This window comes from Cornus florida, unplaced genomic scaffold (genome assembly GCF_030987335.1).
Source record: "Cornus florida cultivar Cherokee Brave unplaced genomic scaffold, ASM3098733v1 CherokeeBrave_3.0.0_Hap2_Chr10, whole genome shotgun sequence".
Taxonomy (NCBI): Eukaryota; Viridiplantae; Streptophyta; class Magnoliopsida; order Cornales; family Cornaceae; genus Cornus; species Cornus florida.
The window spans coordinates 82,019,906-82,091,994 of NW_026775580.1; the positions used below are offsets into that span (position 1 = coordinate 82,019,906).

At 35.3% G+C, this 72,089-nt stretch overlaps 3 protein-coding genes across 3 annotated transcripts; 2 read left to right on the forward strand and 1 right to left on the reverse strand.

The window, feature by feature from the left end:
* The first annotated feature begins 39,886 nt into the window (after positions 1-39,886).
* LOC132277985 (uncharacterized) lies at positions 39,887-40,913 on the forward strand. The gene is made up of 2 exons (XM_059779821.1): positions 39,887-40,249; positions 40,347-40,913. Exons 1-2 carry the CDS (start codon positions 39,887-39,889, stop codon positions 40,911-40,913), a joined length of 930 nt encoding a protein of 309 aa, XP_059635804.1.
* Positions 40,914-41,414: 501 nt separating this feature from the next.
* On the forward strand, positions 41,415-42,322 carry LOC132277986 (protein ALP1-like). Its single transcript, XM_059779822.1, has 3 exons — positions 41,415-41,943; positions 42,025-42,230; positions 42,305-42,322. The coding sequence occupies exons 1-3, from the start codon at positions 41,415-41,417 to the stop codon at positions 42,320-42,322; spliced, it is 753 nt and encodes a 250-aa protein (XP_059635805.1).
* Positions 42,323-43,535: 1,213 nt separating this feature from the next.
* Positions 43,536-44,830, reverse strand: LOC132279213 (glutamate receptor 2.8-like). Its single transcript, XM_059781141.1, has 3 exons — positions 44,707-44,830; positions 44,144-44,472; positions 43,536-43,987 (listed from the first exon to the last, which is right to left on the reverse strand). The coding sequence occupies exons 1-3, from the start codon at positions 44,795-44,797 to the stop codon at positions 43,610-43,612; spliced, it is 798 nt and encodes a 265-aa protein (XP_059637124.1). The 5' UTR covers positions 44,798-44,830; the 3' UTR covers positions 43,536-43,609.
* Positions 44,831-72,089: the final 27,259 nt, after the last annotated feature.

Here is a 72,089-nt window from a genome sequence, read left to right on the forward strand (position 1 = left end):
CTTCCAACGCCATTGAGGATAGAGCTCAGCAGAATGATTCTGTCATTCAGCTCGATTCTCCTCCCCGTGAGGATGGTAATGCCAACAATGATGAGGAGGCCGTTCAGCACCATCAAGAAGCTGACAGGGCAAATGGTTCTAGTTAGAACCTTTCTGATGTACTGACCTCCTTTCTTTTGTATTTTTGCCATCTGTATACCTCATTTTTTTTTTTTTTTTTTTTTGTAACTCTGAAACTTTATTATTAATGAGATGGCTCACTTTTGATTAAATTCTTACCATAAGTCCCTTGACTTAATGATTTGATGTTGTCTGACCTGGTTCTTCTCTGTATGTCAGTGGCTCGCTTTCGGCTAGTGTGCCACTTTACCACACAACAAAATTTTTTGTTCAAGTTTTTGGCATTCGGCTCATAGTGCCAGATGCCACTTACTTTGCTGAGTGGTTGGCGCTCGGCTAGAATGCCACTTGCCACTTTCACTCTTCTATTATTTATTTATTATTTTTTTTCTCTTTTTTTTTTTTTTGGCAAGTTTTTGGCGTTCAGCTCATAGTACCAGCTGCCACTTACTTTGCTGAGTGGTTAGCGCTCGGCTAGAATACCACTTGCCACTTTCACTCTTTTTATTTTTTGGCAAGTTTCTGGCATTCGGCTCATAGTGCCAGCTGCCACTTACTTTGCTGAGTGGTTGGCGCTCGGCTAGAATGCCACTTGCCACTTTCACTCTTTTATTTTTTGGCAAGTTTCTGGCGTTCGGCTCATAGTGCCAACTGCCATTACTTTGCTGTTTCCATAAACTCAATTTTTCCTTTAAAAGAAGATAGCTTTTTATAAATTTCAGAATTCTGTACAACTGAAAGTAAGTAATGCAAGAATTAGAACATTAAACTTCAAGAATTAGAACATTAAACTTTCTACATATAATACCTTTTTAAAGATGTAGCATTCCATGGCTTGTTGACCAACCTTCCGGCCATGGTCTCTAATATATATGCCCCCTTCCCTATGACCTCTACAATTCTGTATGGTCCTTCCCAAGGTGACATCATCTTTTTAACCATTCCTACCTTCTTCTTTAGAACCAGATTGCCAAGTGCGAAATCCCTGTGCTTCACTCTTTTGTTGTGGCTGCTAGCCAGTGTCTGCTGATAGGACGCAAGTCTGATTGCCGCAGTATCCCTCTTTTCCTCTAACATATTAAGGTTAAATCTCAGCATTTTGTCATTCTGTTCCTGATTCCATGCTAAGCTTCGGGCAGTCGGAACCAAATATTCAACCGGTATGACTATCTCGGTTCCGTAAGCCATGGCGAATGGGCTTTCTCCGATCGACCGTCTAGGGGTCGTTCTGTAAGCCCATAGGACGTTCAAGAGTTCGTCCAGCCACTTCCCTTTATGGTCTTCTAGCTTCTTCTTGATATAAGCGAAAATTATTCTATTCGTAATTTCTGTTTGTCCATTGGCCTAGGGATGACTTACTGCTACCAATGTTTGGTTAATTCCATATTCTTCTAGCAATTCTCTGACTTGCTTGCTGTCGAGATTAGTCCCATTATCCATAACGATCGACTTCGGGACACCAAAACGGCAAATAATATTACTCCAAATGAAGCATCTTACATGAGTTTACGTTAAGCTTGGATATGGCTCCGCTTCTACCCATTTGGCAAAGTAATCTGTTGCCAGCAATACATACTTGTCCCGAGCTCTTGCAATTGGCAGAGGATCAACCACATCCATCCCCCATTATACGAAAGGCCATGGTGTGGCCATTACGTGCAAGTCCTCAGGTGGTTGGTGGATCAGTGGTCCGAACCTTTGGCACTTATCGTACTTTCTGGAGAATTCCTTCGAATCTCGTGACATGTTCAGCCAGAAGTATCCTTGCGTCATTGCTTTGTGCACCAAAGATCTTCCCCCTGAATGATTTCCACACACACCTTCATGAATAGCTCGCAGTATTTGCCGAGCCTCTGTGGGGGTGATGCATTTTAAGTACGGCCTAGAAAAAGACCTCATGTATAACTGGTTATGCACTATGGTGTACTTTGCAGCATTCGATTTGATTTTCCTAGCCTTATCTCTTTGCTTAGGCAGAGTACCATCCCGAATGTAAGTTATGATTGGATCAATCCAACTTGGCTCGTATGAAATAACATTCACTTGCCAAGGATCTGGGCCCGAAGGTTCTTAAAAAATGGATGGCTAGTTCAGTATTCCTACTGGAATCACCCTTGCCAATGTTTCTCCAGAGCCCGAGGCGCTACATGCTAGCCGATCGGCATATTCGTTATGCTCTCTCGGTATTTGGATGAACTCAATTTTTTAAAAGTTTCTGGCTTCCCGCATAACAGCAGAATGATACGCTTCCATCGTTTCATCCTTGGTTTCATATTCGCCATTCACCTACCGAATAATTAACTGCGAGTCACTAAAGACAGTCAAATTCCTGACTTTCAGCTCCTTGGCAAGCTTAAGTCCTGCCAGCAGTGCCTCATACTCCGTTTCATTGTTGGTGGCTCTGAATTCAAGCGGAAGCGCTTGACTTAAGGATGTACCTTTTAGTGTCTGCAGTTTGACCCCAATGCCTGCCCCCATCTGATTTGAGGATCCATCGACAAAGAGTTTCCACAAGCAACCACGAAGGTCTTTCTCCATGTCTTCTGAATCACATTAGAGTAAAAAATCTGCCACTGCTTGCCCTTTGATTGCCGTTCTGGGTTCATACGTTATGTCAAATGAGCTTAATTTAATAGCCCAATTCGTCATCCTTCCTGAGAGGTCTGGCTTGTGCAGGATTATTCTAATAGGGAAAGTGGTTAGAACGACAATAAGATGGGATTCAAAATAATGCCTGAGCTTTCTTTTCGCTTATACTAGCGAGAGTATCACCCGCTCGGCCTTTGAATAACGTCGTTCGGGCTCAGTCATCATTTTACTAACATAGAACACTGGATATTGCTTCCCCTCTGTACAATGGATCAGAACGCCACTTGTCGTGATGCTGGATACCCCGAGGTATAAGAATAGCTTTTCTCCTGGTTCTGGAGCTGACAGGACCGGAAGGTTCTGCATATATTCTTTCAGACCAGTTAATGCTAGGCGCTGTTCATCCCCCCAAACTTGTCTGCCATGGCTTCGTATTGTGTTAAAAAATGGCTTGCAGCGATCTGACAATTTGGAAATGAACTGGCTCAATGCAGCGATTCGTCCCGTAAGTGTTTGCACTTCTTTGACTGTCGTCGGCTCGGCATTTTTAGTTAAAGCTTCTGCTTGGGCAGGGCTAGCTTCTATGCCTCTATAATTAACCACGTGTCCCAGGAATTGACCAAAGCTCACGCCGAATTAGCACTTGGTAGGATTGAGCTTCATTTCATATTGTCTCAACACATCAAATACGTCTTGTAAATGTTTCAGATGGTCAACTTTCTTCTTACTTTTTACTACCATGTCATCGATGTAAGCTTCCACGGTCTTCCCTATTTGACCCTTGAAAATTTTGCTAATAAGCCTTTGGTAAGTTGCTCCGGCGTTCTTCAGTCCGAACGGCATAACTTTGTAACAATAGGTGTAATACCCCGATATTTTAAAAGATTTATTAATTGAAATTAATTAATTTTATTTTTTTTAAATGATTTATTTGATTTAATTGGGTTTAATTAATTTTATTTTACATTATTTTATATGATTTGTTTTTATCTAGTTGAGTGCTTAAACTAATTGTCTTGTTTTAATTAAATTATACTTCGTGATTGATATGATGATTGTTGTGTATGTATTTAATTATTGATTGAATTATTGATGTGTTGATTTTATTGGTATGGTGTGACTTGATTGTAATTTCTTGTTTTGTTTATTTGCTTCATGTAATTAGTTTTAATTTAAGCGTTTATTTAATTAATTTAATTTATTTAAATTAATTGGATTTAGGCTTAAGGGAAGTTGGACCAAAACATATGGTCTTGGGCTTGAAAGAGGCCTTATTGGGTTAATTAATAAAGGCCCATGATTATTTAATTATTTAAATGATCATTTTTGAATTAATTAAAAATATATAAAATTATATTTATATAAATAATTAATTAATAATTGTTAGGGAAAGATATATAAAGAGATATATATTTATGGATATATATGGGTTTATATGATTTAATTAACTAATGTTTAATTATGGAAGATAAATATATATATGGGTGTAATATAATATATGTTTATATATATTATATTATTTAAAGGTTATTATCTTATTAGGTAGTCCTAATTGGAATAGGATTTAGGTTTTAATGTATAAATATACACATAAGGTTTAGGATTAAAAGTTTATATGTTGGAAAAATAAGAAAGACTGAGAGAGAAGAAGAAGAGAAAGTTAACAAGGAGGAAGCCGGATTAAAGAAAGAAGACGTTGGAATTGAAAGAGACAATCCAAGATTAAAGCGTCGGTTTCGTTTCGAAACCTTCAGGCAAGTTCTTTTTTAACTCTCCTCTTAGAACCCATAAATTTATCACCTTGAATATCAATGTTAAGATTAAATTTATTGGTTTAAAAATCATTGTTAGATTGGATTAATTAATAGCATAAATTATTACAATAAATCTTTGGAATTTTGGGTTTTTAATTGTTATATATTAGGTGTTGTATATATATATTTTAAAATCAATGTATAGGTAAGTTTGTGACCCAAGATGATTAATTAGGGTTTCTTTATTTTCTAGTATTTTTTTCTGGAATTTTCTGGAATTATTTGGTATTTTTCTGGTATTTTGAGAATTTATTACAATTTATTCTTTTGTATTTATTGGAAATTTATATATAAATAGATATTGATTATATATATATCTGGGTCTGTGAATCGGCGCATCTACGGGCGAGTAATCCGGTGCGGTGCGGATCAAACTATAATGGTGTGCACCTGTTATGGGCCATTAGATGTAATTAACCATAAGTGGATGGATCCAGTGCATCGCAGCACATAGAAGTTTGGTACACTCAAGCATCATGACCATGGATGAAGTCTGGTCAATGGTTGTCTAATCTAGTGCAGCGCACCCAGAGAGATATGGTGCAACCGAAGAATGGGGACGCGCCGCGTCACCAAAGAGAATAGCCAAGCGCGCATGCAGCGCGTGGCCGCACATGCGTGCGCGTCTCAGCGAGTCCCAGGCGTACTAGAGTGTGTGCGCATGTGTTAACTCCCAAGGGCGCGTGTGCGTGTGGAAAAGGTGATAGAAGCGCGTGAGGATTATTTGGGTGCGTGGGGAGGTGTTTGGAGTCCTGGAAAGGTCCTGTAAGTCCGGAGATGTCCTATAATTGGTTTCAAGCTTATTATTGCTGGAATCAACCATTAAAGGATGTATTTTTAGGTATTTGAGGGCTGTATGATGCTACTACAATATTTGGTTGCGTTTAATTAACGTAGTTGTAATTAATTAATAAATTGGTTATAGGGGGAAGGGTGTATATATATATATATGTATATATTTTCTATATATGTATATATATGAATTAAATAATATGATTAGTATGGAAGGAGGTATATATATATATGTATTGATATATATATATATATATATATATATATATATAATTTTAAATAATCAAGGATTATTTTGGAAGGTGTTGCACATATATATATTGTATAATATATTGGTATATGTATATATCATTTAAGATGATTAAATTATTAGTCTTATTTGGAATATATGGATAGGCTGATTTTTAAATTAATTATATGCATATGATATACATGGAATGCCTAGGTATGGATTGTTTTGTTGATAAGTTAATTTGTCTATGTATGAATTGTTTAGTTGATAAATTAGCTTCTAAGGTTTGGTACATGGTTAAATTGTAGGCATAGATAAGTTGCTAAAGGTGTAAATATATTGCCTAAGTATAGGGATGAATAAAATATAAATAGGAAGCATGGATGAGTTGCTAAATTAAAAGTATAAATATATATACTTAAGGAGGCATGGTTGAATTGACAGAGTATAAATAAATATACCTTCAGGAGGCATAGTTGAATTACCAATATATATAAAAAAAAATATGTATATTTATAATGGCATGGTTGATTTGCTAAAGTGTAATTATATTTCTATATGTTTGATGATTAAAATATATCATCTATGGTTATTGTGTGTATAAGTTGGATTAAGATTAGACATTCTTAAATTAGAATAGTCTAGTACTTACAGGTTAGTGTATTATTTTATACATATTAATAAAATAATACTGGTGGTGACTTGGATGATTTGTCAAAGCCTAGATATTGGCTGTGTGATTTAAATACTTAAAATCATTTTTGGTTTTGAAAATTAAATATAATATTCTTTTAATTATATTATATTGTTTAAATTATTAAATTGCTATCTAGGATGGTATTAAGCTTAGAGGAGTTTCTTTAAAAAGAAATTGTGAATTGGACTAGGTATGATTATTAGTTAATCATTGATAATGGTTTTGGAGTTAATGCACCTAGTTATAGTTGTTATTATTATATATATATATATATATATATATATATATATATATTATGGTATGTTAAGATTAAAATCTTTATTAGGTTTGGTTTTATCAGAGATGATCTACTTATTGGTTTTCAGAGATCTGGTAGAGAGAACTTGCTCGTAGGGTTTAACCCACGATTTATTTTTCAGGTTATTAGAGATTTCAGTCTCGAGGTTGAGGATCCGCAGCTGGGAGACTGTCGTTCATCTATTCATCTTGTGTATTTTTAAGTAGTATTAGATTATTGGATAATATTTTAAGGGGTCCTTAAGTTATGGGATTCCCGAGTTGTAATTGTTGGAGAATCATTAATTAATTTTTATTTAATAGTTTTTATTCAGCGTATTATTTATTCTTTTATTTCATTTTGTACTCTGTGTTTGTTTGAAATACTTAAATTGTTTTGATATTCCCTGATTTTGTGCGCGGACTTGATCAACCCGTGTTCCGAAATTAGGGGGTATCACAATAGGTCCCGCGCTCGGTGACAAAAGAAGTTTTCTCTTCATCAGAAGAGTCCATGGGGATCTGATTGTAACCTGAATAAGTATCTAAAAAGGTTAAACGCTCATACCTAGTAGTAGCATCCACCATTTAATCAATTTTTGGAAACGGAAAGCTATCCTTCGGACAAGCTTTGTTCAAATTGGTGAAATCAATGCACACTCGCCATTTTCCATTCTTTTTCTGCACAACAACAACGTTTGACAACCAGTCAGGATAATACACTTCTCTTATGAATCCCACATCAAGCAGCCTATCAACCTCCTCGACTATGATCTGGTTACGCTCTAGAGCAAACCTTCGCTGCTTCTGCTTTATAGGTTTTGCATTGGGATTAACGTTCAAGGAGTGACAGGATATGGAAGGATCAATTCCAGGCATATCAAGGTGGCTCCATGCAAATACATTGGCGTTCTGAGACAAGAAATCAACTAACTCCTGTTTCTCCTCCACAACAAGTCATTCCCCCACTCTGGTTGTTCGTTCTGGTCAGAACCGATCGATCTGTACATCAACTAAGGGCTCTTCGGTTAAGTCCACTGGCTCTTCCTCCCCATTCTGCTTGGGGGGAGGCTCCTGTAATTGCTATCTCAGGCTTGCCGAACGGATGGGTGCTTTCCCTTTTCCAGCATACTTCAGCGTTACTGAATAACATTCCTTAGCTGCAACCTGGTCCCCATGAATGTCAATCACATTGGTTCCATCTGGCCCCAGGCATCTCATTACTTGATGCAAAGTTAAAGGAACACCTTGAACCCTGTGGATCCATCCTCTGCCCATCAAAAGGTTGTAAGAGGGATGAATCTCGACAACTACAAAGGTCTCCATTAGAACCCTTTCTGTAGCATGTACTGCTACCTCTACCGTGCTGATAGGCTCCACTCGTTTTCCATCAAACCCTAGCAAAGGATTCCCAATGGGCTTGAGCCGTTCTGACTTGATCTCGAGCCAATCAAATGTATCCCTCGGCATGACGTTCGCACTACTTCTAGGATCAATCATAACTCTGCGTACCAAACATTCGGCCACTGTCAAACTGACGACCAACGGGTCCTCATGAGGGATCTGAACACACAATAGATCTGTTCTGTCAAACTTTATCTATGTTGATGCGCTCTGTTGGTACAGAGTGTTCACACTACCTATCCTCCTCTTCATCTGTGCCTGGCGAAGTCGTGTTTGAAGCAATTCATCCGATTCCTCAGTAGGTTCAGGCCGACCGTGAATTGCATTGATTATTCGAAATAGTTGCGCATTGTGGGAATTCGACTTCTGATTCCTCTTTACGTGCTCCATCGGTCGGTTCTGTTCCACCATCGGGCCTTGAATATAACTTGCGAACTCCCCTCTAGCTATCAGCATCTCTACCTGTCTCCTTAAGTTCCTGTATTCATTAGTCTGATGGCCAAAGTTAGAATGGAATACACAATGCTTAGACTGATCCCTCTGCTCTAGGGGTTGTCCGATTGGTAAAGGAGATCGGAACTTATCTTTATTTTCTTGGTACAGCTTTACTAAGGTGACTTTCAATGGAGTAACCAGCTCTTCCTCCCTGGGCCTCTTCTCAGATTTCCACGAGGTCTGACGCTGTGGCTGAACCTGCTTTTACCTAATCTTTGCTCTGGTTTTTTCTTCTGTCGATATGATGGATGTCTTCCGAGCGTTTGCTGCCTCTTCTTCTTCCAAGTGCACAAATGTCTTCGGCGTATTCACTACCAATCTTGTGTGGAATGGAGTGCCATGAGTCATGGCCAATATAAACGCTTGAACTGCCGTAGAAGGATGACATTCAATCAGCATGCTCTTAGTAAGGTTAAACCTGGTTAGGAAAGCTTGGAAACGCTCATCCTCATACTGCTTCATTATGAATAAGCTCGAAATGTCCTTTGCTGGACGTTTATTTCCATAATATTGGCTTATGAACCGTTCACACAAGCTTCAGAAACTATCCACTGAGCCCCTCTGTAGGTTCTTGAACCAATTGAGCGCTAGTCTAGCTAGACTTGTAGAGAAACACTTGTACATCAAGGAATCATTCTCAGTGTTCAGAGCCATTTTCAACTGGATATGATATACATGATCAATCGGATCGGTCGTTCCGTCGAACAAAATGAAAACGGGCATGGAAAATTTCCTCGGACTCGGAGCATTCAGAATTTCATAGGTGAACGGCGAATCAACCGTTCGAGCTACTGAACGGAGGGCTTCATTTTCCCTCTGGAACCCCGCGATTGCTCTCTGATCTACAGATCTCCTTTCTGAGCTGCGATAGTCGAGCGTCGCCATGGAAGGCCGATAAATCGGATCGAATGATCTTTCCTCAATAAATTCTTTGTGCCACGGCGATATAGCTTTGTGGCGATCAAACTCCATTGCTTCTCCTCGGCTGAGCGTTTCTTAATGTGGATCGAAAGTCATGGCTTCGTTTCGCCTGATCTGTTCACGCCGTGGATCCACGTGAGTTGATCCTTCACGATCATCAACACAACGAGGATTTGGCGGCAAATCGTTTGGCCGGACCTCCTCGCGGTGAAGATCTGTTTGATTGTTCCCTACCTCTTCACCGTGATGTGCCGCATCGGTACGTACAACTTTTTCTCCTTCCGGGAGCAGTCGCGGAATCACCAGAACTTCTTGACGCTGCATTTTGATCCTTAGATCTGCATTCTCTCTCCTGAGAGCTTCGATCATGCTCATCAACTCATCAAGTTTCATCTGTTGGACATTCTCTACAGTATTGGAGTTCTCACCCCCAGCCATCATTCCAGAACGGAGCAAAGGCATGAATCACAAATGCTAAGTTAGATCTGAGTCTCGCTGACGCGGATCACGTCAGATCTGGACTCAAATTCTACGAGTTATGTTCTCCCTTCGATAAATCAAAGCTTTTCCGGCGTCTGAGCTTACTGGATCAAGCCGCAATAAAGTGAATCATAGCTGCGTAAACCTAACGCCAATTTCTCAAAATCAATCAAGAATCAAGAACTTCTCAAGAGCAAACCGCAATATCTCAGATCTGGATTAAACTTCGAGAAATCAAGCTTCGTCGTCACCAATCAGTTTGAATCAACATGACGTTGATCAAACTAGAATCAATCTCCAATGCTTCCCACAAACGGCGCCAATTGAAGATGCAAAGAATTTTCTCTATCTATTTTAACAGAATCTCATTACATTTTCAATTAAAAAAAAAAATCTCCTCCCCTTTCACTCTCTTCAGTGCCTTTTTATAGGCAATTACAAGTGCTGCTGGACTATCTATTTTGGGCCTTCTTTCCAATGGGCTTGGTCCTCTTCGGTGGGTCCTCCAAGCTCAGCCCATTCTGTGGTGCTCTTGTATGGGCTGTACTTCAATTCTTTGCCCCGATCCCACGTCCGCAAGCTATAACCGGCCCATACCACTTATTGTATCCTCAGTTTCAGTGTTTCAGTATTTATTTATTAATATAAAAAAAGAGTTTTTAACAACACAAAATTACCTAAAAATTATTTAGGTCTTTTGGCTAACATTTCTTAGTCTTTTGGCTAAGATCAAATGTAGTACTACTTTTTCGGCCTTTTAGCTCTCAGTATTTATTTATTAATATAAAAAAAGAATTTTTATAAACAATAAATTACCTAAAAATTATTTTAAAAGTTTAATTCAAATTACAAATTACCTAATAAAATTCATTTTTGTTGTTCCACGTTGGTTTTAAGTAAAAAGGAATACATAGAAGCCTCTTATAAAACTATGCACCTAAAGAAATAATAATCACACCTTTCTCAGCCTTTTAGTATTTCAGTATTTATTTATTAATATAAAAAAATAGTTTTTATAAACAAAAAATTACCTAAAAATTATTTAAAGAGTTTAATTCAAATTACAAATTACCTAATAAAATTTATAAAAATTAATTTAAAGAGTTTAATTCAAATTACAAATTACCTAATAAAATTCATTTTTCCTGACCCACATTGGTTTTAAGTAAAAAAGATTACATGTAAGCCTATTATAAATTATAGACCAAAAGAAATAATAATCACACATCTCTCGACCTTTTAGTATTTTCGTATTTATTTATTAATATAAAAAAAGAGTTTTTATAAACAAAAAATTACCTAAAAATTATTTAAAGAATTTAATTCAAATTATAAATTACCTAATAAAATTTATAAAAATTAATTTAAAGAGTTTAATTCAAATTACAAATTACCTAATAAAATTCATTTTTCTTGTTCCAAATTGGTTTTAAGTAAAAAGGATTACATGGAAGCCTCTTATAAAACTATAGACCTAAAGAAATAATAATCACACATTTCTCGGCCTTTCAGCATTTCAATATTTATTTATTAATAATATAAAAAGAGTTTTTATAAACAAAAAATTAACTAAAAATTATTTAAAGAGTTTAATTCAAATTACAAATAACCTATTAAAATTTATAAAAATTAATTTAAAGAGTTTAATTTAAATTACAAATTACCTAATAAAATTCATTTTTCTTATCCTACATTGGTTTTTAAGTAAAAAGGATTACATAGAAGTCTCTTATAAAACTATAGACTTAAAGAAATAATAATCACACATTTTCTCGGCCTTTTGGCTAAGATCAGGTGTAGTACTAAATTTTTTTGGGTCGGCCTTTTGACTAACTTCTCTTGGTCTTTTGGCTAAAATCAAGTGTAGTACTACTTTAAAGAGTTTAATTTAAATTACAAATTACCTAATAAAATTCATTTTTCTTGTACCATATTGGTTTTAAGTAAAAAAGATTACATGGAAACTTCTTATAAAACTATAAACCTAAGGAAATAATAATCACAGCTTTCTCGGCCTTTTGGCTAAGATCAAGTGTAGTACTAAATTTTTTTGGGTCGGCCTTTTGGCTAACCTTTCTTGGTCTTTTGTCTAAGATCAAGTGTAGTATTACTTTCCTTTTGTCTTTCTGTATTTATTTATCAATATAAAAAAGAGTTTTATAAATAAAAAAATTACCTAAAAATTATTTAAAGAGTTTATTTCAAATTACAAATTACCTAATAAAATTTATTAAAATTAATTTGAAGAGTTTAATTCAAATTACAAATTACCTAATAAAATTTATTTTTGTTATCCCACATTGGTGTTAAGTAAAAAAAAATTACATTGAAGCCTCTTATAAAACTATAGACCTAAAGAAATAATAATTACACCTTTCTCGGCCTTTTGACTAAAATCAAGTGTAATACTAAATTTTTTTGGGTCGGCCTTTTGGCTAACCTTTCTGTTCTTTTGGCTAAGATCAAGTGTAGTACTACTTTCTCGGCCTTTTGGCATTCAATATTTATTTATTAATATAAAAAAGAGTTTTTATAAACAAAAAATTACCAAAAAATTATTTAAAAAGATTTAATTCAAATTACAAATTATCTAATAAAATTTATAAAAATTAATTTAAAGAGTTTAATTCAAATTACCTAATAAAATTCATTTTTCTTATCCCATATTACTTTTAAGTAAAAAGGATTACATGAAAACTTCTTATAAAACTCTAGAGCTAAAGAAATAATAATCACATCTTTCTCGACCTTTTGGCTAACCTTTCTCGGTCTTTTGGTTAAGATCAAGTGTAGTACTAAATTTTTTTGGGTCAGCCTTTTGGCTAACTTTCTTGGTATTTTGGCTAAGATCAAGTGTAGTACTACTTTCGCGACCTTTTGGCTTTCGGTATTTATTTATTAAAATATATATATATATATAAAAAGAGTTTTTATAAACAAAAAATTATATAAAAATTATTTAAATAGTTTAATTCAAATTACAAATTACCTAATAAAATTTATAAAAATTAATTTAAAGAGTTTAATTCACATTACAAACTATCTAATAAAATTCATTTTTCTTATCCACATTGATTTTAAGTAAAAAGGATTACATAGAAGCCTCTTATAAAACTATAGACCTAAAAATAATAATAATCACACCTTTCTCGCCCTTTTGGCTAAGATCAAGTGTAGTACTAAATTTTTTTGGGTTGGCCTTTGTAGTACTACTTCTTCAGCCTTTTGGCTTTCAGTATTTATTTATTAATATAAAAAAGAGTTTTTATAAACAAAAAATTAACTAAAAATTATTTAAAGAGTTTAATTCAAATTACAAATTCCCTAATAAAATTCATTTTTCTTGTCCCATATTAGTTTTAAGTAAAAATGATTACATTGAAGCCTCTTATAAAATTATAAACCTAAACAAATAATAATCACACCTTTCTCGTTTCTTGGTCTTTTGGCTAAGATCAAGTGTAATACTACTTTCTCGGCCTTTTGGCTAACCTTTCTCGGCCTTTTAGTTAAGATAAAGCTAAGATCAAGTATAATATTACTTTTTCGGCTTTTTGGCTAACCTTACTTTCTCGGCCTTTTGAATGTGCAAAGAGTTTCAGTATTTCTGTATTTATTTATTTATAATTCAAATTACAAATTACCTAATAAAATTCATTTTTCTTGTCACACATTGGTATTAAGTAAAAATGATTACATGGAAGCCTTCTATAAAACTATAGACCTAAAGAAATAATAATCACACATTTCTCGGCCTTTTGGCTAACCTTTTTCGACCTTTTGGCTAAGATCAAGTGTAGTACTAAATTTTTTTGGGTCAGCCTTTTGGCTAACATTTCTCGAATTTTTGGCTAAAATCAAGTATAGTACTAAATTTTTTTGGGTCAGCCTTTTGGCTAATCTTTCTCGGTCTTTTGGCTAAGATCAGGTGTAGTACTACTTTCTTGACCTTTTGGCTAATATTTTCAAATTATAGAAAGCTTAAAAATTATGACTTAATAAAATTCAAATAAAATATTTATTAAAACTCTAACACGAAATACATTTCAAATTATAGAAACTTTAAAAATTATTACATAATAAAATTCAAATAAAATATTTATTAAAACTCTAACACTAAATATATTTCAAATTATAGAAACTCTAAAAATTATTACCTAATAAAATTCAAATAAAATATTTATTAAAACTCTAACACGAAAAACATTTCAATTTATAAATTTAAATTATAGAAACTCTAAAAATTATTACCTAATAAAATTTAAATAAAAAATTATTAAAACTTTAATACAAAATATATTTGAAATTATAGAAACTTTAAAAAAGAGTTTCTATAAAACTCTGAAAATTATTACCTAATAAAATTTAAGTTTCCTATTTTATCTATTTGTTGTTTCTAAAAAAATCTATACTCTCTCTATATATGTATGTCTTTTTTTGCCTCCTGTAATCAAATCAGTTTTATATGTTTTTTTTTCAAGGTACGTGTAACCCCCAGATTATGCATTGTTTTATTGTTTTTTATTTGTCTCACCCCCATATCATGCAATGTTTTATTAATTTTTATTTGTTTCATACCCAGATCCTGAATTGTTTTATTAATTTTTATTTGTCTCATACCCAGATCATGCATTGTTTTATTATTTCTTTGAGTTATGAATTCTTTTATATGTCCAAGGCTTATGCCTTCCGAATATGTTGTTATCTGTAGAATAACCCTCAGTATTTTAATGTAATACCCCTAAGTTTCAAAAGGATAGTCTCGGTATTAGTTAATTTTTTTATTTAATGTTTTAATTGTTTTCTTTTAATTAATTGTTTTCTTTTATATAATTATTTTCGTTAAATGCTTTAATTGGTTTAATTGTAATTAGTTATTTAATTGTTTTACTTGGTTTAATTTTTATTTGCTTAATTGTGTTATTTAATTATTTGTTAAATGTTTTATTTAGTTTTTGGGTAATTGGTAATTAAAGTACATTAAAGTTAATTGTTTTTCTAACTTCACGTTACAGTAGGGTTGGTGGCATATATGGTATACATAGTTTCTAGCCAACGTAGGAATTTAACCTATATTATGTATGGGCCGAGTAAATCAATGTGGGGTTTAAGAGAGGGCCTAGGATTAGGATAGTCTATAAATGTACTAGTGTGTGTTGTCTAGGGTTTTGAGGAACCTTGTTTAGGGTTGTGGAGACAGAGAGAAACTGGAAGAGCAACTACATAGTTCACCGGAGAATTTTAGAACGACATCAGTGTAAGGCAAGTTTTATATCTAACTCAATCCCTTAGGTTTCGTGTTCTTTGCATCACTAATTCAGTTCCAGGAAGTAATAATGTTAAATTAATATGGTTGCACTATTAGTTGTTTCAGAACAGTATATTTTCCCATGCCTGTGTTTTTCTTCCGTCCGTGAACTGTTTTGCTTGTTCTTGTTTTGGATGAATTTTGATTAACAACGAATGAATTTAAATAACTTTAGAGCTTATTGGGACTTAATTTTAACCAGTAGAGAAGTTGGTTTGAAGGAACAAAGTAGTCTAACATTGCCGGAGTGGAAGGAGACGATGAAGAGAGGAGGAACTGAGACGTCGAAACGTAGAGCAGGCTCCACCTTGAGTGGAGCCGGCTCCAGGATTAAGTGGAGGCGGCTCCACCATCATTGGAGGCGGCTCCACTTTGTGTGGAGCCGGCTCCTCCCAGTTTTTTTATTTTTATTTTTTATTTTGTTTTGTTTTCTGCGATCCTAGGCTACTGTACATGGATATTTGATATTTCCGGAAGGTATTGGAAGTGGTTCTAGGGGAAATTAGGGATGTTTAAACTCTTGGTAAATTTGCAGGATGCATGGAAATTCATAAATTACCATAAAGGGCCAAACAGGAAATATAGTCTGAACTTATTAGGGTTGTTTTCAGGTTTATTTTGATGATCAGAATTGCTTACTTTTGAATTAGCAATTTTAACTTGGAATTTATATGTTTAAATCATGTAACAATGATCTGAGATTAAACATGTCAATTAACGTAAATTCGGTAAAAGCGTAAGGTTAAACTAGTTGATATTTTTCAAAGGTTTATTTATATCAACTTATGGGATGTTGCGGAGTGGTTATTAGTAAGCATATTAATTCTATTCCAATTATTGTTGTGCTTATTGTGGATTATAGAATGGTTACATTTATTCTCGGATATTTATAGTTGTTAGAGAATTAAGTACTGGATGTATTGAAACAAGCATGCTAATTATAGATTCTTGTTATGCCTATATTTGGATAGGTTGATATTTATATGTGTTAATGTCAAGGATATTACCAATAATTGGATGGATGGTGTATACTTGTTATGGATTGGTTGATTAGTTGATATTGAAATGGTTACTGTCTTATACATTATCAACACTGGATGGATGGATTGTATGCACCGGTATTGGACGGTGTTATACTAGGGGGATTAGCTCAAAAATGCTAAGTCCTACCTACTCTGGACTAAGGAATGGATTAACTAAAAGTTAATCCTATTTATTTGTAGTGTCGCGACAACATATAGTTGAGCGGCACTACTATGGATTTTGGAATGGAATTTAATTATATATTTTATGGTGCCACGATGTGAGCCTGAGTCTCAGAGTTGTTGGTTAGCGAGCGTACATGCATAGGGATGCATAGCTGGCTACGATGGTTGGAGGTGTACCCTGTTTAGGTCAGGTAAACATACCCACTTTGCGTGCGTTTTAGCATGTTACCTCTACTCAGGTTGAGACCGGCCTGTAGGCCAATGAGAGTCCTTTAGTGTGATTCTATATATATATATATATATATATATATATATATATATATATATATATATATATATATAGTTGCGGACTATTTAGTTATTGTTGGATTGGTTAGGATTTACATGCGTATCGGACCTCTGTTTGGGTTGTAGTAGTATAGAACTTGCGCGTGGCCCTGACCCACTTTTATTTTTTTTCAGGTACACGACAGTTCCAGACTTAGACGTGTTCGTGCTGAGCAGAGGTTTCTATTCACTCTACCGACGATGTTGGACTTCTCTTCGTAGCATACTTCTGGATGTCTTATCAGTTATTTTTTATTACTGTTTGGATTTTTATTAGGGGTCCACTAGAGATGGATTCCCGAGTTGTACCCTTGGAGGTTTTGGAGTTGGATTATTTAATTTTTATTAATTGAGGATGTTATTTTAGTTTCTTTCAGCTTAAACTTTATTTCTTAAATTCATTTTGTCATCTGTGTTCGTTATAACATATTAATTGTTTGATATCCCTCGGGTTTGGGTCTGGCCTGATCAACCCGTGTCTCGAATCCGAGGGGTATCACAGTTGGTATCAGAGCACTCCAGGTTCAAGTGTCTCTAAGACGTTTTATATTAAGTCTTCCGTGTAGCGTTCTCTTGATTAGAGCTTAAGTTAGGATTCATTGTATTCCTTACGATTCATATAGAAATGGTACTGATGTCTGTCTTTTCGTGTTAACAGATGGTTAACGCTAGAAATGGACAGAATATGCAAGGAAATAGGAAGGAAAGGAGAGCGGCACGTAGGCAATAATATCTCCTACGGCGTCAGCAAATGGAGGAAGAGCAGCAAAGGCTTGGGTTTCATGATAACATGGGTCAGTTTCAGGAGGAACAGGAAAATGTTCAGCAGACTCTGGACCAGGTCAGAGATCCAGAGATTCCTCCTCACCTCAATGACCTCGTTGCCCGGGCTATAGAAGCTGGGGTAACAGCTGTACTTCAGAATCAGCCTCAGGTACAGCCGGCACCCCTACCAGCACCGGTTGTTCAGACGGATTCTTGGGAAAAAGCTAGGAGCTCTTTCACAAAGGGGAGTCCACCTGAGTTCACAAGCTCCACCGATGCGAGAGCAGCTCACCAGTGGAAACAGGACATCGAGCGATATCTTCACTTAGTTCAGTGCACGGAGGTTCAGAAGCAGATGCTTACTACCTTCAAGCTAGTCGGGGATGCACTACAGTGGTGGGAGTCAGTTACCACCGCAGAGGAGAGGATGGCATTGACTTAGGATCAGTTCAGTGCACGCTTTAATGAAAAGTACTTTCCTTATGCAGTCAGGGCAGCTATGAAGACTGAGTTTCTAAATCTACAGCAGGAGAATATGACAGTGGCGGAGTATAAGCAGCAGTTCACACGTTTGTCTCTCTTTGCACCAGAGGAGGTGGATACAGAAGAGAAGAAGCGCAACAGTTTCGTCAAGGGACTGATGTGGTCTATCAAGAGAGCTATTACAGGTAGTCCAGCTTATACTACCTATGCTCAGGTGGTAGACGCTGCTCTACAGTAATATCAGTTGACCGTGGACATCAGACAGGCTAAGGGTGAGAAGCGGGGTGACAGAGACTCTGTTAATTAGTCAGCTGAGAAGGGGAATAGGAACGGACACTGACAGAACGACAAGGGTAGATTCCAGGGACAGCAGCCTTGGAAGAATCACAAGGGTGGTTCAAATGCTCCCAAGGAGGTGGTACCTGTTCAGCGACAACAGAATGGGGGACCACAGGTAGAACAGGGTCAGCCACGGGCTAACTGACAGAGAAGGCCATTTGGTACTTTCCAGGGTAGTTGTTATACTTGTGGGGAGTATGGTCACACTTCCAGGCAGTGTCTTACAGTCAAACAGGGACAGGGACAGCATGTGCAGCAGGGGTAGAGGGCACCAGTGCCTCTACCAGCTCCACAGGTTCCTCGGATTCAAGGACAGATTTATTCGGCATTACCGGCACCGCCGCAACCTCAGGGACAGGCATCGCAGCAGTTACATTATGGCAGGGTGTACAACCCTAAGCCACAGGATATGTAGGCACCTCAGGCTGTTGAGGGTAAGTTTCCTATATATGGTTTTCATGGACGTGTTTTATTTGATTCGGGTACTACACACTTATTTATAGTTAGGACTTTTGTTATTTTATCTGGGATGAGGACGAGGGTATGCACTAGACCTCAGGGTATTTCTACACCATTGAACGATACAGCTATTATACATGAGAGTGATGGGCCTGTGACACTAGATATTGGTAGACTTAGATTTCTAGCCAACCTACTGGTCCTGGACATACACATTTATGATGTGATACTTGGGATGGATTGGTTGTCTCACTGCCATGCCCAAGTTAATTGCTTTGATAAGTCTATTATGTTTACCATACCTGGTCAGGACATGTATGTTGTCGCTATGCCGCGTTCTAGCAGAGTCACTAGCACCTATTTGTTCCATGTGGAGGAAGAAACGGAAGAGGGGATTACTGTATCATTGGATAACATACCGATTGTACAAGATTTCCAGGATGTATTTCAGGAGATTCCAGGGTTGCCACCTAGTCGCGAGATCGATTTTGTGATAGACTTAGCTCTAGGCACTGCGCCTATTGCTAGGGCACCCTATAGGATGGCATCGGTGGAGATGAGATGAGAGAGCTGAAGGATCAGATTCAGCAGTTACTCAGCCAGGGTTTTATTCGTAAGAGTACATCACCTTGGGGAGCACCGGTTCTGTTTGTGAAGAAGAAGGATGGTTCGCTTCGCCTGTGTATAGATTACAGGGAGTTGAACAAGGTTACTATTCGTAACAAGTACCCTCTACCCAGGATCGATGATTTGTTTTATCAGTTAAGGGGAGCCAAATACTTCTCCAAGATTGATATGCGTTCTGGGTATCATCAATTAAGGGTTAGGGAGCAGGATGTTCCTAAGACAGCGTTTTTCACGAGATATGGTTCTTATGAGTTCCGTGTTATGCCATTTGGGACGACTAATGCACCTGCAGTGTTCATGGACTTAATGAATAGAGTCTTTCGAGCCTATTTGGATCAGTTTGTTATTGTCTTTATTGATGATATCTTAATCTATTCTAGGTCTGAGGACGGCCATGCTAGACATCTTCGTATAGTCTTGCAAACGCTTCGTGAGCACCAGTTATATGCCAAGTTCGAGAAGTGTGAATTTTGGCAACGGGAAGTGAAGTTTCTAGGTCACGTGGTGTCAGAAAAGGGGATAGCAGTTGATCCAGCCAAGGTTTCAGCTGTGGTAGAGTGGGGACAGCCTACTTCACCTACTGAGATTCGGAGTTTTCTCGGTTTGGCAGGATATTATCGTCGGTTCATCCAGGGTTCTCCAAGATAGCAGGACCACTCACTTATCTGACCAAGAAGGGTGTACAGTTCATATGGGATGAACACTGTCAGCGAGCTTTTGGTGAGCTGAAAAGGAAGTTGACTTTTGCACCGGTTCTAGCTACTCCACAGAGCGGGATAGAGTATCTTGTCTACATGGATGCTTTATTGTAGGGTCTTGGATGTGTTTTGATGTAGGAAGAGTGACCGATTTCTTATGGATCTCGAAAACTTAAGCCTCATGCGATTAATTATCCAACACATGATTCGGAGTTGGTAGCAGTAGTTTTTGCCTTACGTATTTGGAGGCATTATCTGTTGGGTGAATCCTTCAGATTATTTAGTGATCACAAGAGTCTACAGTACTTGTTCACTCAGCGGGAGCTAAATATGAGACAGCGCAGGTGGTTGGAGTTTATGAAAGACTATCACTTTTCTATACAGTACCATCCAGGGAAAGCGAAAGTGGTGGCAGATGCACTCAGTCGCCGACCTATTGGAAGTCTTTCTACTCTATTCACTACTGAGTGGAATGCTTTGAAGAATGTGGATGAGTTATCGGATGCTTTTATGGCTTGCATGGAGGTTACACCTTCTATCATTCGCAAGGTTTTACAAGCACAACTCACGGATTAGCAGTGCATTGACAAGGTTGTAGAGATAGCTTCTGGAGAGGTTCCATTTTACTATGTTGGGGCTGATGGAGGTTTGAGGTACAAGGGACAGTTAGTGGTACCTTCTGCTGATGATTTGAGGAAGGATGTGATGACTGAAACTCACCACTCTGAGTTTTCTGTTCATCCAGGAGGCGATAAGATGTATCAGGATATGAAGCGGCAGTTTTGGTGGGTAGGTATGAAAAGGGACATTGCTCTTTTTGTCTCCCAATGTAGTACTTGTCAGATGGTCAAGATTGATCATCAAAGGCCGCCAGGAGCTCTACAGCCACTACCGATTCCGGAGTGGAAATAGGAGAGCATATCTATGGATTTTATGGAAGGACTGCCCAATTCTTTCAAGGGGCATAATTCCATATGGGTCATTGTGGATAGGATGACTAAGTCAGCTCATTTCTTGCCTATTTGCACTGATTTCACTTCGGAGCAGTTGGCAAGGCTTTACATCTCAGAGATTGTGAAGTTGCATGGTATTCTGTTGTCTATCATATCAGACAGGGATTCGAGCTTTGTGTCGGGATTTTGGAAGAGCTTTCAGCAGGCCTTGGGTACAGAGTTGCACCTTAGTACTGCTTATCATCCTCAGACTGATGAACAGACTGAGCGGGTGAATCAGATTATGGAGGATATGCTTCGGTCCTGTGTTCTTGACTTCAAAGGCCATTGGGAGGATTACTTACCACTTGTGGAGTTTGCTTATAACAATAGTTTCCAGAAGACTATTGGGATGGCACCATTTGAAGCATTATACGGCCGACCGTGTCAATCGCCTGTTTGTTGGATGGAGGTTGGTGAGAGCAGATTCTTGGGTCCTGAGTTCATCAAGGATACTTCAGAGAAGATTGCTCTTATTCGAGATCACATGCATACAGCCCAGAGTAGGCAAAAGAGTTATGCTGATCGTCGCACCCGTGCTTTGGAGTTTAAGGTTGGGGATTAGGTTCTTCTCAAAGTCTCGCCTATAAAGGGTGTTATGCGTTTTGGGAAGAAAGGGAAGTTGTCACCGCGGTTTGTCGGTCCATTCATGATTATGGATCGAGTTGGAGCTTTGGCTTATCGATTGGCACTTCCGGATAATTTGGATCGCGTCCACAACGTGTTCCATGTTTCCATGTTGCGGAAATTTCTGTGAGATGAGGATCGGTATCAGCATATCGATGTTGGAGAGATTGAGTTGCAGCTGGATGCAACTTATCTGGAGCCACCATGTCAGATTGTAGATCGTCGGGATCAGATTCTTCATAATAAGGTTATTCCTTTAGTTCGTGTCCAGTGGAGTCATCACATTGAGGCTGAGTCTACTTGGGAATGGGAAGACGTCATCCGCTCGCAGTTTCCTGAAATTGTGGAAGAAGGTAAGAGCGAATTCCGAGGACGGAATTCCTTTTGTTAGGGGGGAAGAATGTAATACCCCTAACTTTCAAAAGGATAGTCTCGGTATTAGTTAATTGTTTTATTTAATGTTTTAATTGTTTTCTTTTAATTAATTATTTTCTTTTATTTAATTATTTTCGTTAAATGCTTTAATTGGTTTAATTGTAATTAGTTATTTAATTATTTTACTTGGTTTAATTTTTATTTGCTTAATTGTGTTATTTAATTATTTGTTAAATGTTTTATTTAGTTTTTGGGTAATTGGTAATTAAAGTACATTAAAGTTAATTGTTTTTCTAACTTCACGATACAGTAGGGTTGGTGGCATACATGGTATACATAGTTTCTAGCCGACGTGGGAATTTAACCTATATTATGTATAGGCCGAGTAAATTAATGTAGGGTTTAAGAGAGGGCCTAGGATTAGGATAGTCTATAAATATACTAGTGTATGTTGTCTAGGGTTTTTGAGGAACCTTGTTTACGGTTGTGGAGACAGAGAGAAACTGGAAGAGTAACTACATAGTTCACCGGAGAATTTTAGAGCGATATCGGTGTAAGGCAAGTTTTATATCTAACTCAATCCCTTAGGTTTCGTGTTCTTTGCATCACTAATTCAGTTCCAGGAAGTAATAATGTTAAATTAATATGGTTGCACTATTGGTTGTTTCAGAACAGTATATTTTCCCATGCCTGTGTTTTTCTTCTGTCCGTGAACTGTTGTTGCTTGTTCTTGTTTTGGATGAATTTTGATTAACAATGAATGAATTTAAATAACTTTAGAGCTTCTTGGGACTTAATTTTAACCAGTAGAGAAGTTGGTTTAGAGGAACAAAGTAGTCTAACACTGCTGGAGTGGAAGAAGACGATGAAGAGATGAGGAACTGAGATGTCGAAACACAGAGCAGGCTCCACCTTGAGAAGAGCCGGCTCCAGGATTAAGTGGAGGCGGCTCCACCATCATTGAGGCGGCTCCACTTTGTGTGGAGCCGGCTCCTCCCAGTTTTTTCTTTTTTTATTATTGTTTTGTTTTGTTTTCTGCGATCCTAGGCTACTGTACATGGATATTTGATATTTCTGGAAGGTATTGAAAGTGGTTCTAGGGGAAATTAGGGATGTTTAAACTCTTGGTAAACTTGCAGGATGCATGGAAATTCATAAATTACCATAAGGGGCCAAACAGGAAATACAGTCTGAACTTATTAGGGTTGTTTTCAGGTTTATTGTGATGATCAGAGTTGCTTACTTTTGAATTAGTAATTTTAACTTGGAATTTATATGTTTAAATCATGTAACAATGATCTGAGATTAAACATGTCAATTAATGTAAATTCGGTTAAAGTGTAAGGTTAAACTAATTGATATTTTTCAAAGGTTTATTTATATCAACTTATGGGATGTTGCGGAGTGGTTGTTAGTAAGCATATTAATTCTGTTCCAATTATTGTTGTGCTTATTGTGGATTACAGAATGGTTACATTTATTCTCGGATATTTATAGTTGTTAGAGAATTAAGTACTGGATGTATTGAAACAAGCATACTAATTATAGATTCTTGTTATGCCTATATTTGGATAGGTTGATATTTATATGTGTTAATGTCAAACATATTACCAATAATTGGATGGATGGTGTATACTTGTTATAGATTGGTTGATTAGTTAATATTGAAATGGTTACTATCTTATACATTATCAACACTGGATGGATGGATTGTATGCACTGGTGTTGGACGGTGTTATACTAGGGGTATTAGCTCAAAAATGCTAAGTCCTACCTACTCTGGACTAAGGAATGGATTAACTAAAAGTTAATCTTATTTATTTGTAGTGTCACGGCAACATATAGTTGAGCGGCACTACTATGGATTTTGGAATGGAATTTAATTATATATTTTATGGTGCCACGATGTGAGCCTGAGTCTCAGAGTCGTTGGTTAGGGAGCGTATATGCATGGGGATACATAGCTGGCTACGATGGTTGGAGGTGTACCCTGTTTAGGTCAGGTAAACATACCCATTTTGCGTGCGTTTTAGCATGTTACCTCTACTCAGGTTGAGACCGGCCTGTAGGCCAGTGAGAGTCCTTTAGTGTGATTCTATATATATATATATATAGTTGCGGACTATTTAGTTATTGTTAGATTGGTTAGGATGTACATGCGTATCGGGCCTCTGTTTGGGTTGTAGTAGTATAGAACTTGCGCGTGGGCCTGACCCTCTTCTATTTTTTTTCAGGTACACGACAGTTCCGGACTTAGACGTGTTCGTGCTGAGTAGAGGTTTCTATTCACTCTACCAACGATGTAGGACTTCTCTTCGTAGCATACTTCTGGATGTCTGATCAGTTATTTTTTATTACTGTTTGGATTTTTATTAGGGGTCCACTAGAGATGGATTCCCAAGTTGTACCCTCTGAGGTTTTGGAGTTGGATTATTTAATTTTTATTAATTGAGGATGTTATTTTAGTTTCTTTTAGCTTAAACTTTATTTCTTAAATTCATTTTGCCATCTGTGTTCGTTATAACATATTAATTGTTTGATATCCCTCGGGTTTGGGCCTGGGCTTGATCAACCCGTGTCTCGGATCCAAGGGGTATCACATTTAACCCCTGAAGAAACTAAGAAGAAATTGACTATTTGACTGGCCGAATTCAGAACGGTGGAACTGAAGTTGTTGAATTGAAGTTTCTTAATAAATCCTCAATTGAAGTTGAAGATCTTGAAGTAGTAAGCTTAGAAATAATAAAATTTAATTTTGTGGACTTCAAGGAGCTGAACAGGTATATTGATGCAAAATAAAATGTGGGTTAATTTTCGTTTAATTCTCAACTCTCCATATATATGTTCTCTTTTGTACATATAAAAAAAAAAATTTAAATTAACATTAATATTTTATTTTTTATCTTATTTTTAATCTTGCTAGATGCTTTGGTAATTGTTATTGAGGTATCTCCTTCATTGAACATATGTAAGAAGAACAACAAAGGCACAATCAAAAAGCGTGAAGTCATTATAATGGATATGAAGTACGTCATTACTCTATTACATATATAATCATAATTATGCAAATATAATATAATAACTAAAGTAATTAATCTTTATTACAGTTCATGGACAACTACTTTGACGTTATAGAAGGATTTTGTTGAGAATGAAGGACACTTTATCATGGAGTTAATACAGGAAAGACCTATCATCACAGTTACACATGTGACAATCAACACCTACAAAGGTGAATTATCAGGCCTAAAATTGTTTTGCCTATTTTTTTTTATATAAAACCATAAATATTAAAAAATATATATGAAAATATAAATTATATAAGTTAGAAAACATTCATCACGTGCATTCCACGTGCCTTTTACTAGTGTGTATACACACACACACACACACACACACACACACACACACACACACACATCATTGTAACATAAGTGATAAGACTACTTAATCGACCTACGACTTGCTTCTTAATGAGAGTTTTCACTTAACTTCCAATCCTTCCAAATATCATGTTCAGACAAAGTTTTCAAGAAAACAAATATGAAAGAATACTCAAAGATGTGAAAGAGCGGAAAAAAAGAGTGATTTGAAATTGAGAGAAGAAAAAAATATAAAATGGAGGGAAAAAAGAAATAGAAGAGTTAAAAGCCTAAGAGACTAAAAAATAAAAAGGAAATTAAAGAAGAAAGAAGAAGAAGAGTACGATTATTATTTTATTATTTCTGGTAAATTTATTCACATTTTCTGCCTACCCTTTATATAGGAATTATTACATATAAATAGTACTATTGACCCATATTTACTATTTGATGGAGTCAAAGTTTCATAATTTCGAAAAAAAATAAAGATATTGAAAAATATTGTTTACCCTTATTGAGGTACCACTTTTAATAGGTACCACTTTTTGTGCATGGGTACTACTTTTTCTGAGAAGGTATCACTTTTTGTGTTGCACAAAAAAACGTTACCTGATGCACAAAAAGTGGTACCTATGTAAATAAAAGTGATACCTTAATGAAGGTAAACAATATTTTTCTATATCCACGTCAGTATTTTGAATAACTTTATTTTTTCAAAATTACGAAACTTTGACTCCATTAAATAGTAAATATAGACTTATTAGCACCTTTTATATGTAATAATCCCTTCAATTGGTCAACCTAAAAAATGTAAAATAAATTATATACCAAATCATATTAGGCCGACATGTAAAGAGAAGAATTATGTTGACCGGGTCTAGGCCACTGAGTCAACAAAAAAGGGGCCTACAATCATTCCTGCGTTTAAATGTCTTCAGAAAAAAATAAATGAAATAAAATCTTCAATTGGTTAACTTAAAAAAGAACAAAAAAAATAAAATAAAAGGAGAAAAAAAAAAACATTTTCATTTTATTACTTTAAATATATATATATATATATATAAACAATGCATTTGCCCGAAATGGCTATATCGGTCGTCCTAAAATGGCTTAACCAGTCTTCCGAGTGTGGCTCCCTCGCGAGGTTGGCTACTGGGATTGACTTAAAAAGATACCAGCTGTCTGGTATGTAACGACCCGGTCATTTGCCTTCCTTTCCTTTTTCCTGAAATTTTACGAATGAATTTTTTTCGTTTAATTTTCTTTTCTAAGTTCTGTTTCGTGTCGCTTAGTGTCATCTCGAGTGCTCGGAATTGGTTTCTGAGACTCTTTCATGTGAATTGACAACTTCTTTTGAGGACCAAGTCATTTTTGCATTTTTACTTTTCGGACACTATGCGCCTTTCGTCCTTTTCCTTATTTCGTTCTTTTCCCTATTCTGTCTTTTCCCCGTTTGTCAAATTGTTGGCACAACCTCACTTCTCATGCTCAGATTTGGTTTTTGACTTCACGTGCCTTCATCTTGAGTGGTTTTCTCGAAATACGTATCTTTACTTTTGCAAGAAAGTACTCAGGTTGCTCTCGGTGTCCATAGGGGCATGGATGCAAAATTCTTTGGAATTATTTATCCTTTCTTGGGGTGTTTTTCGTAAATATCTTTTGAAGATATTTTATTTCAGAGATATCTAAGAAAATATCTTTTGGAAGATATTTTCATTCTAGGGCAGTTTCGCAGTTAACCCTTTTTACAGGGGCCATTGTGCAATTAACGAAAGTTATTGCAAAATATCTCGTCTGGAGCCTAGATCCTTGTACGGGATTCATTTTTACTTTTTGTTGACTCGTAAATTCATAGAATTCCGTTCTGATCGTTTTTCTCCAGTTTCAGAGTTTCTGGACCCAGTTGCCGCCGAGTTTGTTTGGGGCATCACTTTCTGCTCGGGACTCAATTTTTGACGCCGTTTCTTCCGTTGTTCATATTTTCTCATTTTAAATCTTTTTTGTTCACGGAGTTTTGCCGTTTGAGCGCGTTTGCTCAAAATCCACTTTTCCGGACTCGGTGAGGCCCATTCGGGGCACTTTTTGAGATTTCTACAAAAGGGGGATGAGATATTTCATTTTTCATCTTTCCCACTCCCCTTGCACGACCTGAAGCAGCCATGGATGCCCATAGAGCTGCCACTTTCTCTCTCCTCCTTTGATTTACTTTTCCTAAGTGAAAAGTCTTCGGCTTTCACGTTTTTTGTTTCCCTCGACGTGTTCTACCATTCCCCCTTATTAGAATTCATTTTTGACCATTTCTTGAGTTTGGGTTTGAAGTCAAGTTGTGATTTTTATGGGGCTTCCTTCGGATTTATGTAGATCGTGTTGTCCCCGACAAAACCCTTCGGTTTCGGTGGATTCAGAACACTTTTTTTTCGGTGGGCCTTTGAGGTTTTCATCTCAAATTGAGGTAGAAGGTGTTATAATTTACTTTCTTACTCTATTACATGCTTGTGATGCTTATTCAACTCAATTGCATGCTTGGATATTAAATCTAGAATTTTTGATTATTTATTTTATAGTATGAAATTTAATTTTCCCGGTGAGTTATAGCATGTTTTAAACTTGTGGCTTAACATTATATTACACCTTGATATGTTGATTAACATATATTAAAATTGGAGCATTTGGATAAGAAATGAAGATTTTATTTAATATTTATCTTGAATAAACTATTAATTCATGTGTCCTTAACTAGCTTGAAATTAATGTGTGATAGCATATTATATTTGACCTTAGCATGCTCTTCAATATAGTTGATTTGAAAATAATTGGAGGTGTTTTGAAAATTAGTAATTATTAATTAATTTGATTAATTAATTTGCCCCGAGTGCACTATTCACTCTATTTGAATTCCGACTTGATATTCTTGATCTACATGCCATATAGCTTCACATATATTTGATTTAGAATATTCGGTGAGATTTTGAAACCTTTCATTTAATTAATTTCCTTGTTTAAGATTTAATCCTCACGGTGATATACCACTTGGAATTGAATTGTGGCATGCTAGAAAATTAGGCTTTGGTATGGTTGTTCACATATTTTAAATTGGGATTAATTGCATGAGAATTGCAACTTTTATTTTATATTTAACTTTAGTGAAAGTTTAATTCACATGGTCGTAAATTGAATGAAATAAACTTGTAATATGATATTACATTAGTCCTTGGCATGTTCTCTAAGATATGTTAAATTGAGAGCATTTGGTTAAGTTTGAAAATTTAGGGATTTTAATTAAAAGAATTAATTAAAATCTATTTAATGGTCCCCTTAGCTTAATTAAGTTTTTAACTTGATAATTGTATTGATCATGACTTGTTTACTAGCATATATTAATTTGGGACTATTAGAAGTTGTTTTAGAACATTAGGATTCAAATTAGCATGATTTAATTAAAGCTCTACCTTATTGTTGTATATTCATTTGGTTATGTTTTGAGCATTGGATAACATAGTTACTATATTTATACTCATGAGAATATGTTTTCCTTATTGAATATATTGTTGCCTTGTGTAATGATTTGCACACTTCGTATTTAACATCTTTCATGCATAGCGTGTAACGAATCGCACACTGAAGATTCGACATTCATCATATCATATTAGTTGTGGACTTAGAGCATGTATTGTATAGGTTTCCAAATTTGGTTGTTCATGGTAGATAATTGATTATCTTGTATATACATGCTGATATATACGTTGTTGTACAACTTGTTGATTTTGGAAACTTGGGGATGTCGTTGTTTGGCTACGGCTAGCACGTGGTTCTAGTACGGGGGATTGTCCCTCTATATAGTTTAGTGCTCACATTGAGAGGTTACCCATGGGCTAGTAACCCTAAAGTAACTATGTTGTCGGTCTGATCCGGCGTGACGTCCAAGTATCCACTTTATTTGATTTCGCATTTCATTTCAAGTTGATAAATAGATGATGTTATTACTTGTTGTTTCTTACTTGTTTTCTCGTTTTAAGTTTTAGGATGTTTACTTTGAGACACCATGCTTTACACGTTGTATTAAAAGTTCTAATGTTGGTTAGATTGCATTGAAATTGTGATTTGTGTTTTGATGTTCTAATGTAGTTTAGGAATGATCCTATAGATTCAATTGGAACATAAACGTTAGGTGTCATGACCCACTTCTGTTGGTTTCGTGCTTTAGATTTTAAGCTGATAGCTTTAAGAATTTGTATTTTGTTACCTTGTATAACATGCTTTTATGTGGCTAGATTGCATTGAAATTGTAATTTGTGTTTTGATTGTTCAACATGGTCTATGATGATTCCTTAGACTTATTTAGAACATAGACATTAGGTGGCATGATCATTTTAGTTGTTTCTGTATTCTAGATTGCAAGTTGATACCTTTAAGAACCTTTATCTTGTTGCCTTGTATAACGTGCTTCCATATTGTTTAAATTGCATAGATGATGTGATTTATGCTAGAAATGATCTAAAATAGCTTAGGATGATTCCTGAGTCTAATCTTTGACATAGACGTTAGATGGCATGATCCCTTTTGAACTATATCATGTTAGTCCTAAAAATCTCTAAAGAAATCGAGTCGATGCATGCTCATCCCCTACAAATAAACTTGTTAGTCTTGTTTATTCACCCCGAAGTTACTAGGTGTTTTGCAGGTGAAGAAGCTTTGTTGTGAGATACACAACACTCTTAGATAGGCTAGAAGTCTTGAAGTAATTTTGATGATATTGAATATGCACATGTTAGCATATCATGTTTACTTTTGTTTATTTTGACAAAACTTGTACTTATTGTTTAAGCCATGTAATGGGCACTCAAGTGCACCTTTTGACACTCTTTTGATGTGTATGTAATGAGGCCGGAGGCCAATATCATATATTATGTATGTTATGCACTTTTACTTACAAACTTCATTATGGAAATATTGAAAATTCATGAGATATTATGTCATAACTTTTGCATCGGGTGTGGGAATTCCATTTTCATTTTTTCATAGGGTCTTATAAATCATGTTTGAAGTGTGGCCAAGGGCCAAATGGTAATTTGAAATCATTTGTCAATTTTGGTTTTCATGTTTTCCATTTCAAGTCCATTTTTGCCTTTTCGGCCGTTAGGGGGTCGGATTTTGCATCGGCGGTATTTTTAAGCCATGGACCATTATAGCGCGTCTAAATAGATAAGTTACGTTTGTGTGCATGATCGTTTTTAAGAAAAACCCTTTCATTTGTGAATTGAGCAACCTAGGGATTCATTTTGACATTTTGTTGCATAATCTGATTTAGGGGTATTCTAGACCTTTCACATCAGTTTTATTTTCTTCTTTCGACATGGTTGCTTAGAAAACATGATTTTAGGGGGGGGGGGGGGGGTTTCTTTTTTGCGTTTTTCCAGAAAATGTCGTCTTGGTACCGGAAATCCCTCGTGAAGTTTCAGTTTCCAGTTTTTATTTAGCAGCTTTATGACCCTCATGACCAGATTTTTTGGAGGGGCATTTTGGGCATTTTATAATGAGTTTTTTTCGTTTCCGTCCTTTAGGAGGGGTAGAAAACTCGATTTTAGGGGGGGTTTCTTCTTCGTGTTTTTCCAGAAAAACTCGTTTCAACCTCCGTTTCAAGCCTCAGTTCTGGAAAATCTGTTTAGGACCCTTGCTGTCAGCATATGCATGCCATTGGGCGCCGGTGGGCTCGTGCATGGGCGCCGTGTGCGCCATGGCCTTCGTCGGGCTGCCGCGACGTCTCAACTTCAAACCCTCGTTTCTCCCTCGTCCGGACTCCAAAACGAGTGAACTTTTTTTTGAACTTGACTAATTTTTTGCTGTCTTTCCAACGGTGTGCTCGGTTTCACCCGGATCTTCCTGAATAATTACCAGTTTACCCTTTTAGCCTTAAGTGCTCGTTTTTCTTCGTCAGGCGATTTCTCCTTCGTCCGGACTCCGAATCATGCAATTCTTGAGTCCATCCTGATTATTTTTTTGTTGTCTTTCCAGCGGTGTGCTCGGTGACACCGGAACCCATACTTTCAAAAATAACTATTTTACCCCTGGGGGATTATTTGTCATATTTTTGATCTTTTGTTTCCGCATCAGTTCTCATTGAGTTCCACGACCTCATAGAAGATCACTTTGATTTCTTAGGGTCTTAGAGGTTTGTTATGCCTTGGGAGACCGTTGTCTTGTTTCTAGCTTCCGCATCTTGGATCCAGTTTAGGTCATCACAGGACACACTGGGTTAAAAAATCCAGGGTCATCACATGGTATCCCTTACTAGTCGACCGAAATGACCTTGGAAAATGTCTTCATCTACAGAACCACCACAAAACATATGGGAAGGTAACGGCCTCACTTAAGACATGTAAATTAATAAAACTATTACCTTCTTTTTTTTTCTTTTTTTCTTTTTTTTTTTTTCTTTTTCTTTTTTTTTGTGGGTCAGCATTTATTTATTTTTTTCGGTAAGTCTATTTTTTTATTTTTTCTTTTATTTTATATGTTGTGAAAATTTTAAAACAATAATTATCAATATCATTGTACTATGAAAAAATGAAGTGCATAGATTTGAAGTCAATTTGACCAAGTAAACATAAATTAAATGTTTGTTATTGTTTTATCTTCTTAGTTTATTTTTAAATACTTATATCATAAAGGATATATACTACACAAATAGAAGGATATATTATATTGATACTCTTTTTGGGTAACCATTAAGGATTGAATCTCTCGTACCAATTGTAACATTTAATTCATATATTTATTTTTTCATTTGAATCTGAAATGGAAGGTGTCTTTCTAGTAACAGCTGTCAGCACAGTCAATGCATATGGCAACGGCTAATGTCCACTAAATGATATATAGCTGGCACGGCCCAACAAGTCTTGTACATTTGTTCTAGTCGGTATAGTATTTGAAGTTGATATTTTGAGACCCAACATGAACTAGATGGCAGACTAAAATCATTGAAATTGGCCCAATTCACTTGCTATTGTGAGTCTCATAAACTTGTTCGGTTTGGAAAGTTGGTACCAATCCAACTATGACCTAACTAAAATTCACCAGTCGGACCCATTGCCACTTGCCAGCTATAAGAGCCCATTTGGTACAATAGAACTGAAGTGTATGGGAGGTTTTTGCTTGGTATGAAATGTTGGGGGACTATATAAAAAATAAATAAATAAAAATGGAAGGATTTGAAACGATTTAATAAAGCATGAATAGTAATAGCTTTTGTTATCCTTTCAAAAATTAGAAAAAATGGAAGAGAAAGAAAGAAAATGTTAACATTTTTAATAAAATTTTGTTAATACCAAATTTGTCCATTATATATATATATATATATATATATATATATAAAGTGTATGAATGTAAATTTATTAAAAATAGTTTTCATTTCATTTCTTTCCCAAAACATGATAACTATCATTTTCTTTATTTTCATAACTAGGCAAAAAAAATAAAAATAAAACGGAAGGATTTGAAACGATTTAATAAGGCATGAATAGTAGTAGTTTTTGTTATCCTTTCAAAAATTGGAAGAAATGGAAGAGAAAGAAAGAAAATGCTTAGTAGTAGTTTTTGTTATCCTTTCAAAAATTGGAAGAAATGGAAGAGAAAGAAAGAAAATGCTAGCATTTTTAATAAAATTTTGTTAATACTAAATTTTTCCATTTTTTATATATAAAAAAAAATTATAAAAAAGTGAATGATTGTAAATTCATTAAAAATAATTTCATTTCATTTCTTTCCCAAAACATGATAACTATTAGTTTCTTTATTTTCATTCATTAATCAACCAATAAGTAGTTAACATTATCTTCTCATTTCTTTTCTTTTTTCTCCTAACTAATGTTATTAATTTTTTTTTTCTTTCCCACTTAACCAAACATAGCCTAAGAATCCTTAGTACAGTTTTATACTAGTAGGAAACTAATAGGAATGTTGTTTAATTTGAAATAAAAAGATGGTAAACCATTGAATAGTCTAGAGAAAAATAAAATCTATTAGCAACTGTCTATATTCTTATAACTATTGAGAAAAAATAAAATACAAAAATTTACAACGATCTCTCATCGAATGTTACTAAACTTAATTTAAAATTACAAACTGAACAATTTATTTATTGGATTCAATGAATGGTTACATATATACACGAAGACTTGTTTACAAGTAAAGCTAGCTATGATATAATTCCACAAAATAAGGAATTGATACAAATAAAAAGTAAATCAGTGAAGGAATCTTGGTAATAAATAAAAGATTCCTAGTCGGTAGTTATTTGAAATTCTTACCTAATACAAATAATTTATGATCTTGAGGTTTAGATAAGTTGACATCATTGAAAACACTATGCTAGGAAGATTGCACCATTTTCTTCTTTTCTTTTTTCTTCCATGGAAACAATTTCGATAATTGAGTTAGAAGCAGTTGTAGATGGGAGCTGATATTGATGGTCAGGCGAATCTCCGGTGTTGATTATCAGAGAGAGAGAAAGAGAGATACTATGAAAGAATATATTGAATTAAGGGTTCGTTTGGTTAGCAAGAACTAGCTAGAAAATAAAAGAAAAGAAAAAGAAAATATTTTAAAAATTTATGCATTTGATTAGATGGTGTGGGTGTCACTCATTAGACGCTGATGTGGCACGTTAACAAATCAATACAACCCTAACTAAATCCTCTGTGACAAGTTGAAAAGTCAAAAGCCTCGAAAGATCAAATCTCGAGCACTCTAAGCCATGGCATCGCTCCAGGCCCTCGAAAGATCAAATCTCGAGCACTCTAAGCCCAGGCATCGCTCCAGGCCCTCAAGCCTCGAAAGATCAAATCTCGAGCACTTCAAGCCCTGGCATCCCTCCAGGCCCTCAAGCCTCGAAAGATCAAATCTCGAGCACTTCAAGCCCTGGCATTGCTCCAGGCCCTCAAGCCTCGAAAGATCAAATCTCGAGCACTCTAAGCCTTGGCATCGCTCCAGGCCCTCAAGCCTCGAAAGATCAAATCTCGAGCACTCTAAGCCCTAGCATCGCTCTAGGTTCTCAAGCCTCGAAAGATCAAATCTCGAGCACTCTAAGCCCTAGCATTGCTCTAGGCTCTCAAGCCTCGAAAGATCAAATCTAGAGCACTCTAAGCCCTGGCATCACTCTAGGCCCTCAAGCCTCGAAAGATCAAATCTCGAGCACTCTAAGCCCTGGCATCACTCTAGGCCCTCAGGCCTCGAAAGATCAAATCTCGAGCACTTTAAGCCTTGGCATTGCTCCAGGTCCATCAAGCCTTGAAAGATCAAATCTCGAGCACTCTAAGCCCTGACATCGCTCCAGGCCCAATAAGCCTCGAGAAGCTGATACTCGAGCATTCTAAGCCATAGCACCACACCAGGCCCATCAAGTCTCGAGAGACCGACTCTCGAATATCCCGAATCCTGGTGTTACGCCAGACAATGCTGTTTTGAAATATTTGAGCTCCTTAGCACGAGATGAAGGTAGGATCTTCATGTTATAGGAATCCATGTTTTGGGAAACTTAGGAGGATCTTGGATTTGTGGATGAGAAGTCAAGAGGTGCCTTCGCTCTCGGCAAGGCCTAATTAACAAGATGATGGGATTATACACGTCGTGACAGCAAATCTTAAAATCACAATTAATGCTATGTCAAGCTTGACCAAACGACGGCCAAACAATATTTAATGCCACTGATTAGGGAAGAAGTGACATGGCAACATGGGACAAAGCTCGAGGAAAGGATTAGACCCTTCAGACCCCTAAATCTTCAGGATTACTCACGTAATCCGGATTGGGGGTGATGCATGCGAGGGACCATGCATAGAAGGGACCATTGGATAATAACCAATGGGATCCAGATCTATAAATGGCACTGTCCTATGAAAAAAGAACCAACCCCCGAAAGAAGAAAAGTTGTCATGAAATATTGTATACTCGCCCTACCACCATCTTGATCTTGATAGTTGGTCTTCTTCTCCTCCTCCTGCACTGAGCATCTCCTCTATTTTTCTTCGTATTTATATTCCTAATATCTCTATTTTATTGCTGTTTTATTACCTAGTAAAAAAAAAACCCCTACAGATGGAAAGTGAATTTTTTTTAGAAAGTAGGATTTTCGCTATTGTGAATTTTTCCTAAAAAATTTTCAGTATAAAACACGCAAAAATTTACTTTCTCGCAAAACTTAGCCACTTTATATCTTAGTTTCCTGTTATGCTTGTTTTTTTTTTTTTTTTTGGTTAAAAGTGCCAGTTGTTTCTCTCCCCTCTACTTCACTTTCTTAGTTTCTCCATGTTTCTCTCCTTGATTCTCTCCACTTTTCAGTTTGTAACAAACTTTAAACAGATATAGATTTCCTTCTATAAATTGATATAATCCTAATTTAAATATTTATAATTTTATATATGCATATAAAATTATTATTATTATTATTATTATTATTATTATTATTATTATTATTTATTATTTTGGGTTCTATAATTAATAGTGATTGAGATCGAGTAGTATACATACATGTTTTTTGACTATTGGTGTTGTAGGTTATTGGGATTCTTAGTTTGATTGGAAACTTACGATCTCCAGATTTGGGTTTTACAATTGTTGTGTCTACAATTTAGATATTAATAGAAATAATTATATTATTATTTTTAATAATATATTATTTTACTTTCCTTTTATTTTATTTTGTTTTGTTAAAAATGGATTTAAACAATTAGATATAAAGTGGTTCATCAAACACAAATTTATTTTATTTTAAAATATTTAAATTCCTATGGGTAGTTTTGATAATAGAATCATTTTCTATTCATTTTCATCCTATCCAAACTAGCTAACAAAGTAATATTTTCTCATAATTTTCTTGAAAAATTTTCCTACTAACCAAACGCACACTGGAAACTTGATTTTCTTTTCTTTTACTTCACTTTCACTTTCTATCATAAATTTCTATCTAACCAAACGGACCATAATGTAATGATACTGATACAAAGCAGGTATAAATAGGCTAACATTATCATTACAAAGCAGGTATAAATAGGCTAACATTATCATTACAAAGCAGGTATAAATAGGCTAACATCAAACTGCTAGTAAATCACTATTACAACGGCTATATAATGTAATTATGGTATCAATTTAAACAAAGGCTATAATATAATCTAATTATGTTAACATCCAGTTGTAACATTAACAATCCTAGTAGAAGACACCCTTTTAACAAATTGCCGCGCGCGCCAAATTTCAGAGCAGAAAAGGCAAGCTATACTAATACTCCCTGCTACAATGAAGATGCCGATAAAGTTATAGGCATCGAGACTAGGTGTTTCTTCAGGGAGCCGTGAAATTTTAACTTCCGAAATTTGTTCTTTGCCGAAATAATTATGCTCAAGCTCAGTTATTTTCCCTTCATCGGTGAGATTCATGATTGCCTTCGAAATTAAAGGAGCTAAGCAAGACTTCAAAGGGAATGCCTATTTTAAGAATGAATAATAAACGAGAATCAAATATGCGTTTATGTTGTTGCTTCATGATTAATAATGGTAAGGTTGCCCCACTCCCAAAACAAAATAATTAGATATATATATACATATAAAACAAATTCACGTGTTAGAATGAGAGAGACTCACAAAGCCAAGTCCATTTGTTCTGTGAATTGGTCCCCTCACAGAGTATTGTGAACCATACTTCTGAAGGAAGAGCTTGATGTAAGGCAGCTCGTCATATATGGCTGCCACACCTTCATTGTCACTTCCTTTAGACAAGGCCTCCTGATAATCATCAATAGTCAAATATGGAATGATACGAGACGCATCGAATTTGGTCTCATTTATCAGATAAGTTTTCACAAATGAACCTTCTTGGTATCTGACTTTGTAATTCCCTTTCTGATTGAAGAAGGGTCATAGCTGATCTATTGTCAACATTGTGGTGAAGTTTGCTGTGTAACTCTGCATTATTATGAATGCTGTGTACAACCATACCACCAACACAGGTTTTGACCACATGCTCACCACCATCCTTCCTGTTACGTGCCACCAAAACAACTATATATACTCAGGGCCTGTTTGGTAGGTGTTTTGTTTTGTTTTAGGCTTGCTACAATAACCTTTTTCAAGCCCAAAACATGTTTGGTTGGTCTTGTTGTGTTTCAAACAGTTGTAAAATATTTTCAAAATTGGGCCCAAAATATGAAACACCAAATTGGTGTTTTTTGTTGTTTTGGTTTTATTTGGGATAAGAATTACTGTAGCGGAAGAAGCAAAAACCATCATTTAATTGTAGCGGATGCAGTAATTGTTTAACATATAAAACGAAAAAGTTGCAATAATCTAGGGTTTGCGTTTACTCATTTGGTCTGGCGATTTTGGGCAATTCTTGGCGACGGCTGGGTAATAACTGAAGGACAAGGTTCCACTGTTTTCGGCCGATCTCTTCGACGATCTCTAACCAGGTGCATGCCTCTCTATCTTATTTTATCTTTTCCTCCATTTTATTTTCCTCTGTGAAACAGTTTTTGCCCCTCTTGTGTTATTTCGGCTTCCACCAATTGATCCTTTTCATTAAAACCTCATTCAACCCACATGGTTGATTCTCAATTTCTAAGGCTAATTTGCCTACTTGTATTACGTCCAGTCTATTTTTGTGAAGGTTCTCTGGTTAACAAAAAGAATATTTTTTTCTATACAATTTGGCATATAGTTTATTGGGTGCCTCAATATGTTTTCAATAATTGGGTTTCCTAAATTTCAAGGGTTCATGTCCTAATTCACATTTGCTACATATCTATATTTGTGAATGTGTGTATGTGTGTTTTGTCCTGACATAATTACTGGGTTTCATTTTGTTAGCCGAAACCAAGGGTGCCAGTTTTCAATTTTTCATATAAATCACCAAATAAATTTATGACGTGTATCATTGCTCTTTGTTTTTTAATTCTTGACACAACATTTAGAAAACCTGAACCAAACAAGTCATGAATTTTTTTTTTTTTTTTTTTTTTTTTTTGTTAAATTACCAAAATCTTTTTTTCTTAATTTATATAATTACCCCAAAACAATGTTGGTATGAATGACTTCCGAAAAAATGTTGGTATGAATGTCACTTTTTTGCTAGGCTATACAATATACATGATTGTGCATATTTTCCCTCTAGCTTTTTTTCAAAATCATACAGAAAAGACCCAATTAACAATATCTTTGTTTCTGTCAAAGAAACTGTGGAATTAAACACATTTTCTGTTCAATGTGGACTTTAGTGACAATGAATGGGAAGAAAAGGGGATGTATGAAAGGGTGGGGCCAATCATAGCAAGAAAGGTGAAAAGAGGATTGTGTTGGATGCTTAGGAGTGGGTGACAGTGGGTCACATGAATTCTTTTCTTCTAGCTATCAGCGTGTGAGAGAGAAAGAGCAGTGAACTTTAACTGAGTGCCAAAAAGAGGTAGGTGCACTACATATATTTTGATGCAATACCCATTCCTTGTCAGCACAAGCTTGCCCAAGTCCCCTTCACAAGAATGACCATTTCCAACCCCTCTTGTCCTCTTGGTAGATAGAGGACTGTCATGACTAGGTGGTGTTCTTGAGATATCTAGCTTGACATCAAAGCTATTTTCACTTCTATTACTACAAGAACCCTCAGTTGATTAATTTTATGTGATTTCCAATTGGAAATTGATTGGATCAAAGCCTTGAGAACACACTAGTTTTGGTATACATCTTTCTACTCCAATGTGTTGTCAACTGAAGAACTTAAAGTGTCCATTTGGATATGCATTGAGCTAGGTGTGCATTCTCAGTTTTTTCTGTTAAGGCTCTTAGATTAGAGGGAATGAAGTCAGCGTGTCAACATGTTGAATATTGGTTTAAGTTCTGTACAATCTTATATAAATGTGGTTTTTTTTTTTTTTTTTTTTTTTTTTTTTCGCTTCGCTAATCTAATATCTAGAGGAGCTGAGTTTGATCGATTTATGTACATAAATTGTATATTGTGTGCATTGCCTTAGCATGTATACACACGTATTGCATATGTTCATACCTATCAATTTTACCTCCAATTTCATGATTTTTCAAATCCGTTTTTGTATGCTTGTAATATACTAATATCTACATCCATTAGTCAATTGATTTATTAAGTAAATTGGTCAAACTTGATAACACTAGGCTGAGTTTATTTGACTATTGGAATGCATGTTTAATAGCCTTTTCATTTTTGTAATTTTTAGTAGTTCATATGTATAATTTAAAGAATAATAACAGGATACAATAAAATATAGAAATAAAGTCAAAATAATATAAAGAATTATTTGCTTCGACTTTAATTATTTTATACATTTTGTGTGGCTTCTAAGAAAATAGTAAGAAATCATTCATTGAATAATGGAAGAACTTATAGGGCTTTGAGTTATTGAAGTAATAGCATGAGTTATTGAAGTAATATATATTATTTTTGTTGTTATTAATTATAATATTGTTATTAATCTGTTAGATGGATATGAATGTGGAACAATGTGGTGATCATCTCATAATTGAAGAAGAAGGGGTGGCTGAAGTTACAAAAGATGGAAAATTGTTATGGGATGACTCACTCACTGAAAAATTCTGTGATATTATGGAGGAACAAGTTAAGGTTGGTAATCGTACTGACACAACATTTAAACCAAATGGTTGGACTACAATGGTAAAACAAATGAAGATTCAAACAGGGAGAAAATTTGACAAAACCCAACTTCGGAATAAGTTTAACAGTTTGAGGAAAATTTATGTCAAATTTAAGAAATTGTTATCGAAGACTAGCGTGGGATATAACCATGAGACGGGCATAGTTATAGTTGAGGAAGAGAGATGGGAGGTTGAGCAAGGTTAGTAATTTAATTATTAGTCCTAAATAAATAATAAAATGTAATATATTCTTTGTTATGAGGTTAATATTGTAACAAAATTTGTAGGTTATTACGGGTGCAAATAAGTTTCGCAGACATGGATATAAGGATTTTGACAAGATGTCGACTATATTTGGAGACACATATGCAACAGGGATGCATGCCCACCCTTCCACTACAGCACCCCCCGCAATCATTTTGTCCACTCCCAATGATGACGATGATGAGGAAGAGGGTTGTAACGTCAGTCCCCCACCTTTACGTAAAGGTAAGAATTCCAAAAGAGATAGTTTATCTCCCAGTATGGCTGCGCTCTTGTCAAATATGGATGAGAATTCTGCAAAGAGAACTGAGAGAATGGAAGCTGCAATAGAGAAAGTAATTAAAGCTTCTTCTACTTCTACTCGTGTATCTTCATGTGAGAAAGGAGATGATGAAGTTCTCTCTCCCTCTAAAAAGGATAGAAATGATGAAATGTTTGATGCCTGCATGCTTCTTTTACAAAAAATACTTGGAATTGAGATGGCCCAATTCGCTAAGGTATTGAAGCTTTTACATGATTATGAGAAGTGGCAGAAATTTTTTCTTTCAGCACCTGAGGAGCTGAGAAATGGTTGGGCACTGAATGTTTGAGTCTTTCTTTATGGATGATTGTGTTTTGTTGTTTGTTTAACTTTTTACTATCTCACATTTGGATGACTGTAATAACTAAATATTTTTATTTCTTGGATGAATGTACTGCTATTATTTAAATGTTTTTCTTATTAAGTTAAATGTTTTGCTTATTAACTTAAATACTTTATTTATTACTTAAATGTTAAACTTATTAACTCAAATGCTTTATTTATTATTTAAATGTTTTGTTTATTATTTAATTGTTTTGCTTATTAACTTAAATGCTTTGCTTGTATTAAATCTTTAAATAGGGCAATGGATATGTGGAACCATATAAGAAGAATAATTCAATTTTATGACGATGAGGAGGACAATGAGAGTGTCTTAATATTTGCTGCTCTTTTAGAATAGCAGAACTTCTATCAAAAGAAGCGTTGTAGGGATTCCATTTTACAAGGGGAAACGTATGTTATGGAGATTTTAAACGGCCACAGAGAAAGATGTTATGAAAATTTTAGAATGTACACTGAAGTTTTCAGAACATTGTGTAGTACCCTGAACGGTCTAGGGCTGAAGGATTCTAAATTTTTAACTGTTTATGAACAAGTGGCAATCTTTTTGCTCACTTTATCTCATAATCAAAGGAATCGTGTTGTAGCAGAGAGATTTCAACACTCCACTGAAACTATTTCTAGACATTTTCATGCTGTGTTGCATGCAGTATGTCAATTGGGCACCCATATCATTGCCCCTCCTGATTTTTCTGTGATTCCGAATAAGATTAGAGACTCTTCTAGGTTTTACCCTTACTTTAAGGATTGCGTGGGAGCTATAGATGGAACCCACATTCCTGCAACTCTGCCAGCAAGCATACAACTTCCATTTCGTGGTAGAAATGGTTATACCACACAAAATGTAATGGCCGTATGTGACTTTGACATGAGGTTCACATATGTGCTAGCTGGGTGGGAAGGCTCCGCTAATGATTCGAGAATCCTAAAGGAGTTTATTGAGAATACGGCAATGAACTTTCCAGCTCCACCAACAGGTAATATTATCTTACAAATTCACTTAATAAATGGTTAGTTTATCATACTGTATATATCTTTATGTATTCTAAACATGACAGGTAAGTATTATTTGGTGGACTCAGGGTATGCCAATAAGCCTGGTTATTTGGCCCCATTTCGAGGTTATACTTACCACTTTCAGGAATACCGTAGGACTAGACAACCTCGTGGTCGGGAGGAAGTGTTCAATCATAGGCATTCATCTTTGAGAAATATAATTGAGCGATACTTTGGGTTGTTGAAAATGAGATTCGCTATTTTGAGGGCAATGCCTCCTTATAAGTTTTCAACACAAATACTGATTGTAATGGCTTATTGCACATTGCATAACTTCATCAGAAATCGGCATCAGCCTGATGATTTATTTGATGGTAACGATCCTCCTCAAACTGATGGTGAAGATGATGAGATTGTTGACCATGTGCCTTCGGCTCAGCTTCGACAAATGGATCAGTTGTGTAATACTATTGCTGATCGAATTTGGAATTCTCTTCAGCATTCTTGATCCTTCTGGAAGTGATGGTATGTTTTTTCTTTTATATGTAATATATTTGTTGCTATTGTGAGCTTGTAATATATATATATGTAATATAAATCATTTTTTCTGTTACTATTACTAGTTGATATTATTGTTAATATATTTCAACTTAAATGCTATTATTGCAGATATGAAGTGTGTTGATGCTCTCTTAAAAGCCACATGTGCTGTTATGAAGATGATGTGTCGTTGCCATTGTCATCCACTTTATGAACTTATTATTAATTTTTAGTGACAATTATGTATTGTTAATGCTTTGTTCCAAACATTTAATGTAGAACTTAAACTTGTTTAATTTGTTGGTTGAATATTTAAGTACTTATAAATGGTATACACTCTATTCCAATTATGCTTTCAGTTGGGTTTGTTTTTTATTTTTTTAATATATGTTGTGTTGGATTATACAGGTAACAGGATAATAAAATTGAAGCAGGTTATTGCAAATAACTTGTAAATAGGTTATTGCAATTTTTTTTTTACAAATGTTGACTCTCATGTAATATAGTAAAATGTGACTAGAGATGTTTTTATTTTTAATATTATGTTGGATTATATAGGTAAAATGATAATAAAATTGAAGTAGGTTATTACAAACAACTTGTAAATAGGTTATTGCAAAAATTAATATATATATATATACATATACATATATATATATATATATATATATATATATGTTTGTGGGTTCAAATTTCTCCATATCTATTAAAAATATGATAACTATTTATAAACATACTTAAAATTTATAAAAAACAAATTAAAAACAATGATAACCAAACATGTTTTTTTGTTTGTGTTTTATTTTTATTTTTTTGGTAGTAGTTGGATTGACTAAACATGTTTTGTTTTCAAAATTTTTGAAACGCATGACTTACCAAACATGTTTTGCATATTTTTGTTTCCGACATTTCCACAGCAAAATATCGTTCCCAAACAAGCTTCCGAATTTTTTCAAAAACACTCCTACAACAACAAAAACACTGTTTCTGTTTTTGCCAAAAACAAAACGCCAAAAACAAAGCGCATGCCAAACGGACCCTCAGTCTTCTTAAATTGCTGTGTTCAAATTTCACATTTTTGTAATAACGAGTTTCAAAATTGTACACTCATTTTAGATAATTGAAACAAACGAAACACAAGTAAGGATAGTGATAGAGGAAGTTACTTTCGGGAAGGACGAGCATTGAAACTGGATACCAAATCATGATGCCGAGTTGCCGAAGGAGTGGACCTGAAAAATCTTGGTCGGCGATGTTTGAACGCATCTCCAAAGTTCCAATTAGAACTCCAACAAAAATGAAAGCCATGATAATCCCCAACCAAAGATTCGGGCTTAAGGGTTTGAGGAAGATCCACATATTTTTTCGTGTACCTTGTTTAGTTGGTACAAGAATATAAATACTTGAGTCTAAATATGACATCGTAAAATCAACCCATGATGCTTGATAGCCCTTTATGGTCACGTCCCCCACTATAGCATCATACTGTTGAAAAAAAAAAAAAAAAAAAAAAAAAAAAAAGGAAAAACATCAATGGATCGATCCAAAATCAAAATATGTGCGGCTACTAATTTAAAAAAATTGAAACACATATATATACATCCTTAAGAATAAAAAAAAGCGGAAGGATATCAAACTGACCTGGGCAGGATTAGCTGGTACATCCTTAAGAAATTCATCATAATCTTCAGTATCAAATGTGGAAAACTGTGGCTCATTAACCTTGAAAGGTAACAATTCTAAGGCGGCACGGAACACATCTATGGAAAACCCAGTGACACATGGATTAAGGGCTCTAGTATTATCTTTACATACACTAACAAATTCGTTGAATCCCTTCTTCTTTGGAACCCATAGTTTCAATGTATTGGGTATGGAAGCTTGGCATTCTTGCTCACCAACTGGAGTGTTTGACACCAGAGATGTTCTTCTCTCTAGAGTCCCGCGTTCAATATTTGTATCTCCTTTGCCTATTAATGAAATACAATAGAATGAATTAGATTTTTTTTCTCGTGCTTGCCTTGATTAAGAAATAATTAAGGAACAGCACGAAATCTGATCTTTCTTTTCCCTGTTACTCATGCGCGGGAAGAACAACATGACCAAGGATTAATCTATGGTAAGTTAAGAGAGAGAGAGAGAGATATACATACACACACACACAAAAAAAAGGAGGGAAAAAATGAGTTTAAGTACTGAATTACCTGCATAAGCTGTATTTGCAACGCATAGGAAATGTAACCACAATATGATGAAGAAGAAAAGAAAGGAAGTAAGGCAGGGCATGCTGTCCATTTGAAACTCCTCCTCATGCCAATTGCAGGTTAATTCATACATAGGCCGGATAGGTGAGAAAACCTCTCTATCAGTTATTGTCAACTTAACTACCAGAAATTCCCCGAGTGAAAGGCCTTCCAAATTACCGTTAGAGAAATTAATGGTCTTGAGATTGACCTTCATACATAAAAAAACACTTTCTAGATGCAACGCAAACACGTAATTTTTTTTTTTTTTAATAATAGAAAGTCCAACACTCATTCAATTAAATTTATGTGATAATAGAAAGTCCAACACTCATTCAATTAAATTTATGTGAATAGAAAATCAAATCTTTCCTATTCACGCAAATAACTCGAACATTTAACTTTTGATCTTTTAACAATGAAAACAAGTGAGCAGAAACTTCTGCACCTAGAAGTATTGTGACAAGTCATGTATTGAAGTAGATTCCGATTTCCGTGTAAAAGAAGTTTGAAACTTCTCCAAGTCATGTATTGAAGAAGTAGTTGATGACAAAATTTGAAGCATTATTGAGAGAGAATTTTCGTGGAAGAAGTTTCATGAAAGAAACAGATGGAAGACTGACTATAACACGCGCCTACGCAAGGCAAAATTAGGCCCAATGGTGGCAGTGAAGCGACTGGTAATTCCCTCGCGTCCGGGTTTTGTCAGTAACCCGAACCTAGATATTTTAAGGGTAGGGCAGCCCGGTTCAACCCCCATTTTTTTTTTTCCCTCCCTCACTTTTTTCCTATTTGAAAAATATCAATTTTTTCGAGAAATATTATGTCATTTTTCCTGTTTGAAATTATTTAGCATCACTTAATAAAACATACCCTTTTATATGAATTACAATTGAAATCACATAAAAGCATAGGACACTGTATATTGAATGAGAAAGTAACAATTTATATAACGATATATGCCTAAAGAATTTTTGAATTAATAAAGAACAAGAGTGCCATATTTTGCAAAGTGGCGGATGAGTGGATGATAACACAAAACTGAGTTGTCAATCAATTTAAGCTAGATGAATTTTCTGCTAAGTGAGATGCATTCATCAGCTAGGTCAACCACTAAATACATAATTAAATAATATTTTAATTAGTCACCCAGTTCTTAATTGTTACTTATCCACTGTTGGTTGACTTTGTTATCTTCCAAACTAACTAAATAAATAAAAAATACTATTGATCTTCATCAAAATCAATTGCTGAGAGTTCTTTAATAGAAACCAAAGAATCAACTAGAAAACAGAACTAGAGTTCTTTAATAAAAATCAAAGAACTGAATCTTAAATTCTTAACACGTGGGCAGCCACTATGCCGAGACTTCTGATTGAATCTGAAAAGGTCCTTTCAAACATTAAAACATATATTTTCAAATTACAAAGGTAAGGTAACAAGAGAGCAGCCAAGCCCAAGTACAAGAAGCCTTTTGTTCTGATTTAGATACTGTGGACAAAACCAGTGGAGCAGATGTTATTAAAAATTCTTGCAGATAGGCACGGATGTATTGTGGGCTCAGTGAGAGCATTCGTTTCTATTGAAATTTTTTATTATTGTATTTTATATCCTTAAATTTATACTTTTTTACATTTATACCTATAAAATTTTGAAATTATACCTACTTGCTGATGAAACAAATTACCACTCTTTACGATTATGGGAATCTAAATCAAATCATACCCTGTTTGCCTTATGATCTTATCCATTGGGTTAAACGTGTTGGTATTTGAACCTAAGGATAATTTTTTTTTTTTGTTTGTTTAGGTATGATTCATATGCTCTACGACAATTTTGTCCTAAAACTCGTTCTTTACTTAGAATAAGTGTAATACTAGTAATTTTTTTTTATTTTTTTTATATATGTGTAATACTAGCTTTTAAGTTGGTGCATGCCTGTCTCAAGAGCAACTTATTGTACATATGAAGTGTACAGCTTTTAATGGAACAGAAATTAACTCTGGCAAGTCATGATCATGTCCACTGATTGCAAATTTTTTATTGCACGGATTACTGTTGACTAAAATGAGAGATTTTTTTTTGGATTTATGAGGTGTAGGTAGAGATTTTGAGTTGTAAAACGTTTATTGTACGTTTCTTCCAAACTTATATATAGGTGAGTACATACACACATATATATGGTTTTTGAGGGTATGACTTGATTCACTGAGTTTGCCTTTGTACTTTTCATGACTGAAAGTGCGCAACCTAAATTGTGTTTAATTGACTATTGATCTGTATTCGTCTCCATTGTTGTACACATTTTTTGTAATGTTTAGTTGAACTGGTTTATAGTTTGACATGTGAAAAAATGCCAATGATGATAGGATTTTATATAACAGAATCCAAATTGTTCATATATAGCATCTTCTTCGTCCGTAACAAATTGATTACCAAAATCAGATATGGGTGAGTAAGGAAATGTACCAAGTGTATCAATACATATTTCTTATTATGAACAAAGAAAGCACTGTCTTAGCTTCTTCGTTTATGTTACCTCTGCGAAATCAACAATTGATGATTTAGAAGTTATTTGTTCAAAGCTGCTGTTAATTAGAAATTCATTAATCATTTGGTATTTGAGAGTGCAACAATTATTCTACAGGTTTTAAGGAAACTTTTTCCTTACTAGATGCATTTCGGTTCAGTTATGACACAATAAGGCTGAAAAAATTTAGTGTCCCTTCCGACTTTTAGTTGATTTAATTAAGGAAACAGATTCAAGGAAGATGTTCAAAGATGCCTCTTGAATATATTCTTATTAGTCTTGCTGTCAAATGATAAAAATTATTCTGCAGGTTTTAAGGATAATTTTTAGTGAAATGTCAGATGTGAGATTTTGTGGGTCTACTATTTTCTGTCGCTTTAGCCCATCTTCATAGTATCTATTACAGCTACGGTATTATTAGTGAATCCTAAAAATGGCTATCTCAGGACCCAATCCCAAGGGCTATTTGCCTTACTCTATCAACTCTCTCCATCCTCCAAATTCATGAAGAGTAATTTTAAAGGCTTAGTCTAATGGTATAACCTCAGTTCAAGTCTCATTGTGGGCATGGACGTATTTAGTTTTTCTTGCGAACGACAGACCATATACTTGAATTAGGTCCCATTGAAAGTTGCAAGAAAAATTCTTACAGGTATTGAGGGGCATTACTCATTCGAACCAAGAAACTCACGGAAGTGCCTAATAGTTTCCTGATTTAACGGCATTTGGATTTTCTCAACTCTATTCTTTATAACAAGGTTGCTGAAATATGTGAAACCACTAGCTCTACTCCCTTTTATGAATGATGATATAGTGAAAAATGGGTTAGGGGCTGTTTGGTGTAGGCACAAATTCACAAATCACAATCAGCGAAGGAGTTGGGCCATTCTTATGGACATTTTACGAAGGCTGAGAAAGATGTGGCTCGTTTAGGAGCTTCTACGACAGTTTGGGCCACCACTCTAGTAGGATAAAGATTGGGTTCAATTGTTTGGGCTTTAAGCCATTTATTTATTGAGATCGGGCCAATATAGCCCAACACTTGAAATCTTTGTGGAGTAAAAACCCATAAATTAATTATAATGGGTATGGGATGGGAAAATTTGAGAAAAATAATAATCATTCACTAGCTTGTGAAGTTAGAGATAAAAAAAAAGTCATTTTCTTTTAGAATAGCGGGCAAAACCTAGAAAAGGAGAGTGATCTCCCAAATACTAAACGGTAAACTAAATGGCAATTATTGTTGGTTACTATTTATCTTTTGTTAAGTATTAGGTCACCCTTAAAGCAATTGTTTTTAAATTTTGATCACGAAAATCTAATTCTCTTATAAAAAACAGTTTGAACTTGTTCTGGATGAGTACTTTTTGAAATTTGTATGAAACATATACTCTATCATTTTTTAGAGATTGTATATATTCAACACACTTAATATTAGAGAGAAAAACATTTTATTAAAGTAAAATTTTGAATTAATACACCCATATCAACATATTATTTCTAGAATCCAACACACTTAATTTGTCATTTCAACATATTATTTCCAAAAATAATGTATATAAATTTCTATAAATATATCTAAATTTAAAGAGAGAAACAGAGATTATATAATTATAATAAAGATTTTTAGAGTTTAGGGATTCAACAGACTTAATATTAGAAAATTTATAAAAATGAAAATTTAAATTCAACACACTTAATTTGTCATTTTAACACATTATTTCTAAAATTTCAACAAAGTAGTTATTCATTTATAATATTATTTTCTAACTATAAATATATTCTTTTGAATAGTTAACATGGTTTGAGCTCTATAAAATTAAACATCCCTAAACAAATTAGTTAGCGATATCATAGGACCCTCTACAAACGCGGAGATATTTTTAATAGCTCCCGCATTTCTACCATATCTCGAGTACCTCGAGTAAACTAAATCTTTACCCACAGGGAATAGGATTTTATGTAAATCGGTGGTACATTATGAGGTACTTTAAGAGCCTGACACCACCATCACCAAAGGGAAAAGAAAAAACTAAACATTTACCAAATTACAACACAAACTAGCCGTTTCACATTAAATAAGACAAAGGTATCCCAACCATACATTGAAAAGGACTTTTACTAAATTTATTCTAAAATTATAACAATTTATGATCTTGAGGTTGACAATTTGGAATATATAGCTCAACCATTGAGAACACCATGCCTGGAAGAGTGCGCTTCTCCTCCACTTTCATCTTTTTGTTCTCCTCCACCTTCATCTTCCTGTTCTCCTCTACCTTCATATTCTTGTTCTCCTTCTTCTCTCATATAAACAATTTCGACATTCTGATTAGAAGTTGTAGGTTGGAGCTCGTTTTGATTGTCAATATTTGGCAGATCTTCCACGACATTAATTATCCTGGTAGAAGACACTCTTTGAACAAACTGTCTCTGGATCTCAGAGCAAATAAAAGAAGCTATACTAATACTCCCTGTGACAATGAAGAGGCCTATAAAGTTATAGGCATCAAGGCTAGGAGTGTCTTTAATGTCGAGACAAGTAGTTTCTTTAGCAAGTCGTGAAATTTCAACTTCTGAAGTGTCTTTCCTTCCCAAATATTTGAGCTCAATCTTATCCATTTTTACTCCATCAGTGACACTTATGATAGCCCTCGGAATTGGAGGGACTAGCGAAGAGTTCATCGGGAACGCCTGTTTTAAGAATGAATAATAAACAAGAATCAAATATACTTTTTCGTACTTACATCAATTATGTGACAAAGAAACAAATTATTTTGATTATAATTATTAATTATGAATATTTTCTAGTTGACTATTACACTTACACATAAAACCTAAGTAATGTTGTTCGGCATGTTGCCTATTAGTATCTCCCTCTTATTAAAAGCAAATCGTATATAGAATTCAGTCTCTTCAAAAAGTGTTGTAAAAAAGCTATGTCCAAACTTCCACGCAAGTAATGGAAAAATATATAATGAAACCGGTCGAAACTTTTCTCTCCGCACAAGAAATATACACACACACACATATATATAAAGAGCTAGAAAGAGAGACTCACAAAGCCAAATCCATTTGTTCTGAGTTTTGGTCCATCCAGTACCGTGTATTAAGAACCATACTCTCGGAGAAAGAGCTTGATGTTGGGCAGCTCATCAAAAATGGCAGCAACACTTCCATTAGACAAGGCCTTGTGATAGTCCTCAATGGTTGAATATGACTTGAGACGGGTGATGTTATGTTGTATTAGATAATTTTCCACAAAGGAACCAGATGGGTATCCAATACTGTAATTCCCTTTCTTATCGAAGAAGGGTCGGAACTGATCTATTGTCAACATTGTGGTTAGGTTCGCCGTGTAACTCTGCAATATTACATATGTTGTATACAACCATACCACTAACACAAGTTTTGACCACCTGTTTATCACCATACTTCCTGTTACCATCAAATGCAACCATATATATATATATATAGTCTTCTACGTAATCAATTTAATAGAATTCAAAGTTTAGTAAGGATAGTGAAGAAATTACTTTCAGGGAGAACGAACATTGAAACTGGATACCAAATCATCATGCCAAGTTGTTGAAGGAGTGGACCCTGAAAATCTGTGTTGGTGACATCTGAACGCATCTCTATAATTCCGATTAGAATTCCAAGACAAATGGAAGCCATGAAAATTGCCAGCCAAAGTTCTCTATTAAAGGGCCGGAGGAAAGTCCATATGTTTTTGCAGGTATCGTGTTTAATAGGCACAAGAACATAAACACTAGAGTCCGCATATGACATTGTAAAATCAACCCATGATGCCCGATTAGCCATTATGGTCACATCTCCCACTACAGCATCGAACTGTTGGGAACAAATCAAAAAACATAATCTAAGCATTTTGTGGATTCCCCCGCGTAAATAAGTGAAAATCTAAAAAGAATACAAAGCAAAAAATTCTAAGGTAATGTTAGATTAGAGTTATGTTATAAATCTTTGTAATCATTGTACAACTTGAATATTTACCGGTGTGAATTTACAATAACTTCTTATACTTTATGTCACGATCCGTCCGCTGTGTAGATATTATTTGTTTTGCATACTCCTTTTACTCATGATTTTAAAAACGCGTCTACATGGTTATATGTCCACACATATAAATGTCAATAATATTTTCCCCAGATGATTTGGGACATCACAATCACCTCCTCTTTAGACTCGGTGTCTTCACTGTCTTGACCCTCATGGGTTTGTGCAAACTCTCCCACTTTTGGAGGGATTGCCTCTGATGCTGTGATGGTTCGGATTTTTCTGAATTTTTTTTTAAGGGTTTTGGTTTTTATTTTCTTGTTGCATCGTTTTGCATGCAAGGCATCGGTTCTCGTGCCACATGGGTTTTGGTAGTCATTTGAGACATTTCTTTGAGTTTAGAATTCTTATAAATGTATTTGGGTCCATTTTAGCATTTTTCGGGTGTTTGGGTCGATAGATCCTGTGTGAGTCCCACGCCCGGATTTCTCGTGCTCGAGAATATTTTCTGGGCTCATGTGCACTTCATAAATGTTGTTTGGAGTTCATATAGGGGTTATAGGTGGAAAATTTCATATATATGGAATTATTGTATATAGCTTTTGCATGGAGGGCTTTTTAGTCTTTTTGTTGGTCAAGATAGACCCCACCTTTGACCAAGCATGTGGAGGGGGACAAAATACCACTTCATTTCTACATCTTCCCCTCCTTTATTAGCCGACACTTCCCCCCTTCTATTTCTATATTTCTTTGTTTCTCTCTTTAAACCATAAACATCATCTTCAAGCTTAGATTCAGAGCATTTAGGGTGTGAATTGGACCTTGAGCTAGAAGAGAAAGTTGAAATACTCGACAAAAGCTATTTTTTGGTACCATTTTGGAGGCCACTTGTGAAGGATCCAAAAATTCAAAGAGCTTGGGCTTTGCATCTTTGAGCTAGGGTTTGCTTAAATTGTGTAATCCTAAGTTGTTGTAAAAAATCTCTTGATTTCCCCCTTAAAGGCATGCTTAATATGGTGAAATTTGACTAGTTTGTGTTCTAGGGTTTGACACATGAACATCACTTGCTTGACCTTTGATTGAATTGGAACAAATACTCTTTTATATGTTGTTAAGCATGATGACTGTGTTGCTAAGTATGCTAATTTAGAAGATTGTATATACTATGTCATTTATTGTATGTTATATGTGGTTTATTTGAGCCAAATGGTTGTGAATGTGGGTTATACCATGTTTAGAATGCCAATTGAATGATAAAATGCATGAATTAGACTATCTATTTCATTAAAGTTTAATGCCATGTGGGTTTAATTGCCAATGTGAGCTTCCTTTAATGAACTACATGCAAAAGCATACTTATTGTTTCAACTATGGTTATGTATTGATGAGAGAATGTATAGTTGTCCCAAGCATGTTGCACTTCATCCTCATAACATTTTCCATAGCATAATGTGGGTGAGTAGAGTGGTGTGTGGTGATTGTGGAGAAATTAAATTTGTGAAGTTCATGGAGTAAAGGTTTTCTCAAACCCGGTATTGGGGGGTACCCCTTTATCGGCAATGCTAATTAGCTACTAGGGATGAAAGGAGGTACCCAAAGTCCAGTTAATTAATACGATTTTAGTGTGGGTGCTTTTGGGGTTGGTTGTGTGAGTATGTGCGGTTGTATAATGCATTACATACATTTAATTATCTAATCCTAAAGTACGCATTTGAAGGTTAAAATGTGATTGAAGTCCCTTGCATAATCCACTTTCTTACTATTATGCTCTTACGTAGTATTTGCTATACTTACTCGACTTGAGGAAATGCCATTTAGGCATCCTCTACCTTTTTCCAAGAAATAGTAAAGAGGTGAAAGATACATTGAAGGAGTAGTTTTCCCAGACTTAATTGTATAGACAACATATATACTTATGTATATTTTTTATGTGTATGGCACCTTGTAACTAATGATGTAAATTTTTGCTAAGTTTGTAAATTGATGGCTACTTATATGAAATTTTGGGGAAAAATGATTTTGAGGCCAATAATCCATCTTTTGTGGTCTCATAATGACTTCTACTACATCGTAGAATTCTATAACCATTTAACGATGTAAATTAGACCTATTATGTTATAAGAATGTTGCCACATTAATGTATCTATGTATGTGGATGTTTTGGGACAATATTTGAGTTGTAAGGATGTGTCCATTAACATAATTGCGATGAAAGAACCAACTAAAGCTTTCTTGGGAGTCCATGGACATTTCTAGGTTAAACCCGATCAATCAAGTTGGGATCCAATTAATCGGATTCACCCATAATTAAAAAAAATTCAAATGATGCCATAATCAAATTTCAATCCGATTGATCGGATTTTCCTAGACTTATATAATCTTGAGGTTGTCAAAATTACTCGAATTGACCAAACTTCAAACAATCATAACTTGGTCATTTCTAACCCAAATTAAGCCATTCTGTTGACGCTAAAATCGGCCAACTAGAGCCAATCTTAAATTGAGATGTTGTGGGCATGCCAGAACCAAATATATGGATTGAGTGTGAGTTGTCAACTTACAGTCTCTTTAAGAATATTGACTATCAGGTGATGCGAGGAGAAAGAGAATAAATATAATTCCTCTTTGAGTTCTAATTGCCTTAATTAAAAGGACTTTAACAGTGAATAATTATAGGAATAGATTGAGAATAGAAAGGGGAGAAATTATAAATATAGAAAGTGATAGGGAGAAGAGATAGGGAGATAGAGAGATATAAGGAGAGAAATAGAACGAGACTGAAATAGAGAGGGAGAGAGATAGAGATAGAGAAAAGTAGGGAAAGAGCTTGAGAAAGCAAACACAATAATATAATGATTCTAATGGTGCTGGACCTCTATCTCAGCATGCCTCCTTGATTATTTATAGAATAAAATGTTAACAAACTCATATACATAAGCATTCTAAATACATCAAACTCTATCAAATAACTAATTACTAATTTCAAATAAAATCTAATCCTATCGATAACCGAACTAACTATAAGTTTAAAATAAACTAATCCTATAGATAACATAATTATGCAACTAAAACTAACTAAAAGATAAGTCTTAAAACATTGATCTTTATCCATAACTTATTCAAAATACTCTTCCCATCTTTGCATGTAATTTCAACTTCAGTCTACGTGGAATATCACCATTTTCTCCTGCCACGTCATCAATACAAAATTTACCAAAATGGGTGTCAACAATGCCCCCCATTTTAAATATCTTATCGGCTGTCGACCGCCCATACCTATAAGATATTTGAAATTTTAAAATACATTGGAAGGAAATTTTGAGTTAATCAATTGGAATAAAATTGCAAATCAGTGATCTCCAAAGCTTTATTTCTTCTGAATCACCTCTAAGATGATCTTTATTTATTCAAATCTGCCGATTTAGGCTTCTTCCTAGATTCTCAGAAAATTTGCCGATATCACTTGCCCAGAAACCTAGGAAATACTTGCCCACCATGCATTTTCTAACTCCGCTAGCAAATCATGATCATGATCGGCAGGAATTAAATTATTATGAAGCGTCATTCTACCCGATCTGCCTATTATCTCTACTAGATGAATGACATTGTGCCAGCAAGGAGTTGTTTTAGCTGATTTCCTTCCAATCGATTTCATTTCAGCCAATTGTCTTTCAGCCGATTTTGCCTCAGCCGATTTTGCCTCAGCTGATTTTGCCTTCAGCTCAATCGGCAAGACTACATTATGCCCAAAAATCCATTGATCAGCAAACATGACCTCATTATAATCGGCAGGCTGAAGTAGAGGGTATGAATCAATTAACTTTTGTTAGGGGTTTTGTAATACCCCTAATTTTAAAAGGATAGTCTCGGTATTTAATTAATATCTTGCAGTTTTATTTGATTATTTGTTATTTGCTTAATTGTTTAATTATTTAATTACATTTTTATTTGTTTAATTTTTTATTTGCCTTTTTATTTGAATTAATTGATGAATTGTTTTATTTAATTGTATTTTTTATTTTTCTTTAATTGAATTAATTGCATTATTATTTTTCTTTCATTAAAGTAATTGTTTTAATTATTTAAATGCGTTAATTGGATTACATTAGGGTTTTATTAATGTTTAATTTAGGTTTTGTTTTTCTTTTATGATTCACGTTGTGGCCGACTGGGATTAATTAGGGTTTTCCGTCTCTAATTATAAGTGGACTATATTAGCCTATAAAAAAACGGTGATAAGTTTGTATAGGGTTACAAACAAACCTTGTTCACGTATTGAGTGGCAGAGAGAAACAGAGGGTGAAACTTGAGAGATTAACAGAGGGGTTCAAGGAGGACGGGACGGATTGCTTCTGGGTTGAACCAAGAGCAACGGAGGTGTAGAACGGCAATCTAGGAAGTGGTCGGAAAACTCAAAGACGGTGGTTTAAGGTTTTGAACGGAAACCTAAAGGCAAGTTCTTATTCTAACTCCTTCCCTTAAACCTGTGTTCTGTGCATGCCTAGGTAGACTCCAGGAATTAAATTAATGTTCAAACATATCTTTTATGCATGATTAAATGTATTAAATCTCATTGAATTAAACTGGTTTGAGTTTTCTTAAAGTTTTTAACTGAATCCTGTTGCCGTTGTTTTAAAAGCTTGTGTTCAATCCATGTCGTGGTTGTATAACAATGTTTTATGATTAATCTGGAACTGAGATTAAACCCTAATAACATATGTATAAGCAGTACAGAGAGTTTAGATAGTGCCGGAGGCGAAGAAGACGATCAGAACATGTATAACGGCTCATAGGGAGAGAGAGACGGCTCCCTGAATGAGGGAGCCAGCTCCCTCAATGATAGAGCCGGCTCCTAGGAGTGTGGAGCCAGCTCCTAACTCCTTAGAGTAGGCTCCCATTGTTTTGGAGCAGGCTCTTAACTTGTGAGAGCCTGCTTTCGCCTAGAAACGCGTATTAACAATTTCAAAGTTTTGTTTGGGTTGTACAGGGTGTTTTTAATCCGTTTAAATTACATTAAATGATGTAAGTAATTGCTATGGACCTGTAAAAATATGGGGAAGCATTAATTCATAAATTGGTTAAAGAATGGAACAATATGTATTAAGAAAAAACCTACATGTTGCACACTGTTTTGTTAATTAATTTATTTACTGAAACTTGGAGATTCTTTTGTATATGATTTGATACTGTTTAATCATATTTCAATAGAGTTATAAGTATAGCGGATTATTTGAAATTAACTATGCTTGGTTTGGATTAAATTGATATTTAATTTGTTGTAAACTATATCAGTTTATAGACTGTTTGAAGGATTTAAATGCTTAGTTTTATTTTGGCAATTGAGAGGATTGGAACATGACTTTTAGGTCTTATAATGAATGCCTAATATCGTCATATATGTATTAAACTGTAGTTATGCATATCCTGCAGAATGGTTGATGAATTCCTATTATTGTTTTATCAATTATATTATTTGGAGGATTGTATGCACCGATATAGGACGGTGGCATACTAGGAATGGATTAGTTCAAACACTAAGTGCTACCTATTCTGGATTGAGGTATGGATTAACCATAAAGGTTAAATCCTACTCATATTGGTGTCAGGTCAATAATTAATTGAATGATATACTTTATTTTTGGATGAATTGTTATACCTATGTTAGGCCACTATATCAGATGGATGATATTTGGTATTAGGATTATACGAACTTTATATATTTATGGTTATGGGGCCATGGTATGAGCTTGAGTCTCAGGACTATGGTTAGGATGCGTATATCGCCTAGGATGAATAACTGGATATAGTTGTTGTTCCTGGTAGGTCTAGGTATACATGATCACGTTATGTGCGATTTGCATGGTATCTCTACTCAGGCTGAGACAGACCTATTGGGCTAGTGAGTGTCATATAATGTGTATTTATACATATATGGACTATTCTAGTTCTTGTTGAGCTATCTAGGATGTATCTGCGTATTGAATTTCTGTATGATTATAGTAGGATAGAACTTGCATATGGGCCTGACCCTCTCTTATTTTTCAGGTGTTCATCAGTTCCAGAGTTAAAGCTTAATCGTGCGGAGCGGATATAGTCACTCACTCCTCCGACTACGTAGGACTACTTTCCATGTTTAGCTTTATATTTTGTTTCAGTTGTTTCCTTTTCAATTTGGGATTTTAATAGGGGTCCACTAGATGGATTCCCGAGTTGTTAAATTAAAGGAGGTTTTGGATTATTGGATTTTAATAATAGTATTTTGAGGATTTTTAATTTAGAATTCTTTCAGCCAATTATTTTATTATTATTTCATTTTTGTATTCCGTGCTTATTTTTATATTAATTGTTTGGTATCCCTCGGATCTGTGCTCGGACTTGATCACCCGTGGCTCTAGAATCGAAGGGTATCACAGTTGGTATCACACCACTCCAGGTTCAGTGTTTCTAGGATTCTATCGTATAAGACTTTCGCGTAGCGTATTCTCTTGTTTAAAGCTTAAGTTTAGAATTCCTTGTATTCCTTTACGGTTCACTTAGAATGTACTGATGTCAAGTTTATTCTGTAATTTTAAAATGTTTGGCACTAGGAAAAGGATGTGGTCCGCGATGAAAGCAAAGAAGGACCCAAGAAGGAAAAAGATTACTCCGACGATTTCCCTGGCCGACCAAGAAGGCAGAATTGGAGACCAAGGAATTGGTTCCAATAGGTGTTGCTTCAGAGTATAAGTCAAGAAAGGTTTCTGGTGTGCGAGATTGGCCACCATACTATGAACTTAACACAATTTCGGTGGTGCTCGAAGCTGAGCCAAGTGGAGAAAAAGACCCCGAAGAAGATCCGGATGGAGGAAATATTGGAGCATCCAAGCTGGAGGGTATCGGAGTTCAAGGATGAATGTTCTTTTAAGAGTAATTTTAATTACTAGTAGTAATGGAGGTAGTGTAGTACGGATTTAATCACGTACACTAGTACTATGTTAAAGAATATTTTACGATTTTCTTTTGGACAGATTTTGGTTTAAAGAAGTTCTTAATAAAGTGAACTGGTGGTTTTGGTTTTTTTCTTGTGTTTTATGAGAACATTTTAGTGATGATTACACATATGGTTTTATTAAACTGTATTGGAATGTGTATGTTGCGATAATAAAGGATTATCAGAGTGGAGTGATTGGTTTTTGACAGGCTAAACAAATATTTGCTTGTATGAACACTGTGTTGAGACGGGATGATTACCAAGAAGTTTATAAACGAACTTGTGTAAATCAATATGAAAAGTCTAATTTCAAAGGAAGAATTCCCAGGATAGAGTAATAATCTAAAAGTGAGTAGATTTTGGAGTATTTTGTCTACCTTGCGTGTTTTGCTCTTCGGAGTATTCTAAACATTTGGGATATAGTTTAGTGGTGACATATATATGCGATAGACCTTAGGGTATATCTACATCTTTAGGCGATACTGCCATTTTTCATGAGAGTGATGGGCTTAAGACACTAGATATTGGTAGACTCAGATTTATAGCCAATCTATTGGTCTTGGATATGCACACTTATGATGTGATACTTGGAATGGATTGGTTATCACACTACCATGCCCAAGTTAATTATTGTGATAGGTCTATTGTGTTCACCATACCTAGTCAGGATGTGTACGTCGTTGCTATGCCACGTTCTAACAGGGTCACTAGCACTTCTTTGTTCCATATGGAGGAGGAAATAGAGGAGGAGATTTCTGTAGCATTGGATAACATACCAATTATACAGGACTTTCCGGATGTTTTTCAGGAGATTCTAGGGTTGCCACCTAGTCGCGAGATAGACTTTGTGATTGACTTAGCTCCAGGCACTACACCTATTGCTAGGGCACTATACAAGATGGCACCAGTGGAGATGCGAAAGCTAAGGGGTCAGATTCAGCAATTATTAAGCCAAGGCTTTATTCGTAGGAGTACTTCACCCTGGGGAGCACCAGTGTTGTTTGTGAAGAAGAAGGATGGTTCGCTTCGCCTGTGTATAGATTACAGGGAGTTGAACAAAGTTACTATTCATAACGGGTACCCGTTGCCCAGGATTGATGATCTTTTTTATCAGTTGAAGGGAGTTACTTACTTCTCTAAGATTGATCTGCATTTTGGATATCATCAACTTTGGGTTAGGGAGCAAGACATTTCGAGGACAGCGTTTCTTACCAGATATGGGTCTTATGAGTTTCGTGTCATACCTTTCGGACTGACTTACACACCAGCAGTCTTCATGGATTTAATGAACCGAGTCTTCAGGGCTTATTTAGATCAATTTGTCATTGTCTTCATAGATGACATTTTGATTTATTCAAAGTCAGAGGATGATCATGCTAGACATCTTCGCACAATGTTGCAGATGCTTCGTGAACACCAGTTATATGCCAAGTTCGAGAAGTGTGAATTTTAGCAGCGGGAAGTGAAGTTTCTGGGTCACGTGGTGTCAGAAAGGGGAATAGCGGTAGATCCAGCTAAAATTTCAGCAGTGGTTGAGTGGAGACAGCCTACTTCACCTACTGAGATTCGGAGTTTTCTCGGATTAGTAGGATATTATCATAGGTTCAGCCAGGGGTTCTCAAAGATAGCGGGACCACTCATTCATCTGACTAAAAAGGGTGTACAGTTCGTGTGGGATGAACATTGTCAGAAAGCTTTTAATGAGCTAAAGCACAATTTAACTTCTGCACCAGTTCTATCTACTCGACAAAGCGGGATTGAGTATCTTGTCTACACAGATGCTTCTTTACAAAGTCTTGGATGTGCTTTGATGCGGGAGGAGCGACTGATTTTATATGGATCTCGGAAGCTTAAGCCTTATGAGCTTAATTATCCAACACATAATTTTGGAATTGGCAGTTATGGTCTTTGCTTTACGCATTTGTAGGCATTATCTATTAGGAGAATCCTTCAGATTGTTTAGTGATCACAAGAGTCTGCAGTATTTGTTCACTCAGCGGTAGCTGAATATGTGACAACGCCGATGGTTAGAGTTTGTGAGAGACTATCATTTTTTATACAGTACCATCCAGGGAAAACAAATGTGGTGGCAGATGCACATAGTCGCCGACCCATTGTTAGTTTTTCTACTTTATTCATTACTGAGTGGAATGCTTTTAAGACGGTGGATGAGTTGTCGGATGCTTTTATGGCTTGCATGGTAGTTACACCTTCTATCATTCATAAAGTTTTGAAGACGCAACTCGTGAATCAGCAGTGCATTGACAAAATTGCAGAGATAACTTCTGGGGAGGTCCCATTTTACTATATTGGGACTGATAGAGGTTTAAGGTACAAGGGATGTTCAGTGGTACCTTTTGCTGACGATTTAAGGAATGATGTGATGATTGAGACTCATCATTCTGAGTTTTCTATTCATCTAGGACTAGATAAGATGTATCAGGATATGAAGCGGCAATTTTGGTGGGCAGGTATGAAAAAGGACATTGCTATTTTTGTCTCTCGGTGTAGTACTTGTCAGACGGTCAAGATTGATCATCAGCGGCCACCAGGAACTCTACAGCCACTACCTATACCAGAGTGGAAATAGGAGAACATTTCTATAGATTTCGTGGAGAGATTGCCCAATTCTTTTAAGGATCACAATTCCATTTAGGTCATCGTTGATAGATTGACTAAATCAGCTCATTTCTTACCTATTCACACTGACTTCACTTCGGAGTAGTTGGCGAGACTTTAAATTACAGAGATTGTGAAGTTGCATGGCATTCCGTTGTCTATTATATCGGATAAGGATTCGAGCTTTGTGTTAGGATTTTGGAAGAGTTTTCAGCACGCTTTGGGTATAGAGTTACATCTTAGCACCGCTTATCATTCTCAGACTGATAGACAGACTAAAAGGGTTAATAAGATCATGGAGGATATGCTTCGTTTGTGTGTTCTTGATTTCAAGGGCCATTGGGAGAATTATTCACCACTTGTGGAGTTTACATATTCCAAAAGACTATTGGTATGGGACCGTTTGAGGCATTGTACGGTCGACCGGGTCGATCACCTGTTTGTTGGATGGAGGTTGGCGAGAGCAGATTTTTGGGTCCTGAGTTCATTAAGGATACCTCTGAGAAGATTGCTCTTATTAAAGATCGCATGCGCACTGCCCAAAGTCAGCAGAAAAGTTATGCCAATCGTCGCACACGTGCTTTGGAGTTTGAGGTTGGGGATCAGGTTCTACTCAAGGTATCTCCTATGAAAAAAGCAATGTGCTTTGGGAAGAAAGGGAAGTTATCACCGCGGTTTGTCGGTCCATTCATGATTACAGATCGAGTTAGCGCTGTAGCTTATCGGTTGGCACTTCCAGATAATTTGGATCACGTACACAATGTGTTCCATGTTTCCATGTTGCGGAAATTTCTGTGAGATAAGGATCGATATCAGCATATCGATGTTGGAGAGATTGAGTTGCAGCCAGATGGAACATATTTGGAGCCACCGGGTCGTATTGTCGACCGTAGGGATCAAATTCTTCGTAATAAGGTTATCCCTTTGGTGCGTGTTTAGTAAAGTCATCACAATAAGGCTGAGTCTACTTAGGAACGGGAGGATGTCATTCGCTCGCAGGTTCCTGAAATATTGGAAAAAGGTAAGAGCGAATTCCGAGGATGGTATTACTTTTGTTAGGGGGGAAGAATGCAATACCCCTAATTTTAAAAGGATAGTCTCGGTATTTAATTAATGGGTTTCTTGCAGTTTTATTTGATTATTTGCTATTTGCTTAATTGTTTAATTATTTAATTGCATTTTTATTTGTTTAATTGTTTATTTGCCTTTTTGTTTGAATTAATTGATGAATTTTTTTATTTAATTGTATTTTTTATTTTTCTTTAATTGAATTAATTGCATTATTATTTTTCTTTCATTGAAGTAATTGTTTTAATTATTTAAATGCGTTAATTGGATTACATTAGGGTTTTATTAATGTTTAATTTAGGTTTTGTTTTTCTTTTATGATTCACGTTGTGGCCGACTGGGATTAATTAGGATTTTCTGTCTATAATTATTAGTGGACTAATGATTTTATTAGCCTATAAAAATACGGTGATAAGTTTGTATAGGGTTACAAACAAACCCTATTCACGTATTGAGAGGCAGAGAGAAACAGATGGCGAAACTTGAGAGATTAACAGAGGGGTTCAAGGAGGACGGGACGGATTACTTCTGGGTTGAACCAAGAGCAATGGAGGTGTAAAACGGCAGTCTAGGAAGTGGTCGGAAAACTCAGAGACGGTGGTTTAAGGTTTTGAACAGAAACCTAAAGGCAAGTTCCTATTCTAACTCATTCCCTTAAAACTGTGTTCTGTGCATGCCTAGGTAGACTCCAGGGATTAAATTAATGCTAAAATATATCTTTTATGCATGATTAAACTGTATTAAATCTCATTGAATTAAACTGGTTTGAGTTTTCTTAAAGTTTTTAACTGAATCCTGCTGCTGTTGTTTTAAAAGCTTGTGTTCAATTCATGTCGTGGTTGTATAACAATGTTTTATGATTAATCTGGAACTGAGATTGAACCCTAATAACATATGTATAAGCAGTACAGAGAGTTTAGATAGCGTTGGAGGCGAAGAAGAAGATCAGAACAGGTATAACGGCTCATAGGGATAGAGAGTCGGCTCCCTGAATGAGGGAGCCAACTCCCTCAATGATAGAGCCGGCTCCCAGGAGTGTGGAGCCAGCTCCCAACTTCTTAGAGCAGGCTCCCATTGTTTTGGAGCAGACTCCCATTGTGTTGAAGCAGGCTCTCATTTGTGAGAGCCTACTCTCGCCCAGAAACGCGTATTAACGATTTTAAAGTTTTGTTTGGGCTGTACAGGGTGTTTTTAATCCGTTTAAATTGCATTAGATGATGTAAGTAATTGCTATGGACCTGTAAAAATATGGGGAAACATTAATTCATAAATGGATTAAAGAATGGTGCAATATGAATTTAAGGAAAAACCTACATGTTGCACACTGCTTTGTTAATTAATTTATTTATTGGAACTTGGAGATTCTTTTGTATATGATTTGATACTATTTAATCATATTTCAACAGAGTTATAAGTATAGTGGATTATCTGAAATTAACAATGCTTGGTTTGGATTAAATTGATATTTAATTTGTTGTAAACTGTATCAATTTATGGACTGTTTGGAGGATTTAATTGCTTAGCTTTATTTTGGCAATTGAAAGGATTGGAATATGATTTTTAGGTCTTATAATGAATGTCTAATATCGTCATATATGTATTAAATTATAGTTATGCATATCCTGGAGAATGGTTGATGAATACCTATTATTGTTTTATCAATTATGTTATTTGGAAGATTGTATACACCGGTATGGGATGGTGGCATACTAGGGATGGATTAGTTCAAACACTAACTCCTACCTATTCTGGATTGAGGTATGGATTAACCATAAAGGTTAAGTCCTACTCATATTAGTGTCAGGTCAATAATTAATTGAATGACATACTTTGGTTTCTGGGTAGATTATTATACCTATGTCAAGCCACTATATCATATGGATGATATTTGGTATTAGGATTATACGGACTTTATATATTTATGGTTATGGTGCCATGGTATGAGCTTAAGTCTCAGGACCATGGTTAGGGTGCGTATATCGCCTAGGATGAATAACTGGACATAGTTGTTGTTCCCTGGTAGGTCTAGGTATATATGACCACGTTATGTAGGATTTGCATGGTATCTCTACTCAGGCTGAGACAGATCTATTGGGCAAGTGTAATACCCCTAATTTTCCAAAAGGATATAGTTGGAATTTAAATTCAATTTTCTTTGAATTATGTGCTTATTTGTTTAATTGGTTAAATGTGTATTTATTTAAATTAATTCTTTATTATAATTATTTGTTTATTTTAAATTAATTATTTAATTGTTTTAATTAATTGATTTTGTTGTTTACTTGAAGTATATGCTTATGTGAAGTGTCATAAATTGTTTTATTTGTTTTATTTATTTAACTGATTTATTTATTTTAATTGAATTTTGTGCTTAGGTGGATTTACATTAAATGGTTATATTAAATGTTTTAAAAACGGAGTTGGGCTTGGATATGGGATTTTATGGGTACAGTTATTACCCATGGATGGATATACATGCATATATGTATATATATGTGTGTATAGGATTAAGTTAACTATTAAGATTTATTAATAATTTCAGTTATACTGTTTTAATTATTAATAATTCTAGGGTTTTATATTTTCATATAGTTGCCGACTTGACTTAAGGTTGGGATGCCTATATATATATATATATTCTTGTTTACGTCTGCTAGGGTTGGGAAAAACCTTATTCACATAATAGTGTCTTGAGAGGAAAAACAGAGAGGGTCTGGAGAGGAAAGTAGAGATGGTCTTGAGATAAACATAGAGAGACTCAATGAGGAAAGAAAAGGGTGTTGTTCGTGGGTTGAACAAAGAAGCAACAGAGGAGGAGAATAGTGAATAGAGGTGGAGAACAGTCTTGGGATTTGCCGGAAAACTCAGAGACGGTGGTTTAAGGTTTTAAACTGAAACCGAAGGCAAATTTTATTCTATCTCCTTCCTGTAAACTTGTGTTCTATGCATTCTAGGTAGTCTCTAGGGGTTTAATCAATGTTAAAACAAGTCGTTTATGCATGTGTTAACTATATTTAATTTTGGTGAATTAAACTGGTTTGCAAGTTCTTACAATTCCGTTAACTGGTGTATGCTGTATTTGAGTTTAAGCTTGTAGATTCCTAGCTGGTGTATGCTGTATTTGTTTACAATTCCGTTATTTGATGTCGTTGATGCATGTAGATTCCTTATAATTAATCTAGGACATTAATTGAACACTTGAACAAGTATTAAAAGAATTACAGAGGCCTGGGTATCGCCAGAGGTGAGGAAGATGAAGCAGAAAACGCAGAACGGCTTCAAGGAGTAAGATAGAGGGCTCCTAAAAGGAGGGAGCCAGCTCCCTCATCAATGGAGCCAGCTCTAAGGAGTATGGAGCCAGCTCCTAGCTGCTAAGAGCAGGCTCCCAATGTTAAGGAGCCGGCTCTCATGCCAAAGGAGCAGGCTCTCAATTAAGAGAGCCTGCTCTCGCCCAGAATTGCATTTGGTTGGTTTTTAAGCGTTGTTTGGACTGTACAGGGTATTTCCACTCCATTTAAATTGTATTAAATGGTGTAATTAATTGTTATAGACCTGTAATATTATAGGGAAACAATAATTCATAAATGGATTAAGGAATGAACAGTGTGAATTTAGGAAAAAATCCTACATGTTGCACTTTGATTGTTAATAAACTTACACACTGGAACTTGGAGATTCTTGTGTATAAAATTTTAATACTGTTTAATTATATTTAAACAAAGTTATAAGTTTAGTGAATTACTTAAAATTAACTATGCTTGGTCTGGATTAAATTAGTATTTAAGTTGTTGTTAACTGTATCAATTGGTGGACGGTTTAAAGGATTTGAATGCTTAGATTTATTTTTAACAATTTAAATAATTGGAACAGGATTTTTAGGTTCTATAATGAATGCCTAATAGCGTTATGTATGTATTAATCTATATTGATGAATATTCTGAAGAATGAAAGGATTTTTGGGATTTTAGTATAGTGTGCCAGTTAATACTTCTAATTATCATTATAACACGCTATGGGTTTTAAATTGATGAACTATTATAATTTCTGTTTTGTCAATTTTGTGGATATGAATAGTTTAAATTGTTTAGCATTGCTCTAGCAATTTAAATGGAGGATATATGGTTATAAACATATACTGGATGCATAATAGGATATTGCATATATATGGTTTCTATTATAATTGTTTCTGGATGCGTTGGATGTTCAAATGAGTGTTACATCATTTACGATCATATGCATTATATGCACCAATATGGGACGGTGGCATGTGAGGAAGAAATTAGATCAAAACACTAATCTTTACCTATTCATACATACGAAATGGATTAACTAAAACAGTTAAATCATACATGGATGCATGTCCTATCAACTAAAACAGTTGAACGACATAACGGATGTTTATGTTATGTTTCTGTATTAGGAAGGATTTATATATATACTTATGGTATTGTGATATGAGCTTGAGTTCAGGATCATGGTTAGGATGCGTATATCACAAAGGATGGGTAACTGGATATTGTTGATGTTCCTTGACAAGAGATGTACATGGCCACTGGAAAGTGTGATTTATATGTTTCCTTCTATGCAGGCCGAACTACACTATAGGCTAGTGAGCATCCTATAGTGTGTATCTATATCTATATGGAATATTTTAGTTATTGCTGAGCTGTCTAGGATGTATCTGCGTATCGAGTTTATGTATGGAGTGTAGTAGGATGAAACTTGCATGTGGGCCTGACCCACTCTTATTTTTCAGGTATTCATCAGTACCAGGCTTAGAGCTTCATCGTGATGAAGCAGATACAGTCACTCACTCTTCCGACTACATAAGATTTTCTTTCTTATTTTAGTTTTGGATTTTGATTCTGTAAATTTATTTTTCATTTGGGATTAGTAGGGGTCCACTGGATGGATTCCCGAATTGTAAGGCTTGAAAGGTTTAAATTATATTAAACTTTTATTTTGGAGGATTTTTATATTTAGAATTCTTTTTAGCTTATTATTTTATTTTTTTTTAATTCTTTTGTATTCTGCTTGTTTACATATTAATTGTCTAGTACCCCTCGGATCTGTGCTCGGATTTGATCACCCGTGACTCTAAAATCGTGGGGTATCACATCTAGTGAGTGTCCTATAGCGTATATTTATACATATATGGACTATTCTAGTTATTGTTGAGCTATCTAGGATGTATCTGCGTATCGGTTTTCTGTATGGATTGTAGTAGTATAGAACTTGCATATGGGTCTGACCCACTCTTATTTTTTAGGTGTTCGTCAGTTCCAAGGTTAGAGCTTGATCGTGCAGAACAGATACAGTCACTCACTCCTCCGACTACATAGGACTACTTTCCATGTTTAGCTTTATATTTTGTTTTAGTTGTTTCCTTTTCAGTTTGGGATTTTATTAGGGGTCCACTAGATGGATTCCCGAGTTGTTAAATTAAAGGAGGTTTTGGATTATTGGATTTTAATAATAGTATTTTGAGGATTTTTAATTTAGAATTCTTTCAGCCTATTATTTTATTCTTATTTCATTTTTGTATTCCTTACTTATTTACATATTAATTGTTTGGTATCCCTCGGATCTATGCTCGGACTTGATCACCCGTCGCTCTATATTCGAGGGGTATTGATGAGTGCTGAAAAGTGCGCATTTAAACTCCTTAAGTTTAGGTATTCTAGGACCTTTATCTATCTTATTTTTTTGCCTTAGATTAATTTCGTATTATTTCCATTTTCAGGTACTTATCCCCTAAATAAGCTAACTCAGCCAAATAAGAGCAGAAATGAAACAATTCTGAGATGAATCAAAGAAAGGAGCAAAGTAGAGCAAAAGGAAGCTTAAAGGTGGAATTTCAACATCTTTGATCGATCCAATATCAGTTTTTGATCGATCGAACTTCCATCGATCTCAACACTTCAAGATAGATCAAAGCCATGATGTCATTTTCAGAGATCCCAAAAGTTTGATCGATCCAACATCATTCTTCGATCGATCGAACTTTCTCGTCCTTATCCAGATGTCAGATCTTATCTAGCTGTACCACCCTACCAACCGCTTTTGTCCTTTTCTCAAAAATATCTTCAAAATATCTCAGATTTGTTTTTATCTAAAAAGGCACCGCCATTGAGGATCGATCGAGCCTAAGTTCGATAGATCGCAACCATGTTAGATCGATCCAAGTCCAAGGTTCGATCGATCGAACTTCCTCTAGTGCGAAAAAGTTAAATTTTAGCTCACAAAAAGTTATCCTTTATCCAATCATTGGGGAATATTTGCTGTACGACCCCAGCTTATTTTGGGTGTCATTTGACCTACCTATATAAGGAGAATGATTACTTTTTACATCATATCATATCATACCTTGTAGAACTCTTAGAGAGGAAACTTAGAGGAGGAGAAGGCTAAAGACACCATTGGAGACTATTCATCAACCAAGGAGCAAATCTCTACCACGGAGTTAGCCCTTGAGGGTTGGAGGACACCATCCATGAGTGGCTAAACATCCTCTTGGGCCTAGAGTTAGCCCTAAGCATGCTTTCTACATCTTGATTTATGTATTTTTTAGGGGATTTGTATTGTGATACTTGTTTTGACATATTTATATATATATATCTTGTTTATTCAATGATTTGTATGGTTTAATGCTTCTAATTGATCATTTCATTCTATCCATATGTCTATGTACGCTAGAATAGATGTTCATGTGTTTGCCTCTATTTCTTGTGTTATTAATGCATGTCTATGTGTATTAATGCTATAGATCTAGAGATTGTCAAGACATAGTGCTTAATGGAATGTCCTTATGGTTTATTTGATAGTTCATGCTTATTTCTTGATGGATTGTGCCTCTCCCTTAGTATAATTAGCTTAATTTCATGTCATTGGCTTAGTTGTAGTGTAGTGGTAGCTAGATGTTAAATGGGAGGACAATCCATGCTTGTTGTTTGATGTTCCATACTCATGAAAACAAGTGGCATATTTCTCTAATTTTGTGTTGTGTTTGGTTGTGAGCTTAAAGAAATGATTAATGGCTTAATTTGATATATTGTGTTATCCAATATGTTGCTTAGACAATATATGCTTAATTTGTCATCCATACTTGTTGAAACAATCACACACACATACCATTGTCACAATATATGCCTTTCCCCTCATTAATCATTCATTAAAGGTGCAGAGGATTTGTGTTTAGTGGTGATCTCTAAACCCCAAGATCTCTCTTTCTCTCTCATTTTACCTCTATTGCATTATTGTTTAGTTTAAAGTGCATCTTAGCTTAATTCAACCACCAACCAATCTTTTGATCACTCGACCTACTAACCTTAATTTTGATTACACAACCTTTTGCGACCCTCACAATCCCTTGGGACGATCCCTACTCACCCTAAGTATATTTTTAGTGAAAAGTAGTAGTGGCAAATTATAAATGTAAAACTTGGCCCTTGCCTTAATGCACACTCTTAAGTTTATGGTAGGATGATGACCACCAAGTATCACAGGTTTGCAATCACATACCCCTCGACAGTAGCTGGTAGTGCTAGTGAACCTTGTTGAACTACCTTGGCTTGGATTAGGGCTAAAGCCTGAGCCATCATTGCTTTAATCTCCTAATTCTCCTGCCGATAATCGGCAAATGCCTCATTAAATTCTCCTATTTGGAGATTTAGTTGGGATCTTATTTCTCCCATTTGTTGATTTACCACCTGTCGATAATCGGCAAGTGCCTTTTTAAATTCTTCCATTTGGAGATTTAGTTGGGATCTTATTTCTCCCACTTGTTGATTTACCACCTGCCGATAATCGGCTGCTAGAAGATATCGATAATCGGCTACTGGAATATTCAGATAATCGGCTGCTGGAAGATGCCGATAATCAGCGGTTGTTGGCATTTGCCGATAATCAACTGCTGGAACATGCCGATAATCAACTTCTGGAACATGCCAATAATCAACTGTTGGAACATGCCGATAATCAGTTGTTGGAAGATGCCGATAATCAGTCATTGTTGCCGTCTGCTGATAATTGACTGTTGGAACATGCCGATAATCGGCGGCTGCTGGAACATGCTAATAATCAGTTGCTAGAATATGCCGATAATCAGCAACTGTTGGCACAACTGTTGGCGTCTACTGATAATCGGTTGCTGGAATATGTCGATAATTAACGACTGTTAGAACATGCCAATAATCGACTGTTGTTGTTGGCATCTGTCGATAATCATCTAGCCAACCATATGGCTGATTAGAATACTGGTACATCGGCTGAGAAACCGACTGCATATTTTTTACTATAAATCACTCACCTAGTGAGGTCCCACCAGGTGTGCCAAAAATGTTGGCGCTAAAATTGGCCGACTAGAGCCGATCTTAAATTGAGATTTTACGGGCGTGCCAGAACCAAATATATGGTTCGATTGTAAACTGTCAACTTGCAGTCTCTTAAAGATGGTTGACTTCAGGCGATTATAGGAGAAAGATAACAAATAAACTTCTCAATGAGTTCCACTTGCCTTAGTTAAAAGGACTTTGCAATGACTAAATTATAGTAACAGTTGAGAGAATAGAAAGGTGAAGAAGTAGATACAGAAAGTGATAGGGAGAAGAGATAGGGAAAGAGAGATATAAGGAGAGAAATAAAACGAGACTGAAATAGAGAGGGAGAGAGATAGAGATAGAGAAAAGTAGGGAAAGAGCTTGAGAAAGCAAACACAATAATATAATGATTCTGAGGGTGCTGGACCTCTATCTCAGCATGCCTTCTTGATTATTTATAGAATAAAATGTTAACAAACTCTTATGCATAAGCATTCTAAATACATCAAACTCTATCGAATAACTAATTACTAATTTCAAATAAAATCTAATCCTATTGATAACCCAACTAAATATAAGTTTAAAATAAACTAATCCTATAGATAACATAATAATGCAACTAAAACTAACTAAAAGATAAGTCTTAAAATAATGATCTTTATCCACAACTTATTCAAAATACTTTTCCCATCTTTGCATGCAATTTCAACTTCAATCTACGTAGAATATCACCCTTCTCTACTGGCACGTCATCAATACAAAATTTACCAAAATGGGTGTCAACACATTCTCGAGCCTATATTGATGCATTTTGAGCCACCTTTCCATTGGCATCAACCTAATTTTATAATTTTAACTTGAAATGACTATTTTACCCTCGTAAACCTAGGATTTCGGCATGAAGCCGAGTCAATTACCATTCTTTAATGATCCAATATAGTTATAAATGACTAGTATAACTTCATTATGACTCCTAATTGATAGTAAGGTACATAATGATCATTTTGCCCTTAGTTGACCTCGGGGTTCGGGTAAGGACCCGTTAACAATTTGGATCCTCAAAATCGGGTTGTTACAGATACCATTTGTTATAACTCATCTTGTTATATGGATCTTATTCGCTTTATACACTCTCTATACTCATAATTTTCAAAACGAGTCTGCACAGTCACGAAACATTCATACATATAAGTGCCAACAATCTCTCCCATAAAATGATGTGAAATGTCACAATCACCCCCTATTAGAACCCAATGTCCTTGACTTAACTCTCATGGTCGTAGCGTCCACAACTACATATATGAGGGTCAGGCCAACGAGAATGATGGGTCCCAAGAGTAGGTGATTTTTCCACTTCACTTTAGAAGGGGGAGAAAAGGTTGTTGGAAAATATATGCGTGGACACCTCCTAACGGTGTGGACTTGTTTTGAAATCCGTGAATACTGAGAGAGTACAAAGCAAACAGTATCATGGTTCGGCATATCGGCCGGTTTGTAACGGGTCCAATACCGTTACACACTTTCATGAACCGACCGATTTACACCGCGTCTGAATCCGTTACACCGCAACCGATACCGTGATTGCAAACCATGGACAATATCTACACAACCATGATATGTCTCTTACAATTATTTGTTTGAAATCTTTTTAAATTCATTAAATTATATCACTTCAATTATTGATTTTAAATCCATTCATTTCAAATCCTTCGATCAAAATGAAACCAAAGAATGTTAATAGCGAACATCATGATTTTCGTACGTAAATTTTGTGTAGAACTAAATATTATTGGTTATTTTGAATTTTTCTGCACAAACT

Bases quoted from the DNA above. Each gene is read 5' to 3' on its own strand.
- LOC132279213 (XM_059781141.1), bottom strand. From the start codon at position 44,797: ATGGACAGCATGCCCTGCCTTACTTCCTTTCTTTTCTTCTTCATCATA. The intron at 44,473-44,706 runs GTAATTCAGTAC...TTTCATTAATAG, and splicing joins TGCAAATACAGCTTATGCAG to GCAAAGGAGATACAAATATT. The intron at 43,988-44,143 runs GTCAGTTTGATA...TTTTTTCAACAG, and splicing joins TACCAGCTAATCCTGCCCAG to TATGATGCTATAGTGGGGGA.
- LOC132277986 (XM_059779822.1), top strand. From the start codon at position 41,415: ATGTACACTGAAGTTTTCAGAACATTGTGTAGTACCCTGAACGGTCTA. The intron at 41,944-42,024 runs GTAATATTATCT...TAAACATGACAG, and splicing joins CTTTCCAGCTCCACCAACAG to GTAAGTATTATTTGGTGGAC.
- LOC132277985 (XM_059779821.1), top strand. From the start codon at position 39,887: ATGGATATGAATGTGGAACAATGTGGTGATCATCTCATAATTGAAGAA. The intron at 40,250-40,346 runs GTTGAGCAAGGT...CAAAATTTGTAG, and splicing joins TTGAGGAAGAGAGATGGGAG to GTTATTACGGGTGCAAATAA.